This window comes from Manacus candei, unplaced genomic scaffold (genome assembly GCF_025592945.1).
Source record: "Manacus candei isolate 608988 ecotype Guabito, Panama unplaced genomic scaffold, ASM2559294v1 h1tg000057l, whole genome shotgun sequence".
Lineage (NCBI taxonomy): Eukaryota > Metazoa > Chordata > Aves > Passeriformes > Pipridae > Manacus > Manacus candei.
Window position 1 is genome coordinate 11923763 of NW_026138105.1, and position 67961 is coordinate 11991723.

Genomic DNA, 67961 nt, shown 5'->3' on the forward strand with positions numbered 1-67961 from the left:
AGAAGGAGGGGGGTCACCAGGCAACACCCAGTGTGCCAGGAGACACCCTGTTCTCTGGCACACCAAGCCAGAGCAAAAACACTTCCTCAGCTCTGTAAGAGCAGCCTGGCTCCTCCATCTCGGGAGCATGACCTGCTCCAAGCATCTCCCTGGGGTTGTGTCTCACCCACCATCAACCAAAGAGGTTTCACTGTGCCAAACTGCCCCCTTGAAAACCCCCTGGATGGGCTGATGTGGTATATGAAGGGTACAGGTGAGGGGTCAGAAGCTGAAATCCCTTTCTTTGCCTTTTGTACCCCAGAAAGTGATGGGGAAGGCTCTGCCTGTATCCCCTTGGTCCTCATCCCCACTGCCTGGTGGAGGTGAGAGCCATCAGCAGCCAGAGGAGATGGGTTGGGCTGTGTCCCTGTGCAGGCAGAAGTAGGAGCAACGGGAGCGTCCTGCCGACTCACCCATCCCATCCCATCCTATCACATCCCATCCCATTCCATGCTCAGCCACCCTGAGGACACCAGAGAGACCCATATGGCACTGTGGGGACCCCCGCCCCACATTTCCTTGGGTGAGGATGCTCCCACGGGAGCATCCACTGCCGTTAGCATCACCAGCCGTGCAGCAGGGATGTATAAGGGGCGGACAAAGCACCCTGTCTCCCATCCCAAAACCCTCACTGCTCCCACCACCCCTCTGTTGGGTGCAACACAACGCCTCCTCACCCGCCAAAGGCATTGCCTTCAAAGCACCACCTCCTCCTATACATCGCCCCCATTTCCAGCATCTCTGGGTTGAAAAATGGCCGGGGATGGTTTGGCAGAGGACCCTCGCGCAGATTATTCAACAATTGTTTCCCATTTTGCGCCCTCGCCTGCCTCATCCTCCAGTAACAATGACGAAGAGCGGCGCGGAGCCAGCGCCCGCGGCAGGGGTGTTGAGATCAGGGACAGCACAAAAATATCTCCTCTCTGGAACAAATATTTACCAACCCTTCTGCCTTTTGTTCTTGTGGTTCTCATATATTTTTTCTTTAATTTTTTTTTTTTCCAGACATTCACTGGCAAAATGTCACACTAAGCAGCAACCCAGAAACTTCGGGGTAGCTGCTTGGCTGCTCTGGGCTTTGTTTTTCTCGCGCGCTAATTGTTAATGAATTTCCAGCCATTTAAGCCAATGCAAACCTGTGAGAAAATGATCTTTTCAGCCCTGATTTTGGAGCTTCATGGTGCTTCCCAAAATCCAAGCGGTTGCCGGGGAAAACGTGCATCATTCCGCAGAAGGGGGTGGTGGCAGTGCCAGAGTCAACGTGGAGTGGGATGTGGCAGAGCCGGACTGGGAGCTGGGGTTTGTGTGAGCTGCCAGCATCACTCCTGGGTTCCAGCAGTGAAGTCCCCACTCCTGGAAGGGGATAGGTTATATGGGGTGAGTGCCATGGTACCCCCATCCCTGGCCAGCTCCTCACCAATCATCCTTCTCCCTTCTCTGCCCCATGGCAGGTTTTTCTTGTTTCCCTTCAAAATCATAATGTCCACTTTTATGGTGGCCAAACAAGAGCACGTGGCTAATTTATGGGTGTTGTCTTTAAAGAAGAGAGGAACAAAACCCTCCTCTTCTGCAACATAAACTCAGATCTTCCGTTAAAAATTAACCGTGGCCATAAAACCCCCGATGTAGGAGCAAGCAGAGCTCACCCTGTGAGCACTGCTGGGCTGCTGCCCCAAGACAGCACCCTGCCAGTCACCATCCCCTCCTGTCCACTCCAGGATGGCCATACTGCCCTTCACCCAGCCCCGTTGCCTCCTGCCCCTCTTCCTGGGGTTTTTCCAGGGCGCCCTGCTCCTCTTCTTTGCTCTCTTCGTCACCTTTGATGAGCCCTCAGCGCAGGCAGAGGATGCCAACTTGGTGGCCTACCAGATCTACAGCACCTTTCCCTTCTTCCAGGACATCCAGGTGATGCTGGTGGTGGGACTGGGGCTCCTGCTGACCTTCCTGCCCCGCTATGGGCTCAGTGCCCTCACCCACAACTTCCTCCTGCTCAACTTCTCCATGCAATGGGCGCTAGTGCTGCAGGGCTTGATCCACCACTTCCACCACGGCCAGGTCCACCTGGATCTCCACAAACTCCTCATCTCTGAGTTCGCTGCCGTGACTGTGCTCATCTCCGTGGGGGCCATCCTGGGGAGGAGCAGCCCCTGCCAGTTGCTCGCCATGGCCACCTGTGAGGTCCCCGCCTACCTCGCCAGTGAGTGGGTCATTGTCAGCTGTCTGGGCGTCCTGGATGTGGGTGGCACCATCACGATCCACGTCTTCTCCTGCTACTTCGGCCTCGGCGTGTCCAAGGCTCTGTTCTGGGCAGGGCAGAAGCCGCTGCACCCCAAGGAGACCCCAACGCCCCGCTCCGACCTCATGTCCCTGGTGGGGATGCTCATCCTCTGGGTTTTCTGGCCCAGCTTTGTGGCTGTCCTCTGCCAACCGGGCGATGCCCAGCACCGTGCCATCCTGAACACCCTCCTGGCCATGAGTGCCAGCGCCATAACCACCGTGGTGGCCTCCAGCCTGCTGGAGAGGGACGGCAAACTCAGCCCCAGCCACCTGCAGAATGGCAGCCTGGCTGGCGGGGTGGCCATCGGCGCGGTGGCCGACATGGCCATGCCACCGGTGGCTGCTCTTGCCCTGGGCAGCCTCTCGGCTGTGACGTGTGTCCTCGGCTTCAGGTTCCTCACCCCACTCCTGGGAAGGAAGCTCTTGCTCCAGGACCAGTGTGGCATCCACAACCTCCACGGTTTGCCCGGCATCCTCGGTGCTGCAGCCAGCGCCGTGGCCATCCTGGTGGCACCCAAGGACACCTCTAGGTCCTACGTCTCCCAGCTGTCCCCCTCTGGGGGCAATGCCAGTGAGATGGGGGGAGAACAGCAGGGGGACGGTGGGGTGAGCAGACAGGCCCTGTGCCAGGCAGCAGGGCTGGCAGTGGCCATTGGGGCCTCACTTGTCACTGGGCTGCTCACCGGTGCCACGCTCCGGCTGCCCTGCCTGGCCCGGCCACCCGAGCGGCTCTGCTTCGATGACTCACTGTATTTTAAGTTCCAGGATCAGGATGAGAGCCTGGGCCCAGGCAGCACGACTGAGGAAGGAGCCCTGGCTCTGAAGGAGCATGTTTAGGCACTGGTGAGTGTGCAGCTGCAGGGAGGGCCAGGGAATATCACCAGCCTAGATCAGCTGGCAGGAGATGTTGCCTGTTCTTGCTCCTGCCCTGTGCCTGGCTCCAGCCACCGAGGACTCTGGCATAGCTGGGTCAGCATCACAGCACTGGTCCCTCTTCCATCCTCCCACCCTGCAGCTGCAAACCCCCTCCTCTGCTCCAGTCACCCCCAGGACCCACCCATCCCAGGTAGCAGCCAGAGAAACAACCTGCTAAGGGTGTCTCCCCTGGGATGGCTAATAACCTACAACTAATCCAGACGGTCCTGCTGCAGGACACTGGCACCAGCTGCTTCACCCTTGGCAGGTAGCATCACCTACAGTGCCCACCCTGACCCTCAGCTCCAGCTCTCACTCTGGACTCTCCTGTCTACTGCAGGCAACACCTGGAGAGGGCTTCCAGCTCAAGCCATGGCTCCAGGCCAGGAACTCAGCATCCCATGCCTGGAGGGTGGAACCGCAGCAGTGGGATACAGGGAGATGGGATAAGCTGGCCACAAGCTAAGGATTTAAAAGGGATTTGACAACCTGCACTGGGCAATTCACTCTCCAGGAGAGTTTGCAAAGGGAGGCACCAGCTTTCTTTACCACTGCTGCTGTGACGACGACGCAGCCCAAGCATGGCGAGGAGCCTCAGAGAGAGCCAGGATGCAGGAGGCACCCGCAGCCCACAGGACCCTCATCCCGCCCCAAAGCAGGAGCTGGGAAAGCTGCGCCAGCATCCCAGGAAGAGCACTGGCCCCATCCCATCCCACCACGGGCAGTGAGCCGCTTCCACCCTGTGGAGGACAAAGCCTGCAGTCCATGGCTGGCATGAGGCGAGCTGGGAGCGCGGGGCCGCATCCTGCCTGGAGAGCAAGGGCTGTGATTCACATCCCCCCTGCCACGAATCACCGCTGCCCCTGCGCCCCCACGGACCCCGCTGCTGCTGAGACAATGCAGGCGATGCTCAGGGGCTCACAAGGGGGTCGAGGCCACCAAGGCCCCCAGCACTGTCTGCAGGAGCAGGGGAGCTGTCAGCGCGGTTGGGGGTCCCCAACCCTGAGCGGGTGGGAGAGGGGCTGGATCCCCTCCGCCTGGTGCAGCCCCAGGCAGAGCCAACACCAAGAGGGAGGGAGGCTGGGGAATTCGCCCTCCAATAATCACAAACAGGCTTGGGGGCCCGGGCGTGTTTGGTTAATTGTTAGAATAAAATATTGCCGAGCTCTGACAAAGAAATCCTGCCCCGCAGCCCGGCGCGGCCGAACAATGGGCCCCGGCGCAGGATGCTGCGGGCTGAGCAGTGGGGCCAGGGGCCATGAGGGAAGGAGGCAGCTTGGTCCCCCCAGCTCCCAGCCAAGCCCCAGCAGGCCCCCAGCTTCTTGGCAAGTCGGTATGGATGTGCCCCACGATGGTGTTGGGAGCCATCGCGCGCCCACTCGGAGCAGGGACCGGCCGGGCCCCTCGCCACTGCCCGGCTCCCGCTGTGTGTCAAGAGCCTCCAGAGCCAGAACCCGCCCGGGGAGCTGTGATACCATCGGTGCTGGATCGGTCGCATCCAGTCTCCAGGAGAGCTGGTGCTCCCGCTGAGCCCGGCATCCCAGTCCCGCTGGCTGCCCCCATGCCGAGGCCTGCTGGCTCCAATGCCAGCTCTGGCTCCAGCACGGGGAAGAGGGGGCACAGGGTCAGCAGCACCAGGGGCTGCAGCCACCCTTGTGGGAACCAGCTGTAGAGAGGGATCACATGCACCCACCCTTGCACATGCATGCACACACATGGAACTGCGTGCACCCACCCACCCACACATACACACGTGTGCAGACACCACTGCACACACATGTACATGTGCACACATAACCACATGCATGTGCCCAGACACACATGCACACACGTACATACACACACATGCACAGACATCCCAGCACTCATAAACACATGCACACGCAGCCTCAAGGCTGCAAACCTCTTGCTGTCGGAGGTAGTGGAGCAGGCAGAGCCGCTTTCCAGCATCTCCCAGCCCTTCCCAGCGAGGAAGAGGACGCAGGCTCCTGCCGAGCAGCCCGCGGCACCCAGCAGGGGAGCGGGCAATGGGGGCGCGGAGAGGGAGCACACCCGGAGCTGGGCCTGGGCGCACCCCGCCTCCCGGCTGGCATGTCCTGGCACGGGCACCCCGGCACGCCGCGGCACAATCTGGTCGGCAGATGCTTCAAAACCAGCAAGAGGCCCAAGAAATGATGGGGGGGTCAGCACTTTCCCGCGGCCCGGAGGGGCTCAGGTGCTCGGTGACCTATGGCTTGGCGTGCTGGGACCCACCTGGGTCGTGGCATGGCTCCATCAGCCCCACTCCCGGCCATCCCTGCCCCCCAGGATCCGCTGTTCCGCCTCTGGGTGTGCTGCCCGGCACTCCCTGCTCCTCCAAACCAACCGCCCTCCAAAGGATGGAGCAGTCAGATATTCCGCAGAGCCTCCAGCGTTTATCACACTGTAAATCTGGGCTTTCAGCAGCTTCACAATGCTGCAGGGAGATGGGAGAGAACAAAACGCTGCTCTGCTCTGTCAGACACAGCCTGCGTGTGCCAGTGCCCCCAGCGCTGGGGCTGCCAGGGGATGGGCCCCCAGCCCCTCTGACAGGGGGGTGAGGACTGAAGCAGGGGCTATATGTGGGCAAGGGCCCCCCGGACACCAGCCGGGGGGCTGCTGGCACCCCGAGATGGGGATAGCTTGGGTCAGCTGCACTTCGGTGGGACAGCGGTGGTGTGGGGGGCAAAATCTGCCTGTGTGGAACTTCGGCAGCCACTGTCCCTCTGCATGGTCCCCAGGCGTGGTGTCCCTGTGTGGCCCCCTGGCAGAGCTCCCCAGGCACAGTCCCTGGGCACTATACCCCCATGTGGTCCCAAACCATGGTCCCTGGGCACAGTACCCCACTATGATCCCCCAGCACTGTCCTGTAGAACAGTGCCCCAGCCCACTGGGTTCTGCTGCTGCCTCCGAGCTCAGCCCAAAGCTGGGTTGGGATGCAACCCACTGGTGCTGGCAAGAAGTATCAACCCCCATCCTTGTCCCCATCCCTGTCCCCACAGCCTCCCCCCTCCAACCCCCATCTCCCAGCGGGACCCTGCCATGATTGCAAAACAAGCAGGGAAGGGAGGGAGCCGAGATCGCGCTGCTCACACGGCGCTTGGATGCATCTGGCAAGGCAACCCGCCGGTGGCACAGGGCACGAGGAGAGGGCGTGGGCATAGCCAGCGAGCCCTCCCCGACCCTGCGCGTCCCCCTCAGCTCTAACATGCGTGTGCACCTTTTCTACATCCCTGCAGCCCCCGGGCCGGGCGGGCTCACACAAGGCACACAGGGAGCACGGGCAAGGAGGGGGCTGGCAGGGCGCCCAGCGGCTGCCAAGGGGCTGGCACAGCACAGGGGGGTGGGGGGGCCGTGGCGGCAGCTGGAGCCACATCAGAGCGGCCCCCCCGGAGCAGCCGGGAGCGTGCGGTGCTGCCCTCGAAGGAAATGCGCTCACTCCCATGTGCTGCACACTTGGGTTCGCCTCACTGCTATTTTTATTTGACTTTTCAGGGCCTGTTTCCTTTTTCCGGCTGTTTTTGCTGTGATTCCACCATTGCTTCGACCTCGCTTTTTCCCCTCCCTCCCTGTTGCTTCTTCCTTCACTCTTTCCTTCCTTTCCATGCACTCATTCCTGCTGCTGCACCGGGTTCCCGGTTCAGCAGCAGCTGCCTGGGAGGGAAGGGTAGTGAACAGAGGCAGTTACTGCTCTGGTTTATCTGGGAAGGTGCTGACAGGTCACTGGAGGGGGGACTTTGCTCCAGCCTTGATAAAGAAAAAGGCTGTGAGTCACCCTGTCCAAAGTCACCGTCCCAATCCTGTTGGTGCTTGAGCTACGTGGTCCTGGTGGGGCCCCCAGCCCCATCCACTGGATATCAAGCATCAATAGGACTATTTTGAGAGAATAAGGGGATGTGGAGGAAGGGTGGTTGGGATAACGGAGGGGGAATAAGAAAGAAATTCAGAATCTAAGCCAGTGCAAAACCTCCTGTGGAGGCAGCAAAAAGGGCAGTGCTCTCTCCCAAGGAGGAGGATGGAGCCGGGAGGAAGGAGCCCAGGCATGATGGGACCAGTCAGGGAGGAGCATGGCACTGGGAGGTCTCTGGCACTGGGATGTGCTGAACTGCAGCTCCCTGGATGGTCCCTGGTGCCAGCCTGCCCCAAGCTGGGCAGATGTCACCCCCTAGGGCCCACGTGCCCTGGAGAGACCCCATAAAGCATCAGTCAGAAGTTGCAGCCCCCTGCTCTCACCCCCAAACCAAGGTCCCTGTTCTGCCCCATCAAATCAAGGGGTCCCGCCTGTACCACACTACACCCTGGCAATTCTGGTGTGCTCAGGGTGGGGAGGGGCCCTCTCTCACCCACCCTGGCACTGTAGCCCCTCCAGCTCTTTCTAGCCCAGAGGGAGAGAAGGTGGGCAAGGACCATTGAGAATCCCCTGCCCTCCCCTCCCTAAATCCCTCTCCCCAGCCGGATGTTTGAACCTCACCCAGACTACCCCAGAGAAACGTGCGCCTCTATTCCCTCCAAGGCACATGGGTGGGTGTCCCACTCACCAGCAGCACCCCATTGCTCCCCCCCGGCCACAGCCCTGCCCAGACCGGGGATGGTGACCGAGGCTCTGGTGGGAAAAGAACGGGCAATGCTGGCGTGGCCGTGGGGACACACGGCGTGGGCAGCGCCCGGCTCCGCTCAGCACACACAGCCCACTGCTGCCATCTCGTGTCCTCCAGAGCCGGGCTGGCCCCACTCAGGGCTGGGACAGCATCCACCCGGCTGGAGAGGCACAGGGGCGCACTGTGGGCCCTCCCACCCGCTGCTCCAGAGGAGAAATGGTCTCCCAGGAAAGCAGCTCCTGTCCTCCATCGCCCACACACCAACAGAAGCCCATGGGCCAGGGATGCAGGCACAGAGGGCAGAGGCAAGATGCCACAGTGCCCACCCCTGCTGCAGGCTCCTGCCTGGGCATGCACAGCCACAGCCCCATGCCCAGACCCTGCACCCTGCCAGCTCCATCCACAGCACAAGAGCCTCTGGATCACCAGATAAAGAACCCTAAGCGCTTCTAAGGAAGGAGAGGTTTTATTTCTGGCTTTCCAGAGGCTGTTTGCCACCCAACAGGGCAGCAGGGACCACGAACAGGGTGCTGGCAGAGCATGGTGACAAGGGAGGATGGTCCTCAGCTCACCAAACCCCACATCCCACCATCACCTCCCTGCTGGGGCACCTGCAGAGCTGAGCAGCCAGGTCCCCCCACAGTGCTGCCTGTCCCAAAGGCTGAGCCTTGGCCCTGAACACCAGCACCTGCCTAGGATTTTTCTGTATATCCAAGGACACTGGCACTACCCAGGTTTCCTGAGGTGCCCAGTGATGCACCCCGGTTTCCCTGTCCACTGCAGGTGCCCAGTTGCTCTGTGTGTCCCAGCAGTACCACAGGGACACATGCCCCTCTCCACAGCCCAGCCACCCTCAGAGCCTTGTGGGTGCACTGTAGTCCCCCTTCCAGCAAAGCCCTCAGAGCCGTGTCCCCACATGTCCTCTTTCTGCCCCAAAATGCAACCATTGTCCCCAAGAGAGCAGTAGGTGCTGCAGACCCAGGAGCGTTGCAGAATCCACACCTCACCTTCTGTATTTAGTGCTTCCCCTTCTTCCCAGTGTTTCTGGTGTTCCAGGTTCCTGCCGCAGCCGTCCCACAGCAGCAAACCAACCTGCCAGCCCCAACCACGGGAGATGGAGCCGGTCCCTGGGCACCACTTGGAACAGGAGGATGAATTCAGCTCGGGCATCTGCCGGTAGCAACGCCGCTGCCCTCAGGGCTGAGTTTGTCCCAGGTTCCCAAACGAGCCACCGGCAGCCGGTGCCGGGGCAGCGCGTCCCTCCCGCGCGTGGCGAGGGTGTCCCTACGAGCGCCGGGGTGCCTGGTGGGGTGCGTGCAGGGCATAGAGCTTCTCCCAGCAGGTCGCCAGCCTGTCCGCCTTCCTCCCGATCTCCCGCAGCTGCTTCCTCCTGCGGCCGGGTCCCCCGCGCCGGGGCTGTGCCGGGGTGCTGCCCAACGGGGTCTGCGGGCGGTGTGCCGAGGGAGGGAGCAGAAATCCCCCCCACCGTCACACAGACGTTAGTCAGGGGACAAAAGTCACCACATGTGGGGTCTGCGTGGGCAGAACTGCAGGCTGAGGTGGCCACACTGCCCATGGTCATGGCAAGGACATGGTCCCAAGTCCCCAGGGGTCCCCAGGGGTGGTTGTCCCCACCTGAGCCAGCAGCGTTCACCCCATAGCACACCCACAGACACCAAGTGAGGTTTCCAGAGCAGCAACAGCTCCATCCCACAGCAGCAGACACCAGGCAGGGTTGTCCCCAGGGGATGTCCCCAGCAGTGGCAGGGAGGACAGTCCCAGCATTGTGCCAGGGCCAGGCAGAGATGGAAGGCAGGATCTAGTGCCTCATTGCCCCGGGGTTTTCCTGCTGGTTAATGAGCTGCTGGGATTGCCATAGGGATCCTCCTGGATGGGGTTTCCCCGACAGAGCCCTGGGGATGCCAGGGGAACCCAGCCCTCTGGGGATAAATCCCAGTTCCTGCCTATGTGCGCCCAGAAGCAAGAGCAGAACTGAGTGGATGCACCCACTGGGTGAGCATCCCGACAGGACAAGGTCTTGTGTTCCTCATCAGCCATGGCATGATGGCACAGGTGGAAAAACCCACTTGAGAGCTGGTGGTAAAACGCTACCAGCCCGTCCCACACCGCCACAGCTGGACTTGCCTCCCTGGCCAGTCTAAAGCTCACCAGGATGGATGTGCCATCAGCATCCCCCAGCTCCCGGGATGCTGCAGGCAGAGCCTGGAGCCTCCTCATGGGCAGCATGAGAGCACTCAGTGGGGCAGGGTCTGCCCACAGCCCTGGGGAACTGGGGGCCACTGGGGTGGCTGGGAAGGAGAGGGCTCCCACCTTGCTGATTTTCCTGCAGTTCTCCCGGAGCACGAAGTCAGTGTTCTTGGCCACCTTCCAGACTGCCAGCTCCTCATGGCTGTGCAGGGTGCCAGCCCCCACCTCCCTCAGGGACATGCTGATGTTGTAGATGGACAGCAGGATCTTCTGGTCCTGGAGAGGAGAGAGGCACATGGCCCCAGGCAGAAAGGGGGGTTCTGTGGTTCCCTGGGGGCTCAGCCCATGCCACACCCCAGACCCAGGTCCCTCAGTGCTCACCTTGTCTGAACGACAAGCCGGCCCAGCCCTCCCGCTCCTGTGCACCGACCCACTCAGGTTTTTCTGGGGAAAAAAAGCAAGAAGATCCAGCACCCCCCAGGATCGGTGCCTCCCACCTGAGGCAAGAATTACCCATTTAAACACAACACCCTCCCCAGTACTGCTGGCAAAGCAGCCAGCTCCGTATTAAGCTTCCAAGCTCATCCCTCCCCACATCCCACAGCAGGGTTGCATCCAGCTCAGCAGCATTCCCCAGAGCCAGGGCTGGGGACCCAGGCAGACACCCGCCCTTGGCTCACCAGGTTCTGGATCTCATGGAAGATGACGGCGTGGTACTGCTGGAGGATTTTGGCGATGCTGCACCTCCTGCCTCTGCTCAGCACAGCCACGAGCAGGAGCAGCAGAACAGCAGAGGAGAGAGCCCGGGGGAAAATCTGCCAGGGAAGGGCTCAGAGTCAGACAGGGATGAAGGGATGCTCCAGGCTCTGCCTTCAGCTCCTAGTCACAAGCCCCATCAGACCTGTCCCTGAAGACACAGGGTGTGCTGGAGGAGCCTCCACTGTCTCTTCCCAGACAAGCCATCTCCACTTGGAGCAAAGCCCTTGGGAAACTACTCCACCTTCAGCCCAGCCCAGCAGCACTGCCCATGGCACACACAGAGCTCTCTCTGGTGCCACCAGCTAAGTTCTTGGTACAGTACTATGCCAGGGACCTGTGTCATTCTATGGGACTCATCCCTGAGCTCTCTGTCCCAACAGGGTTCCAGTAGGTCCCCAGCTTGTGGCATTTCAAGGCCAGAACCTCAACCACCAAAACCCAAAGGGAGCAGAGAGGGATGTGTCCTGCTCCTCGGAGAGGAATGGGAGGCAGGAGCTGCCTGGGGCCCACCAGCAACATCGACACCTGTACCCAAATGGATTCAAACAACCTCGGAAGGACATTCCCACACCTCTGCTGCACGGATGGAATTATTACAACACTTCTCCATCTCCCCCACAGCTCTCACTCATCCCAGGCCCAGGTGCCCTCACCACTAGCCAGACAGAAGCAGCATAAGTGCCTGCCCTTGCCAGCACATCCTGGTTGCTGCTGAGCCAGGGGAACCCCAAGCGCTGATACCTGAGCTGGCGGAGGGGCACAGGGAGGGTGGGGATGGACCCTCTGAGAGATAAGTTCCAAGGCTTTGAAAAAAAGCCAGCACAAGCTCAAGTGACGAAGACCAGGGATATCTGAGCAGCCCCACAGCAGGGGAGAGCATGGGGAGCCCAAAATCTCTGCCAAGAAAGAAGCTCAACAACTCACCACGTCTCCACATCACTGAGCGATGGCACAGCACTGCGGCCCCGGCCTGGCATTTCTATCATTTCACATTGTCAGGAAAAGCCCCCCCCAAACACAACCCTCTCCAAACAACCCCCCCCCCCGTGGTTGTCAGGTCTGGGCAGGCAGAAGGTAGCTCAGCTCCTTCCAAATATGCAACCCCTGCACCGCAGCCAAAGTATGAGCGAGAGGAAGGGGCCGCAACTCTGCCTGCAGCCAGCACCTGCTGCCCCACGGCACAGCTCGGAGGGTCACTGCCCTCCCCCAGCCACCTCTGGCTCTCAGCTTTACCTTCTGCTCTGAGAAGCCAGAAGGAAGAATTTCCCTCACTGAATTCCAAGCCCAGGCAGCCTCCATCCATCCTGTCCTACAGTGGGAAGCTGGAGGGTTTGTAAAACCTGCATCTGCTCCGTGCTCTCCACTTGATGCCAGGCTGGACCTGGCTCCAAAAGGGTGAGAAACCTTTTTCCCACTCTCCCACAGCTCAGCAGGAGTGACTGGATCTTAACACGAGGCACAACCCAACACAGTGTAAGCCTGGGAACCCACGGGCACAGCTGTTACCTCAGAGCACAAGGGCGTGTGAGGAGATGAGCAAATCCATGTGCAACTGGTACAAATCCCACTGGGCTCTTCAGTTTCCTTAATCAGCACACACCTTCCAGCAGAGCCATGCTGGGCTCCATCCAGGGACCAGGAAGGCCAGGGAAGAGCCTCCTTGTGCTGCTGCCTTTGTTCCCTGCAAACCCACTAAGAGATCTTGCTCCAGAGGTGATTCAGCAGAGAGCCAAGGGTATAATCCCTAAGGACACCAAAGGAGAGCGCTGCTTCCATGAGGACACCCTGTCCAAAGTCTAAGGGTTGCTCTCCGGAAGCCTCCTCCACCAGGAAGACAAGGCCATGCAATTTCACCATTTAACTAGGAATGACCCCTGAAGTGGCTTATTAAGCAACTGGGACCCAATTCCAGAAGAAAGCACACCAGCACTCCCAGGCAGCCAAGCCTGGCACTGGGCTCAGACCTCAGCACGGGAGAAAGCACAGTCAGAGCAGCCCATGAAGTAGGTGGGGCAGGAGCTCAGAGGGTTCTGGAGGTGTTTCCCACGCCCCACAGAAAGCAGGGAAGCAGCAGTGACAAGTGACAAATGCAGGGAGAGACCAAGCTTACAAATCCTGCTCCTGGATTCCCACCCTTCAGGATGGAGGAGGAGAAGTTCAACAGTTGATTTAAGGTTATTCCTTCTCCCTTTGCCCCCATCCTACAGCAAGAAGTTACAGGCAGGTGGCACATCCCTTCCTGGGGGAGACTGGCAGAGAAGGAACAGCCTGGGGAAGCACGGGAGCAGGACAAGTACAGCTAATCTCTTCCTCGCTCTAATCCTCCAGCAAACATGAGGAGATAAGGGAAATCACCATTACTGATAGAGCAGCTCCTGGTGGCACTCATGCCAGTCCCAGCCAGTGGGGCAATGAGGGGCAATGCCTGCAGCCAGCTTGGGGACCCCACGGGGATCTATAGGTCCTTCCAGCCAAATGGACCCTGACCCCAACACCCTCCTAACCAAAAGAGCCACCACCCAGAGCCCCAGCACCTGCTACAGCTTGGGGCAGGGACAGACCCTCCCTGTCCCCCCTTGGGACCAGCCCCATCCAAGCCCCATCCCAGACAGGTACAAGATCCACTCCAGCCAAATTCAAGCCTCATCCCAGGCACAGCAGGCTGGTCCCAGCTGGGCGAGCCTTCCCGGCCGGATCAGAGCCCCTTCCTCACCGCCTCCCAGCTCCATCCTATCGCGACTGTCCCAGCCGGATCCAAGCCCCATCTTGACACAGGCCAGTCCCGTTCCGACTGCTCCAACCCCTTTCCCAGCTGGTCTGGTCCCATCCCGACCAGTCCGGGCCACTTCCCGGCCGGACCAGCCTCTCTCCCGCTCGGTCCAAGCCCCATCCCAGGAGAATCAGCCAACTCCCGACAGGTCCCACCCCGGCCGAGCCGACCCCATCCCGGCGGTGCGGGGGACTCCGGTCCAGCGGCAGTGTCTCGGGAAGGGTGTCCGGGAGAGGAGGAAGGTTCCGGGGAGAAGGGGGGTCCCGGCGCACTCACCATGGAGCCCCGCGGGCGCGGCCCCTGCGGCGGCCCCGGGGAGCGCGGCCCGGCCCCGCGTCCCGCTCCGCCGGGGCCCGCGGTTTGAACTTGGCTCCACGGTGGGAGGGGACGGGACACGGCACCGCCGCCGGCCCAGCCCCGGCCCCCGCGGGGGAGGCATCGCCCCGGCCCCCCCGGGCACCGGCGGAGCGCAGAGAGGAGCGGGTCGTGCCCGGGTTGCGGGGTCGGGTCCTGCTCCCGCTGGGCAGCCGCGCAGGGTGGGAGAGGGTCCCCCTGCCCCGAGGGGCCGGCAGAGCCAGCACCCCCCGCTCGCACCCACCCGGGGATCCCAACCCACGCGTGTCCCTACCCCGGGCAGGGCTGGGGCTGCATGTTTTGCCGCAAACCACCACAGTTTCGATTTCTGTTGGGGTGATCGTTTCACTCTGGAGTCACAGTCGGCAGCGGGTGAACACTCACAACCGCACCCACCTACAGCAGAAGTGACTGTCCAGAGCGATTCCCCTAAACTAACGAACAAGAACGGTGTCTCTCTGCTTCCAGCCAAAGCCCCTCTCCTCCTTCCCCTCTGTATTCACCCAGCCCAGACACAGAAAGTGCCCTGAGTCAATTTCGATTGATTTGGGGAAAAAATGATCCGACATCAACAAAGCTTCTCTGAGGTGTGGAACACGGGTGTTTGAGTAAGAGGTAGAACAAATGGTGAATAATCCAGCTCTGCTCAGCTTGCCAGGAACGTTCCTCCCTGGGAAGTGGGACCTACCACGCAGAGCAGCATTCCACCAGGACAGGACCCATATAACTTCTTTATTGAGCTCTTTATAATAGCTAAAATTCATGGGTGCCATAATCCACTCAAAAACCACCAAGACATCTACAAACATAAAAAGGTTCTAAGACTGATGATCTTGATTATGTTTATCTAAAGAACATAATCCCGAAGCTAAGGAATGTAAGCCAAGGGAAAGGGAAGCTGCAGGTAGGAGGAGCAGGTGGCCAAAGGATCCTGGTGCTGCAAGGAGGTGGCACAGGGCCCCTTGCTTGGGGCTTCCACATCTGGAGGTGTGTACACAGCACTAGGAAACCATTTCTTCTCCCACCACCCACAAGGAGCAACTCCCAAGCAAGCCACAGGATCCCAGACCAGTTTGGTCCAAAACAACCTGAAAGCTCATCTCTGCCATGGGCAGGGACATCTTCCCCTAGACAAGGTTGCTCCTTGTGCATTTTCTCCATCACAGGGCTTCTAGGTAGACTTTCCCAACAAGTCCTTACAGGATGTGGTGCAGCCACCTAAGCAAGGGGCAGGAGAAGCATGTGGATCACCTTGGTGGGCACACACAGGGTATCTGGCTCAAGGGAGATGCTCCCAACACAAGTAAGGAATCTCTCCAGCAAGAAAAGCCACATCATCGCATTTCCACTGCCCTTTCCCATCCCAACGTTGCAGCCACCAACCAACAGTAGGGCTGGGCAGAGGGAATTATGCACCACAGGCACCCAGCTTTCCCCAGCACAACACTACACCAGGAATCAAAATGCCATACTGCCTTCCCAGAGCAGCAGCCATGTGAGGAACACAAGGGGTTGAAGGACAGCACACATTGAAAACTATTCTTAAACTTGCTTTTATCCTGCAGTTTCTGCCTCAGTCTTGAATCCTTGTCCAGTCATGTTCCATTCCCATGTCTACCCTCTCCTTCTCACATAATCTCTGTTCCCCTTCCCAAACTCTCCTCCACTCTCTATGATCCCACTCACCAGAAGGATGACAGCGATGGCACAAAATCCCTGAGCAAGAGTCTCTCAACTCCCACCGCCTCTCACTCACCTTTGGAGAACTACAATTCCACAGGACATCCGTGATCTACACCCTTTCACCAGCTATTCCAAAGAAAGCACAAGAGTTTCCGTTATGGACCCAAAGAAAAACAGGCTTTTGCTTCCAGACCAACCGTTTCTGCTCCAGCGTTAAGAGATGGGCATCTCCGTTTTGGCAAAAGGCTGTAGCCCAGCCTGGTGCAGCCACCACAGGCAGGCACCTTCCCAGAGTGGTGGGAGCCTGATAAGTCCAAAGGTTTCTGCTATCAGACCCACTCTTCCCAGTCAGAGTCAAAGGGCGAGACCACGCTCAAAGAGAACAGAAGGAAACAAAAAAAACAAGCTGTATTTTATACATATTTTCCAACAATAAGGGAGTTTCTCCTCCAACTAAATACATGGGATAACACACATCCACAGACCCAGATACTGCTGCTATATCCTCACATGTAAGACAGTACAGCTTCTCATTCTATGATCACAAGAAAGTCAGGGGTTTGGGGTAGAAATAGTACAGATCACAAGTGTAGAAAATTGAAGACAGCGTATAAAGGGTCCCAAACACAAAGCTCTCCCTATAATGAGTTCACTTTTTTCCATCTGCACTTGAAGAGAGCCATCTCCCACCCCTCAACCACAGGCTGTGCAACAGCTCACAGTCTCCCAACGACTCTAAATAAAGGTTCTTCCTTCAAAGGGCTTTCAAGGATTGCTGAATTTTGCCTTGTTACTTTAAAACTGTGCTTAATGAACTCAGACACCTAAAAGAATAAGGTTTATCATTTACATTTAAAAATTGAGGAAAAGTTGTCTAAAAATATGCTTTTGAATACAACAAAATGCTCCAGCTGCTCAGTTTGAAGGAACATCTCAGAGCTGTGTGGCAGCTTGTCAGCAGAGGAGACCAAGCTAAACCAGCTAAAGAAGAGGAACCAGCCCAGACCTTTCCTGGTGCTGCTGGGCTGGTCCCCAAACTCCACTCATCTCCTTCAAGAACACTCAGTGTATTCCAACAGCAACAATCCAGATCTGCTGACAAGGAACCAGCCTCAGATGGGTCAAACACTAAAGGGGGACAGGGAACACATGCCAGGGCTGAGAGCAGAGGGACTGCCACGTACCAGAATCCATACAAGCGCTAATTAAAGCTTGTGTTTGCAGGGGGGAAATCAGGAATCAACATGGAATTGCCAACAGAGGCTCACAAGACTGCTTGTGTCTCCTACATGACACTAGCAACAATGCTCTGATGTGCTGCAGAAGCTGATGGTCATGCTGAGGAAAGAAGGAAGGAGCTGTTCCTTCTGGGAGAAAGCTCCTTCGTATCGCCACACATCTCCTGTTCTCCAAAATCTGTGCTCCTGTGAGGACCAACGCACCACAAGCAGGGAAGTCCTACAGAGTCCACTGAGGCAGCTGGGGCCAGCACACTCTAGAAGGTATTTTTAAGCTTGGCTGCCACAAGCACGAGAATCTCTCCGATCTTTTTCTGCCAATTCTCTATGTCCTTGGAGACATCACACCAGAGCTCCCCGTGGCGAGGTTCAGCGTTCTCACAGCGCTTCCTCACCTCTTCTTGTTGTTCCTACAGGGAAGAGAAACGATGGTTTGTCTTCGTTTGTTCTAGCATGGAACCAAAAATTTAACAGCCCTCCCTGATTCAAATACTCTTCCAAAGCTTATGGTGAGGTTTGGGGTCTGTTATTTTCAAAGGCAATATGGAAGCCCCAGTCAAAATTCAGAAGCAGCAACTCTCCTGCCTGGCTGAACAAACTGGCCAAGTTACAGCCGAGCAAGTTTTGGCTACAGCAGAGAAACTGCAGCAGAAACTTCCTGTGCGTTACCGCCTGCAGGAGCTCTGTCAAGTGAGAGGTCTCTCTGAAGTCAGAAGATAAACACCCCCATCATTTCAGGAATATCAGGCAGTAAAAACTGCCGTAAGAGATCAGAACAGGCTGTTCCTCTGGCTGTGCTCACATGCAACCTGCACTTGACACTTGGGAGAAACAGCACCACTTACACAAACCCGGCATCACAATTCCAGCACAATCTCCTCCGAGCAAGGCTGTGTTTTACAGGAAGAAGATTGATTTCAGAGATTTTTGCACGAGCCAGCACGACTGTGGAGAGCAAAGCAGTCTGAAAGACAGCTCAGCTACTGACAGCACCTTTTAAAAGCCACCACACAGGCCTGTTCATGCTCATTCATGACCAGGCGTGACAGCCAGCCTCACCTGTGACCACGCAAGCAGCAGCAGCATGCTCAGCCCAGCACCACAGCAATACCAGGGCTGGGCAACCCACATCAGCCAGGGATTGCTGCTGCCTTGCCTGTTCCCAGGCACACACTCACCTCTGTGCCGTGCTGGAGCTCAAATTTGTAAAAGAATGCCCAGGCATCCCCCAGGTCCGAGTCGATCTTCACTGTCCGGTGGAACCACTCTCTGGCCTTGGTTATTTTACGCTCACTCCAGAAAAGCCTGTTGGGAAAAGCAAAAGGGAGTTGACAAATAGCCTCACTTTAGAGGAAGATGCCAACCCACAAGCACTCCAACCTAAAGGCTCTACGAGTATTCCAATTTTTTGCTCTCTCCATAAGGAAACAGCAGATTTTTAGGCATCTGCAGGCCATCCTGCCACTGAGAAGCGATGAGAGGACTGAAAAGAACAACCAGCACTTCCTCTTCACTGCCCAGCAGTGAGGCAGAATAACTCAGAGGATTACTTAGCCCCGGGCAGAGACAGACTCTCCTGAGAGGGGAAGCATTACTGAGCTCAACCTTTCCTAACTCAATGGCTTTAATTCTGCTGTTCCAGATTTCGTGTGGAAAAAGACAGGATCGCATGCCTACATCTATTCCCACTCCTCCAATTTCTTAGCATTTCAAGTCAGTTTTAGCATCTAACAATTAAATAACTTCTGAAAGCTGGTAATTGCCTGCTGTGTGGTCACACGCTCACACCCACACAGCCTGCTCCAGTGGAGCAGACCTGCCTTGCCAGCCCCACTTTCCAAGGAAAGACGAGCACGGAGCTTCTGCACTCAAACCCCAGCCTGGTACCTGCCCCACTGCTGCCATTTCATCCAGGCACTGGGTGAACACTGAAATTTCTCCCCAGTGTTGGAACCAGCTGAGTCTCTTGGTTTCACTCCTTTGCATTAAAGAGTTCATTTGAGCTATAAGGTCTTTATCAAATCAGCCAGCCCTCATAAAGAGCTTAGCCAGTCATAAAATTATACAGCTTATGTGATTGTTTTTAAGCCCTATAATACTCTTGATTGTTCCGTGTTAAATAAACTGTCATTTAAAAGAGCACGAACAATGATAGCAGAGGCTTAACACCTGCAAGTAGTGGCCATTTTCAGCAATATATTTACCAAAAGTTTTTCACAGATGTGTGACACTCTGTACCTACAGGCAAGTCGTGATGGGAGGTGGAAGCTGTTTATGTTGGGATTAGCTGTTAAACTGCCTGAGGTTGCACCAGAAGGGGCCTGGGAGCAGTTTCCATAAAGCAAAAGTTAACATTTTTCTCACTTGCTGCTAAAGCTGAACAAGTCAGCTGTCAGGATCTGGCAGAACCCAGTGTTGCAGTCACTGGAGTGTATCCTACAGTTTTCTTTGGCTTATAAAATAGAGTTGTGAAAGAATTGGGCAACTTTGAGCAAAATGCCTCCTGCTTTAACCTCTTCCGCTTTTCACAAAGAGAGAAAAGTTAAGTTTGTTCCCATCACAGCTGCTGTAGAGCTGTTCACACATCAGAGCAGGAAGGATATGGCAAGAGTCAATTCTGATAGTGGGTTTTCATCACTGGAAGCCTCACAACTCAATCTAGACAAGAAGAGAAATCCTAGTAGATCATTTTCCCATTTCAGAGAAGCAAACTACAGTATGGCTGGTGGTTTGAATTCTGGGAAGGGCCACAACTGAAGAACACTGGCATGGCAGAAATTCAGGAGCAGCACAGAATCTAGCTCAGAATTAAAAAAAAAAAAACACCTGACAGAATCGAGGATAGAGAGAAAGGATGAAAAATATACAGTCAGTCACATAAAACTTGAAAAATAACCAGTAAAAAAAATGTCCTTATTTTCATAAATACTTCAGTCACATCCTAAACCACTTAATTAAGCCTAGTTCACCTGACAGCACAATGAAATCCCTTTCAAGGGACAGAAAGAAAGCAGTCTGCAGGGTGCCAATACCCTGCACTGGCAAAGGGCTCTGTGTGAGTGTATTATTGTCTGTGCCAGTCCCAGACCCACCAGAAGAGCCCGAGGGCAGGGCTGACATCCCCCGCTTGGAATCAAGGGAGAGATTTGCACAGTTACTAGGAGACAGCTCGAGAGCTGCTCCTTGCTTTGGGACTTATTAGAGCTGCTGCAGCCAGGATCACATGGCTGTGCTGGAGTGCAGTGATTCATCCTGGATGCAGGCACACACAGACATGGATATTTTTACTGCATCAAGCAGAGGAACTCACTTGGCCACAGCCAACAGGACATGTGGGTCATGTTCACACTTCTTGAGAGCATCCACACTCTTGGTCTTTCGTTGCGGTCGCGCTTCAAGGAAAATTGCCTCTGACCACAGGATTCCTTAATCAAGTCAAGTAGGAAGATTGTTTAGTGTTAGAGATTAACCCTCCCCACTCTGCCATCAGTGCTCTCTAACACAAGCAGCACTATGGCCCCCATCCCGGTGGTTATCCACCCCCAACCTCATCCCAGATCCCTCTTTCCACGAAGACCCTTCACTCAGTACTCTGAATTTTTAGCTCCTGCGTGCACAATGCTGGACCTTCAGCTCTGAAGGCCTCAGTGCCATAATTCCTGCAGCTCCAGCACTGCCTAACCCAGAGCTCAGGCTTTTCACTGAGTGAAAAGTGTGAGACGCTACAAACTCTGGAACAGGAAGGGCAAACCTGTGTTTCCAAAGGGAAAGGTATCCACCTGTCTGAACAGGAAACTGAAGTGGCAGAAGTCCCAAAAGGTGCAAAGTACAGTTTGGGAGCAGTTTCAAGGATGCTGGACAGCACCACAGTCTTATTGATGCTGGCTCTGCACACTCTGATGAAGGACAGAGTATGTCCAGGAAAGGTGGGTTTAATCCCTAGCTCCTGTCACTCCCAAAAGCAAGGAAGGAAATATGCTCAGGGGAGCATGAAATCTGCAGTTTCTCATGTCAGCCAGCCACACCTGATCACTTCAAAGCAAAGCCTGAGAGCTGGTGTCTGCCAGGACTCTTTCAAAGTGCTCTCGCTTCCCATAAACGGCACCACGGGAACACACGTGAGCTTTGATGACGGCAGTGACAGACTGGAGGGGAACTCTCCTCTTCTTGCTCTTTATATATAGGATCACAAACACCACTACATTTCAATTTTACTCTTTGTACAGCCTGTCCACATCAGCCATAAGCCATGAGGAATCAATTCAGCAATCAGTGGACACAAACCTCTGGTTTACATGTCTGCAGGTGGCCAACGAGCCAACTCCTGCAGGCTTCAATTCTCTTGTTGAGGTTTAAGATAAAGTTGGAAGCAATTTTTTTAAACAAAAACTGAGATCCTGCTGCCCATTTCCATAGCAACAGGCAAGATCTGTAAAAGAGCCTGCGGTGGCAAACACTCATTAAGCATTAGGTCATTCACAAAACAAAGCAGGGTTTGGGTGGTGCTTTGGTGACCCACTCGCATGGAGAGCAGCTTGCAGTGAGTTTATCATGTCATAAAAGTCACTTAATTCCCTATTATTTCACTGGGATTAGGCAGCCATCAATTAAACACCTTTCAAAACCTAGCCTGAAGGCAAGCTAAGCCGGCTTGCCCTGCAGTAAGTTACTACAATTTGTAGTTATGTGACATCTCCCCAAAGGTGTCAACATGTTTAAATAATTAAGTCCTCCTGCAATTCTCCCCCAAAACAGGGAAACATTCGGCACTTTCTCCTCCCATCCCAAAAGGCAAATGTTTCCACTGCTGGTTAGAACCAACTGACTTACATTATATGACCTATTAGCCTTTTCTTACATGAGCTAAAATAATCAAAACCCAGGACTGAACGTTTATGGTACATGATCCCCTAATTATGACTACAACTGAAATTTGCTGCCACCACAAGTTATTAAACTCACAGTGGTGCAACCAGCATGGGCAAACTGGCAACTGGGAATCTCCTAAGGCCAGATGTACTCCCAGGAGACAGGGAAAACACCATTCCTTTACCACTGAACTTCCTAACTACAAACACTCAAGTGTCTTTCTTTAATTTTAAACCTTGGCAGACTTCTACCAGCTTCAGAGAAAAACTAGCCCCTATCCAAAGATGCTTTCACAGGAGACCTGGGGACAAACTGTGGACCACAGATGTAATAATACACTGGATACTGCAGAAAAAAATGGAACAACACAACCTGTGACCCCTCTGGTGTGAGACAGCACAAAGCAAGTGTGATTATTCACAAAACCCCTCAACATTTTCTTTGCAGAAGGGTGGCTGACACCTCTCTGAAACACTATATTTTGAGACCTGGCCAGAAAGGACATCTCAGGAAAAGATGTGTCTCTGTCAACTGGGCAAAACAACCATGTTTAAGGTAGAAATGAGATCCAGCTCACCCGAATTGGGGCACTCTTGCAATGCCTTGGCCATCAGAGTGTTTGCAATGTTCTTCAACCCAGCTCGGTACTCCAATCGCACAGACTCCAACCTGGGAGGGAAGAGACTCTGATGATATTTATGACAACATATTCACTAGGGAGAAACAAACTGTGAGTCACTGGAAACTGCAAACATCTGCCCATATTCCGAATAAGTGTAGGTGACTGACATCTTCCCATTCCTCTCCCATCTAAAAATAAGCGTGACTTTTATTCCATAATGGCTCAGATCAAAAACAATCTGAAAAGGGGACTGCAACAGAAAAGAAACAGCCCTGGGTTTGCAAGCTTTGTGCACTACAACTATCAGTAAAGAAAAAAACTTCCAGGCTCAAATGGCTGAGCAGATGTGAAATAGCTGGCCTGGAGACTGCATTAAATTTTTAGCCCAAATTCAGTTAATCTCCACACAACTCACCAGAGATCTGGATTTTTTGGATTCTTCAGGCGAGACTTTTCCAGGATGGCTCTTGCTCTAGTCAACTGCCCAACTTTCTCCTCCAGCCTGGACAGGAGAAGCCACAGGGGTATGGAATGGGGGCATTTCTTCAGCTGTTTAAAAAAAAAAGTACGGTAATAGGTAGATTTGAAAAGAATATTATCACCCTTATAGCAAAGAAATTCCCTATCTACATCCTCCTGGAGAGTTTAGAAGAAGAGAGACAAAGTTGTCACTCAAATTTCTCCAATTATTTTTACAGCACAGAAGTCAAGTTTATCCTGTATCCAAAACAATTGGGTCAACATTAAGCCTGACTGAGCTATCCCAGCAGCAGGAGAAAGAACACACCTCCCTTAAATCTGTGCTTCTGGAGAGAGAGGGCTCTCATACATCCCCAAACCACAGCAGAGTGTGCAGGAAGTAATTAAAATACCGACTCTGGCAGAAACCTGTGTCCAAATTACTTTGATGGTTGTCTGACTTTGAGCATTCATATCCAAGGACACCAATTACCATTTAAAAGAGACAGGAGTGCTCTGTAGGTCACCTCCTTTCACTGTGTGTATCTAAGAGCAGGTGAGGAGGATTTTCTTTTAAGACTTCTGCTTTTAGTCTTTACAGGTCTTAGAGAATTACTGTGCAATGCCTTTTTTTCCTTTTTTCCTACCTGAGAGGACTCAGACATACAGCAAACTCAAGCAAGAAAGTGAATTTTGCACATGGATAATGGATAAGAGAAATTCTTGCTGCTTATTTCAAGGTCCTAATTTTTATGGTTTTTTTACTGTTTTAACCAATGACAGAATGAACAGAAATCATCTCTTTGGCTCCCCATTTGGATTCAAAGACAGACATGTCTCCACACCAGAAGCATAAAGCAAACCTGCATATCCATCTTACCCCTTGATTATAAGCCTCCCGTGCTTTCTCTACCAGCTCTTTTTGTTCCTCAATTTGTCCTTTCATCATCCACAGTTTGGGGAAGTCCTCATAGTGCTTCAGGGCTTCCTCACACAGCTCCTGGGCTGCAGCAATGTTCCCAAGCACCCATTCCAACTTCACAGACTTCATGAAGACCTGGGAGCAAACCAGAGCTGTTTACCACCAGCAGCCACTGAAAAACCATTAGTCTGTCAAAGCAGTGGGTTCCCACTTTCATACATTCATTAGAATGTTATTGATTAGCTACAGTGTGAAGTAAAATAAAAATAAAAATATCAGGGTTAAATAATAGTGGGAACAGATAAGAAAGAGAAAGGTAAATGCAAAGATTAAAGGAGTTGGAACAGTATGATCAACATTTGCATAGAGCTGGCATTTGCAACATCACAGAATCATCACAGAATCATAGAATGGTTTGGGTTGAAAGAATATTTGTACAAAGAGCACAACCAATTAACAAATTTGAGCCTGATTTATCAGTACAGTCTGATCTCAGATCCAAGCTACCAAAACCACGTATTCCTACTTATGGTTTCAGGCTGTAACTGTTGTCCTGCTCATTACAAACTGGTACATCTATTTTTCTGGCCCCCAAAGCCTTCCTTTTGGCTGTGCAGGGAAGTCACAGCTGTGAGAAATGCATTATAGACTCAAGGCTCTCTCACTACTCTTTGATCCCTGTCCTTCCCATTCACAAACTGCCCCCAGCATGACCTTGCAAGAGAGGCATGAAGTCTGAGATCAGAGCTTCTACCCCAGCTGCAGAAGCTCCCTGGCTGACAAGAGCAAAAGAGGACAGTTTAAAAGATCTAGGATGAAGCACCAACTGAGGGAGAGGAAGAGAGGACAAAGATCAAACTAATTTTTCTTTTACTTGGACAAGTTAAAATGCTTTCGTAGGAAGAGCTGAAAATTGACAAAGTTTATCATACCAGAGGTAACTGGAGATAAACACAAGAGTGTAGGTTTAAACACCAAACCACCCCAGAGCTGACTTTAGTACAAGCATAAGTGAGTCTTCTGTGAAAGTATTTTCTCTCTCTTTTTCCCAAGAGTGCTTTTATGCAACACAATCATTATACAAACAGCTGTAAACTGGGAATTTCCTGACTTTTGCCATTTGTGTAAAAAACAAATTGAAACCCTTCACTTTATCCTAGCCTTTTTTTCCCATCATGCCACGACAGTGTGTTGCAATCCGCCGGAGAAGCGCTCAGCGAAGCGGCCGCACGGCCCAAAAGGCAATGGCAGGGAGCCACATGGTCAATCCCTAAGGCCACAGAACTGAAGGAACTCCTCCTTCCGTCCCAAATCCCCCGTGGCCAAGTGGTCTGAGCTTCTCCACCCTCCCCATGTCCTTACCCTTGCTGTGGGGGCACTGCTGCGAGCTTTTGCCAGCAGCCTCCTCGCTCTTTCATACTCATTGTTCTCCGACTCGAGCTTCACGGCAGCGAGCCAGATCTCCTCGCTGTTGGGGTTGGCCTGCAAGAACACAAAATGACAGACAAATGCACACAGTGAATCAACAGCAGATTTAATCCTTCGTTTGATCCAGATTAAAATTGAAATCAGAGCTTTGTCAATCCACAGTAGGATTTTTTAATTATTTTTTTTTTTCAGTTCAAGCTCCTCCCAGTCTTCTTTGACCTTTGAAGTTTATAGAAATTCTCCAAAACAGATGGGCAACACAAAGATGTATGCCAGTTTGGAAGCTGGATGCTTCTCAGTTGTTGAAAAGAATTAATGCTTGATCTTCTGAACTTCCAGTTTAAACACTGAAAACATCACAGGGTCTGCCACAATGAGACCCTCATTTTATTACCCCAAGCAAAAAAAAATGCAGCTTGAATTCCCCACTGAGGTCTGTGAAAGCTCCTCCAATAAAAGTCATCCATGTCAAGAACTTTTCAGGATGGTAACAAAGAGCACCAAGACCAAATTCAGGAACTAAATATCTTTTACCTTCCATCTCAAGACCTGTCATTTTTTTTTTTGCTATCTCTTAGATTCTAAGCCTAACTCTCAGTATTAGAACTACTCTGCCTATCTTTCTTACAGCACTGAGCAGACAATTCCCTTCATTTTGCATTGGATTAGTGGGTTTGGTCTAAACCAAAAGTAATACAGTGACCTCATTAATTAGGGCAGACCCAAACCCTTTCCCTGAGGTGACCCAAGAGAAGGGGATTCTGATCCATGAGTGGGGTTGGTGGGAGCCATGGTAGTAAAACTGATGGTTTGCAAACTCATATAATCATAAAATGGTGTGAGTTGAAAGAGACCTTGAAGATCATCTCATGCCAACCCCTCTGCCATGGGCAGGGATGCCACTCGCTAGGTCAGGTTGCTCAGAGCTCCCATCCAACCTGGCCTTGAACACCTCCAGGAATGGGGCAGCCACAGCTTCTCTGGGTAACCTGTTCCAACTCAGAACCTGGTGTGGTACTACTGAAAGAGTAAGAACACAGTCTTCCAGCTTGCTGCTATTTTACAGGAGAACATTTTGTCACACAAACAAAGAACAGCGGAAGTCTCCACCATTTTGAAAGGCAGCAGGAATCAGGTGTTGACAGAAAAAGCCTCCTCTGTATTCTTTACCTGTCACACTTAACACTATCTGACACATCTAACAGACCCACCTGGAAAGCCAGGGCCAAAATGCTTCTGGCTGCTGGCACATCTCCCGCCAGCCACTTGGATTTGGCTCCCATGAGCCACAGCACTTCTGCTTTGGGACAGTGGGCAACAGCTCTCTGCAAAAGAGCCTCCAAGGATTCCCTGAGACAAGAAAGAGCAAGTTACAATCCCTCCAGGTACTGCCAAAGGCGAGATCTTGCACACCAATTTCACTATCACTCAATGTTATAAATATTGTTGCAAAGTCCAAAGCTGTAAACCTTGATAAGTTGTTTCATAACAAGGAAAAGGGTGGGGTCTTTTTTCACAAGGGTTCTGAAATCAGCACTCCACAAACGGCTCATTGTTCAGACACCTTTGCCTGACAGAGTCTGTGGAAAGAGCCCTCACAGAAACTGCTCCTTTCTCTTGGAAAGAGCCATTCTCTTTAACAAACCTTAGTAGAAACTGAGATAGGAAGTTTTTCAGAGTTATTAGATGAAGCTGGCTTGATCTTACTGAATTTATTTTTTTCTCCTCTGGAAAATATACTTTACAGGTAGAACATGGGGCTTAAAAGCCAGCCACCACTGGGAAACATGGAAGAACAACATCAAAAGCAAAGGTGTGTTTGTTCCCAACTAAAAAAAGGCTTGAATGAGGCAGAATTCAGCATCTGCAGTCACTTCCACACTACAGCCTTGTTGGCTTTAATAAGGATGATTCCACATGTATAAGTGGCCTACTGCAGAGATTGTTTGCTTTCTTCTAAACTTTGGGCAGAAAGCTCCTGACATGTAAAGCTTTATGAATAAACTTTGAAAAGAGCCTGAGCTGTGACAGTGTAACATCAATCTTAATTCAGGATGTGATACACATTCACAGTATGTTTAATCAGAAAATGCCAGAGATGCTTGGACAACTTCAGCAATGAAGCAGTTTATCTATGAAAATTAAATAAAACACATTTTAGGTGATTTGTATCCCCATACTTTTCCAGAAAAGCCTTCTCAAAGATGACTGTTCCTACCTTGCCTATTCAGAGCTATTTTTACCAAGTAATCCCTATTGCCAAAAACCATTTTATGACTTCATAAAACCTAATGATGTTCTGAGCACAACAATAACAAAGAAGGTCGGACCTGCAAACAACATCAGCAAGTTTCCACCAGCTGCACTAATTCGTGCAAGACAGCACTTCAGGGATCATCTTGTCGCCTCCCTTCCTCCCCAGCCTCTCACCCTGTCACAGGGATGAACCCCTCCATGCAGGGATTATGCAGCACACATACCTGGTTCCATGGTTCTTCTCAAAGTAAGCTGCTCGCAGCCACACACTCTTCTTGCTGGGGAAAACTTGCAAGGCATAAGCATAAATTGCTCGGGCACACTCCAGGGCATTATGAGCAACACACTAAAGGAAAACAGATCAGAACTAAGTCAGCTTAGGGGTGCAGTGGAATCGAGAGCAAGAAGGAATTACACATGCATAATTCAACACAGAACTCACTAACTCGGTGTAATCCATGAATTGGGGCATTATAGAGAACAGAACACCTACTATCAGCTTTTTAAAAGGAAGCAGGGAAGGAATTTCCGAGCATCCCTCTACAGAGCACAAGTATCCCTGGCCTTTCAGTGGGACTGACACACACAGGCCAGCTTGAAACATTAGTAAGGCACTGGAAAGGCTCTCATGTTTGCACTTCATTTTGTTATTTCACAGGCAAAACCCTAAGCACCACAGAATGTGCCCCCCACTGCTCAGAGCCCAGTTCAAGGCCAGTGAAGTTGGACATTTCTCATGCTGAAACATGATTTAGTTTTTAGCACATGTTCAAACTATTCCCCTAAAGCAAAGAAAGCCTGGTAAAAGTTTTACCCAGTCTTACATTAACTCTTGAGCTACAATGTTTAGGCCTCAATCTCAGCTCCCAGCTCCTTTACTCAGACCTCAATCTCTGTTGATGTCAGACACCCATAAAAGAAATCCACACCAAAACCAGTAAACAATCTATCTGAATGTCAACTTTTTGGTTAGTAAAAATTCAAATCTGAATAAAGCTCTATAATCCAATAATTTCCTGAGGCACAAAGTGGTCAAAGGCAGGCAGGTGGTGTGGGAATCACATCCACTTTCACTGGAAAAGCCATTTCCCAGGGTCCAGTTCAATTTCCTCTAATTAAAAAACACAAAACCCACAACAAAACAGACAAGAGCAACAAAAACCAGCAGCACAGCTGGACATACACTGTCTGCATCTTCCATCCAGGTATGTTTCCGATCTTCTTCCTCAATCCCGATCCCGATCACAGCTCGCATGATCGCCTGGCACGTGGCCACACTCCCAGCTTTATCACATTCCTCAGCATCCTAGAAACAAGAGTAAAACCCTGCTCAGCATAAGAAGTTAAATTCTGCAGTGGCAACTCCTCAGTTGCAAACACAAAGACATTGTGGGTCGGGGCCACAGCACAAATATCTTATTACTCAAACACATCTGGACACTAACTAGGAGCCTGCACCCACAAGGAAGGTGCTGGAGTTGCACACAGAGTCATTCAGAAGTTGGTTAAGAAACAGAACACACCAACTGCATCCACTGAAAAGGAATAAGTGTGACAATGTGTGACCTTTCCAGCCCCAAAAGTCTCTTCTTACAGCTCCACGACCCTGCGCTGAGCCAAGCAGGGACCTGGCCAATAAAAGAGTGTAAAAATTTCACAAGGAAGTATTTTAACATCAAAACTACTGACCTTCTTGCAGCTTTGAGATAACTGTTAAGCTTCAATATGGGCTAAGCAGTAAGTGAATTTAAATGAATACCCCCTCAACCAGTGTTAAATCAAAGGTGCAAAGGCTCTCTCAACACAGTATGTACAAGAAAGTGGAGTTTCCTGACACACAAAGCTTTCAGAAAGCCAAGCATGTCTTGCTTAAACTTGTTGGAAAGACCTCTGATCAGATAACAGAAATGGAACAGTTCTACTACTGAGAAGGAACTCGAGAAGACAACGATGTGCTGGTGGTTTTTTTTAGAGAGAAGTTGAAATTAACCTTTATTTTACTGTTGTAAAGAAAGTTAGAATTCTCCTAATAATATTATTATCAATGCTCTTAAGCAGTGTGCCAAGATTTTGCTGCCTTGACCCACTGTAAGTGATCTTAGTAGGAAACTTCTTTAAAGACTTAAGCTCAAGGACATAGGAGAAAAGAGGTTCAGTACAGGACTAAGAGAGTATTTCCTACATGCTGCAAATGCAGCATTTGTATTGATTTCTCACAACACTATCTGACAAAGATTTCTGGGGCAAACAAATACCTTTTAAGCCAAAAGAGACATATGCAAAAGATACCTAAATCCTTTACTGGAGGCTTTAAGCCTCTGTTCTACTTAAGGCAGCAGCTGCTTCAACTTGAAGCTGCTTATCTTCCAAGACAGAAGTAAACCAGACATTTTTCAACAAAACACATATGGTGTTACTCCAGGGTATCACTTATGGCCTTGACCCTACACAGTTTCCTAGTCTCATCTCTTGTATCTTCACAGGGAACTCCACTGATAAGCCAGGTGCAAAACTACTCTGCCCCACAACACCCACCATCAGCAGCCTTCAAAACAGAACCTGAAGGGCTCCCATGGGCCTTCAAGACCAAGCACATACCTGTATCCACTGCTCTCTGTTGATTTCCACACCATTAGCCCTAAGAGATGTGATGGCTCTGTCAATGATTTTCTCCACCATCTGGGTGTTTCCATTGGCTTCCTCCAGTTTGGCAGCAGTAATCCAGATGTGACGATCCGTCGGAATATTCTCCCGGGCTTTGTTAAGGACTTTACGAGCGTTCTCATATGTCTCCAGTCTTGCCAGCGCGAGCCACAGCTGCAGAGCAACAAAAGATGTACTTGAGATGAGAACAAGGAGATGACAAGGCTGCCGTATGGCAGTGTCAGCCCACAGAGATAAGCAGCTTCACGCTGTTTGCTACTGGTTGGCAACAATCCTCAAGTCCTACAAGCAGGCTGCGGAATACCAATGGAGGACAGTAGAAACAGGCTACTGCTGCTCTTAAAGCTCAGTCCTGATCACCTCTAGATGTCATCTCCAACTGCTGGGCTGCTGTGCTCCTATATTCTGTTCACATCACCTCTCAAACAGCTGAATTTAACACCCTGGTTCAGCATTTCAGAAACGAGTAACTTTTAGATTCCCCAGGCTACGTGTTCGCGTGTTTTCGCAACTGTCGAGGCACCACACACGAATGTGAACATGGCTCAGTGCCTACAGCAGGCACAGCTGTGCACTGCCTTGACTAACCTAACAATTACACAGGAAAATGAGCCATGTAATGACCACCAGACAATTAACTCTGGAGACAAAAAAGCACAGTCCACTACTCATCACATCCTTCCCGCTGCGGCATGAAGCGTGTGGTAGAAAACCTTGTGTGGAGAAACACTGCACCTCATCCCGCCTTTTGTTTGCAAAGCTCTACTGCCAGCCCCAAGGGGTGTGTAGGGGGTTCTTCATTTCACTTTTTTTAAACTCACTTCAACACTGGTTGGACAGCACTCCACAGCCCGGCTCAGCATGATCCTGGCATCCTCAGGCTCCTCCAGCTCCACGGCTGCTTTCCACAAACGCACCGAATTTGGAACATGCTCAAGGGCTAGAGAGGCAAAACAATTATGTCAGTCACGATAAAGTAGTTTATCAAAGAGAGCTGTATTTTTTAAAGATGATATACTAAAGGATTTGTCCTATTGCAGATGAAATTTCCTGAAAGAGAGAAGGGAAGGAACTTTGCTTATATTGGCTCTTGCTTCCACAATGAGAATTTAAAAAACAGAAAATAAAACACTTAATCATTTTAATTGGAAACAGGTTTTGGAAAGCCAAGGGCTTTTTCGCTGCATAAGCTGTAATTGCATCCTCCTCAGTAAAACACCTGGCTGAACAAAGCCTCCAGCTCCAGCAAATGAGCATATGAGGATCTTCAAAATCAGGCAGCTTAACATGCTGGCTTCTGCCTCTATAAAAAAGGAGCACCTTCCACACTAAGTAACATCACAACCTCATTTCTTAGATGTTGAAATTGTCCCCTCACAATTTAGTTTTTCTGTAGGCATCTCCTGGCAGCTTAATGGACCCCAGCTCAGGTTCCTGCTGCAAAAATAAAACAGGGATGCATAAAAACTAAGAGGTATTGCTGACACTAACACCCTAAGCCATGAGTACAAAGTGTGCTTCCAGTAATCCAATATGGACTTCATCTAATTAGGATTCTTTGAGGCTTCCTTAATCTTGTCCAAGAGTTAGCTACTGCTGGTATAACTGCATTCTCTGCAGCCTGTCCTGCATGTGCTGTCTGAGACATTAAACAACAACTTCACTCAGCCCATCCCTTTCCACCCTCATATCCTAAAGAGAGATTGAGAAACCAAATGGTTTTTTAGCCTTTTGTCACTACAGTTTGCACCCCAGACCACTGGTATCAGCTGCATTGCAGCATTAGTTTCCCTGCTTCCATGGTGACTGTACACAAGCGTGCCATAGCAACAGAGGGCTGAGCACATCCTCCTTCAATAAAGCACAATCACAGGGACACAAAAACGGGTGGGAAAAGGCATCTAAATCTACTTTGAAACTAGCTGGGCTCCTAGGCAAGGCTGTTCCTTGAAGCATTGCTGCAAAGGCAGAGGCACACTGCTGAGCCTCAGCTCAGAGCAGATCCCAGCTCTACACAAACAGATTTACAAGCAGTGTGCACCGAGGATTCGGGCATTAACCATTTGTCTCAGAGTCTGCAGCAGTGGGAGATTTTCCCGAAGAAGTTAAGTGAATAATGTCAGCTTCCAAGAGCTGAAAGCATCACTCTGCAGGACAGAACATGTTTTCATAAATAGAGCATTCGATTTTTAGACCTCAAGATGCATTTGAACCACTCAGCTTGCAGGCTCCCCAGTCAGACTGAGGCTTTAAAAACTCCAGAGGTTCTGCTGGATGGCAGGAATGCACAGAGCCAGTAGAAAGGAGAAACGTGTTATGAAAGGTCACACTTCAGTGACATTATCTGGCAGTCAGGCCTTTTTATTTTAGAAGAAATAACGGGCTATACTGCCACTTATTTAAGGCTGAATATACAAACAGCTCCAAGCACCATATTGCTGATGTTCCCTAGGCAGCAGAAGAGCACTGTGAAGCTGTTAACAAGCAGAAACTGGGAAGAGAATGATAAATCCTGTTCCATTCCACTAACAGCTTTTAGCAGAGATTAAGTAGGTGGCTCCAAAAACTGAAGCAAGATGTTTTTCTCCTTGCAAATACCATGTCTGAAGCAAAGCTCGGTACTTAGTGGGCAAGTCACTGCTCTCACACAAGATTCTCCCATACCTCAGCTGGACTCACAGGTCTATTTCTGCTCCCGTAAAAGTGTTTTTCTGTCAGGACCTATGATTGTTCCTGAGAAGGACACACAGTATCAGAGGAGTGGCACTTCACAGTACATTGCACTGCTGAGCCAATGGAAATTCAAGAAGATATTGAACAGTCAATATCTGAACTCTTGCAACTTCAAACCCAGGAACCTTGAAGTACCTATAGTCCACATGTAGTAAGATGTCATTTCACCAGAGGTGTCCAGTTGATTCCTTTGAAACCAAGCCATTCAACACTGACTGCTTCACAATGATTTAGTGAATGCATTAAATCCAGACCCTTTTCCCTGTCTAGATTAAAGTCAGGAGACACAATTGATACAATTCAATAGTCAAGAAAGATCTAATCCCTATTGATACGAGCTACTTCAAGTAACCATAGAACTCATACTATAAACCCGTGAGGAAGATATGGGTTCAGGACAAAAGAATTAAAAGAATTCTATGAAAGAAGAAAACCTCCAAGTGCAATGCAAGAGAAGATGTAAGATTTCAGGTAAGCACCACAGAGAAAGGCTATTACTCAGGAACACAGAACAAAGCCCCCAGACCACCAGGCTCAGCAATACAAGAACCCCAAGGCCTCTAAAGCTCGTCCAGCAGGAACCACTGTGGTCTCTAACAGGTTACAAGCAAGTTGGAACTCATAGTCCATATCTTTTCCAAAAGATATCACAAGGTGACAGCTAAAATACCCTTTTTTCCCCTAGAGCATCGTTTTTTAATTGCTTTCATCTACTTCTCTAAGTTTGATCAAGCTGGAATTGGTTTTGGTGTGTGAAATGTCATTTTGGAACTGTTCAGTAACAACAGCTTTTTGCTGAAGGATGTTTTACAACCCTCTGCTCTAACTCAATAGCAGGAAGTTCCACCATTAAGGCACACATTAGCAACTGTATTTCCCCCAAGGAAGCAAGAAAAGCACTTAAACTTATGGACACATCTTGAACAACTTACAGTGCAATACAAACAGTGCAGTGCTCAGGCTTCATTCCCTGACCCCACAGGAGCTCTCACCTTTCCTAAGGACACGTTTCTTGGCACGGATATCTGTCTCCAGCTCTGCTGCTCTGATATAGATCCGGACAGACTGTGGAAGGTGGCGGACAGCCTGGGCCACAACAGCCTTGGCTGTATCCCCAGGCTGAAGCCGAGCAGCTTCTAACCAAACATCTTCACTCTGTCAGGAAAAACCACCAATCTTCCTTTATATCAGAACAAGAATATAAAATCAGAGTTTCTGGCTAAATAGGTGTTTTGTAACACTTCAGACAGCGAAGCTGTGTCAGACACAGCCTGAATCAAGCTTAACAGAGGTTCTGCTGCTCATTAACCACAACCTTTTCCTACTATCCTGCCAGGAACAGCAGGGAAGCAAAGCGATTCTGACCTTGGGGCACATCTCTGTTCCTTTCATGATGAGGTTTCGAGCCACCTGGAGTTTGCCAGTGACCTCCTCCAGCCGGGCCGATGCTATCCAGGCTGGTGGGTGATGAGGATTGGTCTCTCGGACAGATTTCAGGAGCAAACGGGCTTTCTTGATATCACTAAAGGAGGAGGAAAGACAGGCAGGAAAATCTTCAGCACACCATCAAACAATTCTCCTGTACCAGCAAGTGTTTTCCAGACAGTTCTTCACAGCCACGCTCATACGCGCAGTAACTGGGACCTCAAATGTTTCCACACTGGTGACACAAACTACATTCTACCAAAACAAGCTTACAGACACACATTAACACAGAGAGATCAGTGACAACCAGTTAAGTACTTAAACAAGATTTTTGGGAATTACAGCTGGGCACTTGCAGTCAGAAGCTGATGAGCCCAAGTGTTGATGTAAGTCAAGAATTAGGATCAGCGTTTGCACATATCGCTTTGACTTAAATGGCAATTCTTTATGAAACACGTGTCAAACTTCAGGTTAAAGAGGTTTCCAGAGGTTGTCAATCAAGCCTAAATTAGGCAGCACACAGGTACAATTAACCAGGTAATTTCCTGGCTGGCAGGCAGCCACACACTGCCATTATTCTGGCATGGAAACAGGGATAGAATGGAAACAATCCCCACAATTGATGCATCCAGGTCAGATGCTAAACACCTCAGCTTAAAGACTACACCAGATCTCATGTTAAAAGAATTCATCCTCAAAAACTCACCTGGTATCTCTTACAAATTAAATGCCAGCTGAAAGCACCCGCTCAGATAGATTCCCATTTATATGCAGGATCACTGCCACTACTAAGAGGATAAATCTGTTAATCCTTCTTAAACTTACTTGATATCTCCTCCGTGCGTGGGAATCATCGAATTCAAGTCTGTCAAATATCCTTTTGGATCCACTACAGTCTGGCCACTCACAGAGTCCGACACCTGGCAAAGTCAAGTGAGAGCTACTGAAATGGCCACTCACAGCCCCACACACTAAACACTGGAAAGCCCTTCTTTTTAGTATAAACCACATTTAGATGGGAAATGAAAAAAACAGAATTCAGTAATTTAAGAGTAATATTTTTCAGCAGCTTGTCCTGCATCCCTATACAGGATAGAGGAGATGCTTCCTTGGTAACACCACCTGTGCTGTTTGCTTTAAGTCCACCTCTGGTATAACCAGGCAGTCTGTTCTCCCATAATGACCAAGAATTCCAGGGACAAACTGTTATTTCTAAGGAAATTCTATTTGTGTTGAAGGTATGAGATTTGGGGAGAAGACATACAAAATTATTTCACAGGTCAGCTGTTCTTGGGTCTTCTAAAACAAGGGCTTAAATAGCAGCACAACATCAATCCCAGCTACACCAGATCCTACCTTCCCACATCCTTACCTGGCTTAGCCTCATATCCATCAAGGTGTTTCTGGCTTGGCCAATCTTTCTCATATCCAGTTCACCTGTCCCAGGTGTCATTAAGCCTGGTGTCATTCCTCCTGGGTATGGAGTATTCAGACCCCCTGGATATGGAGTATTCAATCCTCCAAATTGCTAAAAACAAGAGTGAGAAATTCATTCCTAAAACATCTTTGAGATTTCAAAAATAATTCAGGCTATTGACTGATCTGCTCTTCCCCAACAGCTGCAGGACAGAGATGCCAAACCCACACAAGTAGTTCTGAAATCGCTTCCCTGGATCACAAAACACTTCTCATATAGGATTTGCATATCTGTAGGTAATTACTCAAGTTTAGTCAAGTCAGTGAAATAAGCAACAAGAAATTGAAAAATTCAAGCACGGGCATCTAAACCTGGCACATTTAAACAAGAATATCCCACGGACACCAGGGAACCAGTCCAGGGCCAGTCAGCTGCTCCTGTAACTCTATGACCACAGGAGCAACGTGCTAAATTACTTAATTTTCAAGTAATTCAATTATTTTACACAGCAAATAATTTTTGACACAACTGCTCCAGGGGTGAGCAAACCATTAGGTGAAATCAAGCTTTATTTTCTGTTCCATTTTTGCAAGATGTTGATGTAACAGAAACAGATGCTGGTTATGCTCACCAAAACTCCCTATCACCATTTTACAGCCAGAGGAAAAGAAAATGAACACTTTCTTTTAAACATTTCATTTTTAGCCCAAAAATTAGGCTCTCCCTGCTTATCCTCACATTTTCTCTGGCAATGAGTGTGCACTGAAAGGCTCCAGCAAGCACAGGAGTTTAACATCCAGAATTCTTTTGACAGACTCACAAACCGCAACAAGTTTTTTGGTCAAGTAGCTTTTTTTTCCAACTCCCAGTTCAACCCTCATCTCTAACTTAAAGTTTGACCATGGCTGCCTCAGGTTTGCTGTGTACTCACTGTCTGACGTGGGTCCACAGTAGTGTGATTCTCCCCTGACTGTAAATGCTTTGCAAAGAAGCTGTCAGGGACAGGAGTCAGCTTCTCATAACGGGGATTCCTCTGACGCTTGTTCCTGGCGTCTCCAACCTCTGGAATACTCAGCCACTCCTCTTCTGTAACCTCTGCTAATTTCCGCTGTTCAAACAGGAGTTGTCGTCAGTATTTGCTGTAGAAATTTCTTTTTAACTGCTCTAACTCCTTAATAGATTTATATTCTTGAAATAACTCAAGATCAATTAAAGACTTAAAGGTCAGATTTTTTTCTAATCCAATGTACAAAGGAATTAGATGCCTTTAATTAGAATTTGGTTTTAGTCCAGACTGAGATTCCAAATCAATTTTGTTATTAAATTCAGTTCTACAAGCATTCAGATTAATCCTAATGCCTGCAGCATTGAATGGTTTATTACTAATCATCAGACAGCAGCTTAAACAATACATTTTATTTAAAAGCAGATTTAGAGGCAGGAGATCCTGCTCAGTGACTCCTCCAATGCCAAGAAGTTACTAGTCCCCCAAAAACAGAAGTGTAACATCTTCAATAAAGCACAAAACAAAAGCCTAGTATCAAAATTTGTAGGAATTTCACTACCTTGTGTATCCACAAGAACAGGATGAATTCCAATACAAATTAATTCTAGTCTGGAGAATAACTTGTTTGCCAACACACAAGATCTGAGCAAAGAAACACACATACACACAAAGGAACATAGAGCCACCTCTCATATCTCATAAAAAGTCCCATTTCAGACATTTCTTGTCCTTACTTTCAAGTCTGAGAACTGCTGCTGAATTTTGGGTCGTTCCATACGGTATTTCTCTATTTCCTCTTTTTCTCGTTGTTCCCTTAGGAAAAGGAGAACTGAGGTTATGCTCAAAGTAACACCTGGCAAGTCTTTAATCAAAGTGCTGCTAATACAGAAAAATGTGTTTGATCAGAGTTAAGGTATAAAAAGGGCATTTTTTTCAAGCTGTGATTATCAACATTATGACAGATGCCTTATCAAATCAGACAATCTTAAAGTGTAAAAACAAACATCTCCAACCAAGGGAACTTCAGTCTTCAATCTCCTCTTACCTGTAGACCAGGTAGTGAGTTTTACAAGTAACACCCACTGTTTACAAGGCATTACAGGACTCTTTTAACAATGTCCAGTGCACTGTGCAGCTCCTGACGTGTCAAAACCAGTCAGTCAGCATCTCCCCACACCATCTTAATGAACTACAGAGACTTAATTAACTACAGTGAAGTAACTCAACCACATCCATTCTCAAAGCAGCTGGTGCAAAATAGCCTTAATTAACCAGAAAACACCTCATCCCAGTGCTGTAGCTTATCCTACCTTCTCTCTTTCCTGCGTTCATCCATCCTCTTGTCCAAAGCTGCATAAATAGCATCTGCTTCCTCATCATCTTTTTCATAGGGACCACTTGAGAACAGGCTCCCAGCATAGCCATTGAACTGTGAATTTGGAGAGAAAGAGAGAGAAACCAGGAAAAAAAGGCATTTTAAAGCTCCTGTTATGTTCCTGCTACTGCCCACCAGTCGCCCAGAGCACCAGAACTGCACAAGCAGGCTATTTCTGACAACATTGCATCAGACTAACACAGCCCCAAATAAAAGCAGCTTTCTTCTACCACCCCAAGTGTTTATTCTCCCACACCATTTGAAGCAAAACTGCTTCAAAATTGCTTCTCTTTCAAAATTGCTACTCTTTCAAAACAGCTTCTCCTTCAAAATTGCTTCTATTAAGCAATAAATGAGATCCCAGGATAGAAAAGCCATTTTCTTCCATTAACCACTTTTTCTTTCTAAACCAGCGAAAGCAAACAGAAAGAATATCACAACATTCAAATAAGCAAAGAGGGATCTAAACACAGGAAGACTACACAGGCCACATAAGGACAAATGCACGTCACAGAACCCTTTAGGTTGAAAAGGACCCCCAAAATCATCAAAGTCCAACCTTGTCAAGGCACAAAAGCTTAGATTTCAAAAAATACATCACCTAAAATACTTAAACTAATTTTTATTTATGGGCCTTTTCCCAAGATTCTCAGGGCTCTGTATAGATAATTAAAATCTGTAAAGATAATCAGATTAATAAAATAAATGTAAATAATACAGAAAATTAATATAATATTTAATATATAAATGACATATATATTTTATATATAAAATAAATAATTGTATAAATTATACAGAAAATTTTTATCTGTATAGATAATTAGATTAATAAAATGTAAATTAGACAGAAAATTAATATATTATATATATAAAATATATAAAATATATAATTCTATAAATTATATAGAAAAATTTTATCTGTATAGATAATTAAAAATCTGTATGGGTTAGATTAATAAGATAAATATAAAATATATATAAAATATAATATACATTATATATTATTATGTTATATATTATACAGTATATATTTATATGTAAGTTATATATTTTATATATATTATGCATGTTTACTTATATGTAAGTTATATATTTTATATATATTATGTATGTTTATTTATATATAATATATGTATTATATATTTTATATATATATCATACATAATATATATAATTCTATAAACTATATAGAAAATTATCTATCTGTATAGATAATTAGACCCCAATACATGGAGCAAGGCCACAACAAAACCCTGTAAGCACCACAACACTGTGTGCACTGTTAGGTCTCAATAAATCCATACGAAAAAAAGGAAACGCTGGCTGCAAACTACAGGAAATTCTGGCCTTGGAGGCTCAGCCAAGGGCAGAGAGCTCAGGGGACTCCTCTTGCACTTGGGGAAAAACACGTGCAGGCTGATGCAGAGCTCGTCACCTCGTCGTAGTTGGTGTCGTTCAGGTCCTCATCGTCGTCGTCAGCAGTCTGGTTCTTCTTCATCTGGTCCCCCACCGTCCTCTTCCCGGGCGGCGCGTGCCGGTCGTCCACGGGGTCGTTGGCATCGCGGGCAGGGCCAATGTCGGAGCGGGTGGTGAAACCCGTGGCTCTGGGGGGACAAACCAGCGGCTGCTCAGCTCATTGCAACCCCAGCCTGTCCCAGCCACCCCCTGGAACGGGCAAGGGAGAACATCGCTCCTTCGTGAGAACGGCGTCGGCCACTCGCCGTGCCCACAAAGTCTGGGGGGAAAAATGTCCTTAGGATCATGGAGCGGTTCGGATTGGAAAGGACCTCAAAGCTCACCCCCTGCCATGGGCAGGGACACCTTCCACTAGACCAGGTTGCTCCAAGCCCAGTTCAACCCAGCCTTGGACACTTCCAGGGATGGGGCAGCCACAGCTCCTCTTGGCAACCTTTTACAGGGAGAACTTCATCCACAAGGACTCTGCAACCACCTGGCTCACTGCTCTGCCATCCTGCACCCAGACGAGGCTTCCCTCCTAAGCAGTGTTAAACACAGTGAGCAGCTGGCCCTGCAGGCTGCCAGTCACTACAGGAGGGTCTGGGTGCAGGGATGGGGCCACTGGGGCTCCTCTGAAACCCCACACTCGCCTGGCAGCAGCTCCCGGGCACAGCCGGCAGGACCTCCCCAGGCGAGGGCACAAACAAATCGGGGGACACAAACACAACTCACTCCCACCAAAGGACACCCCAGCCCCACCAAAGGCGGCCCCAGCCCCCATCAAACCCTCCTCAATGCTCCCTGCACAGACACCCCCCGTTTGATAGTGTTTCAGAGGGCCCCACGGGCACAGAATAGGGAGGGACACAAACCCTTCCCAGCAGCGGCGTTTGGAGCACCCGGGGCCTCATCCCCGGGGCCGGGCTCGCTTTTAAACACAAGCCCGCCCAGCTAAAGAGGGGACGGGGACGGGCGGGGAAGGGACGAGGACACCCAGACAGGCGTCGGGGGACCGGGTCGGGGAAGGCCCAGGCCGGGCCCGGGCGGCGTCTCACCCGCGGCCCAGCCCCGGCACGTAGCCCAGGGGCGCGGGCATGCCCAGGAACGGCTTCTTCTTCTTGTTCATGGTGCCGGTGGCGACGAGCCGGGAGCGGAACGGGGCCGACGGAGGCGACCGAGAGGCGACGGCGGTGGCGGCGGAAGCAGAAGCGACGGCAGGAGCAGTCGGGGCCGCCCGCGAGGGCAGAGCGGCACTTCCGCTCCCGCCGAGGAGCAGCTCGCCCCCTGGCGCCCCGGCGGTCCCGAGCCTTGGTGAGGATGGTGGCAATGATGGGAATGTTGCGGGATGGGAATGATGGGGATGGTGAAGATGGAGATGATAAGGATGGGGATATAGGGAATTATGGGAATGATGGGGGTAGGGATGATAAGGATGGGGATGTGAATGATAGGGATGGTGGAGACGGGGATTATAAGGATGGGGATATTGGGAAAGGTGGACATTAGGATGGTGTGGATGGAAATGGTGTGCATGAAGGTGATGAAGGTGATTGGAATGATGGGGCTGAGGGTGGGGATGCTGAAGCTGTGCTATCGTGGAACTTGTGAGCTTCGCTTCCCCCCTCCCTCTGCTTCCCTTCCTCCCAAGAAAAATTATCTCTGGGAGCAGGAGCAGGTTTTCTGCTCATTCCTTCACCAGCCTGGAGTCTCTCACCTCCGTCTTTGCTGTGTGGTGACAGCAGGGATGGCAGTGCCAAGGGAACTAGGTGTCCCAAGGGGGCAGGGAGCATGGGTCCAGCCCCTTGGGGTGCATGGATTGACCACCTCTGCTCATCCATCTTTCCAAGGGACCTGAGCCTGTCCCAGGAGCTCCTGCCTTGGTTTCCCCAGATAGAGCACTGGGCAGGTTTCTCCTGCCCACCCACAGCTGGTGCCAGGATTAATTATCTGCCACCTGAAAAGTCTCCAGGTGACCCTGAAACCATGCCCATGACAGAGAGGCAGAAGCTCCTTGTCCCTCGGGAGAGGCTCAGGGTCACAGACCACAGGGGCAAGGGCAGCAAGAGGGGTGCGAACGGGCTGTTTTGGGAACTGTCCCACAGCCCCCTCCCAGCACAGCCCTGCCTCCCACTGCCAGTCCCTGCCAGGTCTTGGAGCAGAAACCAGCTGCGGGGAAGATAAATAGCCCCATTTTGCATGCTAATGGCATCCCAGCCCCCAGCCGCTTCCCATCAATCTATTTTTGGGTTTTGCTGGAGAGAAAAAAAAAATAAAATCCCTTTTGCCAAATTGTTGGAGTGGCAGAGGGAAAGGGAGGCTGCAGCATCCCAGCTCTCCTGGCTGGGCACCCTGGAGTGAGGGCAGAGCCCACGGGAACATCCTCAGCACCAGGGAGGGGTGTGGGGCCCCCAGACCCCACAGCCTGTCCCAGCAAGCCCATCCTCCTCTCGACACCCAGAGCTGCATCCCTGCTCCAGCACATCCTGTGCCATGAGGGTCTTCCCTGTGGGCTGGATGGGGGAAATTTAGGGGGGTTTCAGGGCAAATTGTTCCCCCCCCCATCCTTCCAGAGGATGGAGGACAAACAGAAGCCCATCAGGGACCTCCTTGACCGACAGAAGTATGGGGAGAGCAGGGAAGTGCCCAATTCCCTGGAAGCAGGAATTTCATTTTTGGGACAGTCCACTGCAAGACAGAGCTGAGGTGAGGGTTTGGCAGCAGTGTGACCCCAGCATGGTGCTGGTGTTAGGGCTGTAAATCTTCTCTTTACACAACAACATTCAGCCTTCCCAGATGCAGGAAGGTTTCCTCTCTCCCACAGGTGACCAGAATTCGCAGTGCACGCACACTCCAACCAAGGAGAAAATTCAGAATAACTTATAGGTTGAGGAAAATCAACCATAAATGAGTTTTAATCATCTCTGGGCATGGACCCGGTGTTTGGTATGGTGAGTGCAGGGGAGAGCACTGGCTGCACATCCCACTGACCCTCTGCACTGGAGGCACTGGGAGCTCTGGGTTGACCTTCCCACTATGTTGGAGCGTGGCAGGGATGAGTGGTTCAGGATCTGGCCCTTGAGCATCCTCACCAGCCCAGCTCTGCTCTTCAGGCACCCCATGGGTTTCTCCTTGGATTTCCCTTTGCTACCCAAGCCCTGACACGGGTTTGCTGCAGGAACATGGGCAAAAGCATGGCGAGGTTCTTAATCAGCAATTATTCTGATTAATGCTACTGTGGGGTGGTGGGGAGGGAAGTGAGGTTGGGAGAATGCCCTGAGCTCCTCCTGGGATCATCGGGACCAGGAGGTGGCCATTCCCTGTGGCCTCTGGTGGGAAGGAGTGGGGTGTTCCATGTGTGTCTGCTGCTAACGTTGGCATTGCTCTGAACTCCCCAAACACCTTAAAATGGCATGGGAAGCAGGGAGGAGACACTTTCTCCCCTCTGCAACAAAATCAGAGGGGGTAAAAGGGTAACAGCACCTGTTAACAATGCAAATATGCTGCACCAACTTCAGGGAGCTGCTGCCTGGTCTGCATGTCAGTACAGCACTTCTTAGCACCCTCCACAGCATTTTTGGGATGAGGAATAAAACTCCAGAGGGATGGGACTACTGACAGCAGGTCGATCCCGTCTCCTGGATGCAGAGTCATCCCGCTTCTGGCTTGGGACTTTCCAAGCCCGATTTCTGTCTGACTCTCTAAGAACAGCGAGGTGGGAGGGGATGCTGGGCACGTCGGCACGGCCACGGGGGTAATCGCTCACAAAGGCTTGAAAGTGAAAAATAATCACTTGGATGGAGCGCAAGGACGAGCTCACCGAGGCGGATCCTGCCGGGGACTGGCAGCTCAGGATCCAGCCCGAAGCCCAGCCAGGAGCTGCCCAGCCCGTGGCTGTGGAAGGGTCACCGCGGCCCCGCGCTCGCACAAAGCCCCCTCTGTGTCCCGGGGGAAAGTGGAGGCGGCAGCGGCTTCTCCCGGGACGACGAGAAAACAAACCCCAGGGCTCTCCCGAGGCTGGGAATTCGTGCTTTTAAATATCACATGGCGCAGCAAGAATGCACCCGCAGGGCAGGATCAGCAGCAGGGCTCATCCCATGCACTGTTTCCCAGTGCCTGCCTGTTGGGATAGAAGGGAAAATGGCTTTAAGCTGAAAGAGGGGAGATTTAGATCAAATATAAGGAAGAGTTTTTTACTGTGAGGGTGGTAAAACAGCAGCACAGGTTACCCAGGGAGATGGGGGCTGCTCCATCCTTGTAAGTGTTCAGGGTCAGGCTAGATGGGGCTTTGAGCAACCTGATCTAGTGGAAGATGTCTCTGCTCATAACAGGGGGGTTGGAATGAGATGGAATAGACTTTAAAAGTCCCTTCTAGCCCAATCTATGCCATGATTCTGTGAATATTCCTGTTGCAAAACTCCTGCCTGCAAGCTCTGAGCAGAAACCCAGCCCCTACCTGTGTGTCAGTGCCATGCACAGGAGCAGGACATCCCAGAGGTACCAGGAGTACCTGGAGCAGTGTGAGCTCCTCCACTGAGCCCTGGGAGGTTAAAGAGCCCAAATTCAGCCACCACAGCCCCAGTCACACTTGCACCCCCAGCCAGCATGGTGCTTGATGGGGGGTGCTGCTGCTGCTTTGCACTCCCAAATGGGATGATTACTTGGGTTTCAGACATCGAAGTGTGAGAGAAGACTAAAACAGCGGCTCGTTTTCAATCCCTACCGTCTCGGCTCCTAAATTAACGCTTTTGGAGTCTGTTCTCACTTGATTATCACCCGATGCCGTGAAATCCTCTGAAGACAGGATGTCCTACTTAACAAATCAACTCCGTATTAGGTAAATATATATCCTGAAATTTTAATTAGTCCCTTGCTACGATAGAGAGGCACCCCGAGGATGCATCTGTGGCGTCTGCTCCCCTTCACACCCCAAGACGAGCTCCAGTGCGAGACAGAAGCTGCACCAGAGCCGGAGGCAGCAGGTGCTGAGCTCCCACAGCAGCTGGGAGGGAGCGAGGTGCCTCTGAGCGTCTCCCCCCAAAGCCATCTGAAGTCTCAGAGACAATTAGCAGAGGCTTCTAAAGGGCTTCATCACTGAGCTCACACCCTTGGCAATTGAGAGAGCAGAGCTGACACCAGCCAGAGGTTTGCCGGGAAGAATGTGGAAGAGAGCTCAGAGGCACTGGTGTCTTGCCAGTGGCATGCTAATGATGCTGCCCAAAAGGATTCCTTAAAATTGTCTTTTCCTCCAGGAATGTCCAAAGTCTAGAGCTCTGGGAGAAGGACAACGTTTCCCAGAGTAGCCAGTGATTTGGACAGATGGATGAGGCAGGTGTGGAGCTTCCCCATGCCCAGGGCAGCATGTCCATGGTCCTGTCCTCCAACCTGCTGGTCTGGGTCCATCTCCAATGACAAATTGTTGGCAGAGCTGCCTAAACCCCTGCTGCCTCTGGTCTCCATGGCTCTGGAGCAAAGGGCTCAGGTTTGGGGGGTTTTCAATCATTTCTGCCATCCAAGGCATTGCAAGCTCCAAACATGGGCAGGATGAGAGCGAAAGTGAGGGTAAAGGCAAAGGTGAAGATAAAGTTGAAGGTGAAAGTGAAGCTGATAATGAAGGTGAAGGTGATGGCCTGCTAAACATCCCTCAAAACACCAGGGCTTCCAATTGTTTCCCAATTCTGTTACTTCCCATCTCTGCTCTCACTGTTTGCTCTGTGCTCCCTGTGTCACTTTGGCCCCTCTCTTTCCCTAGACCCAACTTCTTATGAGAGGTGAGATATTGCAACCACCTGATCTTCACAGCACCAGGGTGACAACTCTTGGGGAGACACAAGCTAACCCAGGACCAGCATTCCCTGCATCCTGAGAGATGCAACCAAAGGCAGGAGCAGAACACAGACCACTGGGATGCCCGGGCAGTTTGAACCCTGGCACTCCCAAACTTCTGAATCCCTGATTTTGCATCCTGCCTGAATGAGCAACCAGCTCCCAGATCCCAGAGCAGCGTGCAGTGGCAATCAGAGCACAGCAAATCAATTCATGCCAGGCTGTACCTTGCAATGTAAATAATAAATCGGATTCGGTAGCAATTGAATGCAGCCCCGAGCCCTGAAATCGGGCTTGGGGAAAATAAGAACTTGAGGCTGCTGAGATGCAGCAGGGCGGTGCTATGGTCATTAGCTGTGAAATGCTGGAAAACTCTGCTCGGATAATGGTTTTCATTTGTGCCCGTTCTGGGCAGGGAATAACAACCACAGCGCTGGGGCGGTGGCGATGCCCGGCCTGGGGGGAACCCTGGTGAGGACAGCAGGATCCAACCTGCTTGAGCTTCAGTTCCCTAATGGAGAGCAGATGGAGCTGGATGAAATTATTTTGGCCCCCCAAAAAATTGCAACACATGCAAAAATAAAACCCTCAAATTAATGGGAATTTCATCAGGTTTCGGTTGGGAGAGAAAATACCAGAGAACAGCATTCCACTGCCCCGAGCCCTGCGGAGATGCAGCTGGACACGGGGCAGCATCATCTCAGCATCCCTGCACGGGGTGCAGAGCTACAGCAGGACCAGCAAAACCTCCCCACCTCATCAAACGCCCACGAACACCTGCTTAAAATACATATGTTTATTTTTTCCTTGCCAAAAAAGAATTAAAACACTGTTTTTATATCTTCTACCCTTGCTGGTAATTGATTAGAAACCTGGGAGAGGTGGATCCGGGCGTCCCGCTTGTCCTTGAGGACGGTGCCATTGCGTGTGTGTCATCTCATTGGATTAAGCTGCAAATTCACAATTTCATTTTGGGAAACAATATTAAAGAGAAAAAACAACCCTCTGTGCCGAGAGAAAGGAGGTGATCAGGCTACGCTCTCAAATAATTACAGGCTGCCTTGAAAATAACCGTGACGTGCCAAAATCCAATTAGAAATATATCTATATAAACCTCCAAATGGATGAGCTTCCGTCGTTTCAACCCCTCCTCTGTGTCCCAGGGAGCATCAAACAGGGAGCAATACTTTGGATGTTCTCTGCCAGTAAATCATCATCCTTGGGAAGGTGCAGATGAGTGGCAGGAGGGTCACCTGCCCGGCCAGGGACCAGCAAAGAGCACAGAGACCCCCTGGGCTCTATAAACCAGAGCTCTGATGTGACCTGCAGCACCCCCTACCCTGCAGCACTGAGGTCTGGTGCTTTATTATCAACAAGAAAATAAATTCCTTTCAGGGAGAGATTTTCAGAACACTAAATATTTCCATGCCTGGTTAAGTGCCATCCATCACCCCATACCAGGCAGGAGGCTTCAGCACGAAGCTGTTTTTGATTCTGTCACCCTGCAAGTGCCTTAACAAGCTCATTTTAACCTCTTTGCCCAAAAAATTTGGGGGTAGGGGGCATTTGGGAAAACCCCTCTGTGGTGTTTGGCTTGGGATTGTCAGTTCCCAACCCACGGGGCTGCAAGGAGGGGGGCAGTCCCCAACACCCACCTGCATTCACAGCCCTCAGGCCCGTGGGTGGGTGCTGTGGGGGGCTCTGTGGAGGTGACATCCCGACAAGGCAGGATGTCCCGAGGCCACCGAGGCCACCTGCCTGGCCACCGATGGATGCGAGATTCCGGTTCCTCCCCTTTGCTGGGTGCTCCCTTTTCCTGCTGACGAGCGGTTTTCATCAGTGAGCAGACAAGCAAAGCACCAGAGAAATTAGCCACTTTTCTCCTTGGACAAATAACTTCCGTCTGAAGGCTTTTCATCTCCTCCCTCTCATCCTCGCGGGGCGCGGCGGGAGGAAAGCTGATGTTTAATTACTTCCTTTATTCTCTGAAAAACGAACGTGCTGAATCATCCCAGCCTCGCACCCTCTCCGGAGGCTGGCGGTGGGGAGGGACGGTACCCACAGGGACACTGGTGCTCTCCCAAATTCATACACATTTAGAGGGGCAGCCTGTTGGTCCAGGGCTCACTGGTGCTGCTGTCCCCACCTTGTCTCCTTTGAACCCACCAATGCGTTGAGAAAACGAACCCCTGTCCCGTGCTTTCAACTTCCCAAGCTATGGTCTGGGTTTAGGGCTTTGCCTCCCTGCTAACTAACTCCTGTTTAACTGTGGAAACTCCTCAATCAGATTTTAAAAGAACCAAAGTCAGACCAAATCCCAAGACAGAGTTGCTGGGGCTGGTTAAGAGATGTTCCACCATGGGAGAGGTTGAGTGATAACCCAGGAGTGATGCTGGAAGCTGTAAAGCTGAGGATATCTGGAGCATGGAGCAGGCATGGGGATGTGTGGGACCACACCATCTCCCCAACCCTCCTCATGCATCTCGAGGCTCAAGGTTTTTCTCAAAATCCTTTGGAATTTCAGAGGGATGAGCAGCCTGAGCTTCCCCAGGCACTTTTGGGATGCTGGGCTGGCACTGGACCCATTTGCAGATGAAGTGGAAGTAAATTCTTTCCCCTGTATACATGAAACCTTTCCTGGAGAAGTGCAATTACTACTAGAAAAATCAGTGAAAGCAAAGGCTGGGAACAGCACAGCACTTATTTTTAATAACAGCTTGGTGTAATCTGCACACATTTTTCAAGTGACACCAGCCTTTTCCTGCCAAGGTCCCTCTTTAACCATATTTCTCTTGGAAAATTTCTGCCATGGCTCAAAAGCTCCATGTGTAGACAGAGACTGAGGGAGAAATGGGAATTTCAGAGGGATTGAGAATACATTCTTTCCTTATCTGCCTGCAACAAGCAGTACTGCCCTGCCTGCTCTCTTGCAGCAGGAGGAGGATGAATGCCAATTCCCCCCAGGGATTCTTGAGGGGGTATTTTAGTAGTAGACTCTTTGCAGGCTACACAGAGGGTTTGTGGCCTGGTGTCCCCACTACACAAATGGTTTGTGACTCGATGTCCCCGCTCCGTGAGTGGCAGCACAGTTGGCTCGCTGAACATGGCAGCCCTGGCTGGCTCCCGGTGTGGAGCTGAGCCAGCATCAAGCCTGGTCCAGAGCAGCTCCTGATTGAGCATCCAAAATTTTGGAAAGCTCCTATTGATTCAGGGAGCTGAATTTAATTCTGGCAAGTGCTTCACACACACACACAGCTGCACAGCCCAGATCCAAGAAGGGCGATGAACAGCCACGCAAGGCTAAGAGCAAGGTCACTGCCACCCCCTGCACCCTCACAGCCCCGGCCCACGGCAGCTCATCAGCACACAACGTGCTTAACCCTCATCTTAAAACAAGGGTGAGGCTGCTGCCCTATGCTGCAATGGGTCTGTGACAGGGAACCCCTTGCAAAGGTGGAGTATCACAGCACAGGCATCTTCTTGTCCTTGTCCTGGGCACCCAGCAGTGTCTGTGTCCCACCCAGCACAGGATAACCGCAGGGTGCACAGCCAGACCCCGGCCCCTTGGTGGCTGCGAGTGTTGGCAGTGATGGTCCCTGGCTGGGAGTCGTGTGTGACAGCTAAAGGCAGGCGCCTCCAAAAATACCTGGGGGGTTGTCACCCTGGGGGACTGACGGGTTCTGGCAATGCTGTTCTGCTCCTTGCTGGAATACCGAGCACCAGGGAGGCTCGGTGGGTGCCCACTCATGCTGAGGCCACCCACCAGAGCCCACGCCGTGTACATGGGGATGAGCACCCTCCCCTACCTGCCCCCTGGCACCATCCGGGGAGCCGAGGGTGGGGGGGAGAAGAGAAATTCGGGAGATAGCGAACAACCAGGTGTTTTCCGCTCTGTGCCCACCGCTAACGTGACCAAAAACCTGTGCGTGGTGCCCGCTGCACCCTGGTGTTCCCAAGGACCTGTTCCTCAGCTGGAGAGAGGGAGGCGGGGGATGATGCGCGCAGCCCCGGGCAGGGGTCGGGGGATGCTCGGGGATGCTCGGGGGTGCTCGGGGAGGGCGGCAGCGCGGGGCCGGCGGCGGGCGGAGCCCCCGGGGGTGGCGGATCGCGGCACCGCCCCCGGCGCGGACACCGGGGCGGGGCGGGCGGGAGCGCCCGGTGCCGGCGGCGGCGCGGGGGGCGTGGGGCTCCGTCCCCGCCCGAGCGCGGCCCCGCTGCCGGAGGATGAGCTGCGGCCGGCCCAAGGACATGGAAGGTACCGGGCGCGGGAAGGTGGGGGTGGGCTCAGGTGCGCGGCGGGACGAGCTTCCCCCAGCCCCGAACGCGGCGGGCACGGAGCTGGAGGGCTGCCCGCTCCATCCGGGGGGCTGCCCGCCCTCCATCCCCTGATGCTGCCCTCTCCATCCCGGGGGGTCTGCTCTTCATCCCTGCCCCGGCGCTGCCCCCTCCATGCCGCGGGTCTGCCCACTCTCAACCCCCCCAGTGCTGCCCTCTCCATCCCGGGGCTCAGTCAGTGCCTCCACATCCCCATTTGCTGCCCTCAACATTCCGGGGAGGGTCTGGACCAATGCCCTACCCCCCGTATTGTGGGGTAACAGCAAAATGGGCTGGGAAATCTGGCTAGAGAGAAGGGATGCAGGTGTGAGGGCAGGGCAGGTGGGCCCGGGGTAGTTGGAGCTGGATAGAACCCCTGGGAAGAATGTGTCATGGTGGAAGGGAGCTCACTGCAGGCAGGGGTGTCCATGCCTGTGGGCTCCCACACCTGCCTCCTGCCAGGAGAACCTGCCCAGAGCCGACCCGAGGTCCTGCCTACTGCCCACACTCTCCTGGGTGCCCGACCCTACAGAGATCCACTGTCCTGGGGTGCTCAGGGACCTCCTGGCAGTACCCATTCAGGGCTCAGGAGCACAGACACCCCCAAAGACATGCACAGTCACCCCAGAAACCTTGCCCACTCCCCAATTTTGTCTGCCCAGGGCACCCATCGTGCTGCACTGGGAGGACGGAAAGGACATCTGCCTTTTGTTCCCTTCCTCCTCCATCCTCAGGAGGCTCCAGCATTGAGCAGCCACCAGCTTGAGCTCTGTTCCCGCACCAGTCTCCCATCTCACCACCTCTCACCTTCAGAGGGAAGCACTGGGTTGATGCTCTTCACAGCCAGGGCCTGAGCCGAATACACCTCAGGGGAACCTGAGGCAGGAGGGAGTCTGAGTCCTCTCTGAATCTAGTTTCGTAGTCTTTGAGGTCAGCAGGTCTTAGGGAATGGCTCAGGGCAGGGTCTGGTCCATAAGGACATCCTGTAGGCACAGCTTCAAAGATGGGATACGTTTGGGGGTTCCAGACAGTGTCACTGGGATGATCATCCCTAGGGACTCTGCCAGTGCAAGCAGCACCTCTGCCCTGCACCAGGGTGAAGCCACATGGAAAGGATGGAGAGGACCAGGGCAATGGCAATGCCAGCCGGGCTCATGGCTCAGGCAGATGCCTCTAAAAGCGAGATGAGTCCTCCACAAAGCTGCCCCAGGAGCAGAGTGGATTCCCCTTCCTAGGAGTTTTCAGGGATTTCTGGTCCCATTCACCCCTCACCTGCCTGGAGGAACACAAGAGTGAATGACCAGCTCTCTGAATCCTCCTCCTGGCAAACATGGTGTGATGACCCGCCCTTAAGGTTCGACACACACAGGGAACTAGGAAAACCAACGAAGGGATTTCATTCCTTATGAAGCTTGTTTCAAGCTTCTCCCATTTAATCCCGGGAAGCCTGTCTGACCCCAGGAAGCCCGGCTGCCCCCGCCACAGCTGCCTGCATACATGTCCCCAGCTGGAGGGCAGGTCTCTGGGACACCCACGCGTGTGATGGTATCAAAGACGCTGGGAGCAGGCTTCAGGCAGTCTTTGCCTGTCCAGGCACTGAACTCCCCTCGCTGTGCCCCTGCCTGCTCCTCCTGCAGCCTGGCTGCCTGCTGCCGTGTCCCCCGGGCAGGTCCTGGTCACCTGCGAGCAGGAAGCATCCGTGAAAGTCACCAGGAGATGCTTTTGTCGGTGCATGCTGCCACATCCCGCCCCGAGGTGTCTCCATCCCCAGGAGGTTTCCCTTCCCTCTCCCCAGCAGCGGCTGCTGCTGCTCTGAGCCTCTCCAGCGCTCACGTTTCACTAGCCATAAAAGTGTCTGGAGAGGGAGCGGGAGCGGGAGCAGCCTGGCGAGGGGAGGGAGCGGCGTCTGTCCCTGCCACTGCTGCTGACCCTGTCCCACCGCTGCTGGTCCCCTTGTGGTGATCCGGACCTGGCCTCCCCCCATCCTGCCCTGAGAGGCTGGAGACATGCCCGAAATGGATCAAAGAGCCATGGAAACGAGCCAGCAGTGATTCCCTGGCGGCAAACAGGCAGTGGGGTGTCCATCGCAGGGGGCTGGCAAACGTGGTGCAGGGACCATGGACCAGCTCGTGGGGACTTGGAACAGTGGGGTCACAGTGGCTGTTTGGGAACCAGAGCTGAGCACTCCCTTCCCCACTCTGGCTCGTACCCATCCAGCCTGGAGACTCCTGCAGCTCCATTTCAGAGTTCAGCACAGCCTTTGCTCTCTGACCCACACTGCCTCTGCAGGCACCTCCCTTCTACCCAGACCCCAACATGGCCATAACCACGATGGCTTTGGCTGGGAGCAGGTGCAGCCCACACTGAGCCCTGTAGCCCCTTCCCGGGAAGGCTGCTTTTCATCTTAGTGCCTCTTTTCTTTTCCTCCTGCATCCCAAATGCCTCAAGCCACCGGTGACCCCAGTGCTGCCATACTCATGCCACGGCTCCACTCAGCCCCAGGGCACTTTGATGCCCGGTGGGTCAAGTGTTTCTTGCAGCAGCCCCTCAGGCTTCCCGTCCATCCCAGTGCCAGCTGGCCCTGCCGCGGGATTAGGCGGGAGCATGCGAGGAAAGCACCGAACATCTCTCCGGATCAAACGCCCACGGGGCAGTGGGGAGGGGGAATAATTCACCCCCCCCCTCCATTCAAAACCAGCTCGGGGCTGCCCGGAGCTGGGATGAGCCTGCAGCCAGCGCTCAGTGGCAGTGGGAGGGAGGCGATCGGGGAAGTCAGTCAGGTGTGGACGAGGTATGAGGGGAGGCAGGGATGGAGCCGCACTCGTGACAGCGGTGCCGAGCGCTCACGCGCATCCCTCCTCCCGCCGAGATGCAGCAGGGCCGGCCATCCCTCTGCTGCGTCTCCACCATCCGCAGCTCGCAGGGACCACCCGAGCCAGGTGAGGGGTCTCCAGGGAGCGGCTGGGGGGTGCAGGGCATGGCTGGGGAGCGGCAGGGTCAGCGAGTCTGGTGGGAGATGCTGCATGTACATCCCTGGCCGGCGGGCACAGCCTCCGGCTTGGCAGAGGAGCAGAGGGGATGGCGGGTGGCTGAGTGCTCTTGGGAATGCTGTGGTTACTCCCTGTGCAGGGCATGGGAGTAACCTGTGTTGGATGTCACCCCGCATGTCCCCAGCCCAGGGCTGCCCTGCCATGGGGCTCCTCTGTCCCCATCCTTCCCTTGCTCCAAAACATTCCTTGCTCAGCACCACCTTACCCTCACCCATGTCAAATGCTGCCAGGTGATGGGAAAGTTGGGACCCGAGGGCTGGACTGGGGGAGACAAAGCTGTGGAGGAGCTGCCAGAGGAGCTGCCAGAGCCTCTGGCTCCAGGGCAGTCACTGCCCGCCCCAATGGGGAGCTCTGCCGACGATGCTCCCTGCCCTGCCTTTCTTCTTGGCTTGTTGTTCCCTTTGTCTTTCACCCCTCTTTCTCATCTGCTCCCTCATCTCCTCACTCCTCATCTCTCACCTCTAGCTGTGTTTGCTGGAGGAGCGGAGATGCCCATGTCCTGCTGCTAGAGGCAGATGCTCCACAGATCCCTATGGATATGGGTCCTGCTGATGGCCAGAGCCCCCTTTCCTCTGCTCCCTACAGCGAGTCCTGGGGAAGCTCTGGCACAGCCAAAAGAAGCTCTGGCACCAGCCCCTCCAGACCGGCTGTGTCCATATCTGCCGCAACAGCCGGTGGGATGGACAGTTTCCAGCTTGGGGGTATCCCAGAGTGGCTGTGTCAGGTCTGGGTGCTCGGGATGCTGGGGACAGGACAGCCAGTGGCATGGAGAGAGCATCGGGCACCCTTGGCTGGAGGGAGCACAGCCTGGTGTAGACTTTGCCCACCAGGTTCAGGGTGTCTGGGGCTTTCGGAAGCCATCAGAGACATCCCCATGCTTTGAGACAGACACAGAGACCACCCCTGCCAGTCCTGCCTCTGCTCCCCACCGAGCCTCTCTGTGGATCTTGCTTCCACATGGTTTCCATGCAATTGTTTCCCCAGCCATCGGACAGGTTCCCTGCCTCAGTTTCCCCATGGCAATGCTTGTCACTCGGTGTGTTTGAGAAGCAACATTGTGTGATATGATCTGGGTATCCTGGGACACATGGGCAACTCTTTTTTTTTTATTTTGACTTTTTTTTGCCAGCTCTTCTCTTACATGAAGGTGTGCTCGAGCTGTCCTTTTGAAACCTCTTAAAACCCACTAATTAGGAAAATGAACTGCATCAGCGTTTCTCCAGCATTTTTACTCTCTCAGGGTGGGTTATCCCAAAGGTGGATCTCCTTCAGATGCTGCTCTGCTCTTGGAGGTGGTTTGTGACTTGCCCAGCTCCCCGTGGTGGGAGCAGGTGAGCTGGGGGATGCTCTGGTCTTTGCTTCTGCGGATCAGAGCTGCTTATGTCAAGCCGTCTGGCTTTTATCTGGAGCAGACAGAGCATGAGCCCCTAATACCCACTTACCCCTCCTCCCACAGCAGCCAGATCCCTTCACCCCCCTCCAAAGGAAAGGTTTGCATCCTCATTGTAACCCCAATACCTCCAGCTTGTTATAACAGAAGGAATTGGACTTCGAGGATCCTTGTGGGTCCCTTCCAAATCAGGATATTTTGTGAATAAGGGACAAAAAGTACTTGTGTGTAAATGGCTCTTTGTGGTCATCACTGATGTGCTGGCACATTTGACCATCCCTGGAGTGCCCAGTAGCCATCCCCTTTCCCATCGTGCTGCCCAGGGTGGGTTTCACTGCTCCCCTTCCCTCAGTGGTGGCAGTTTGCTCTCAGCCTGGTCCATGGAAAGTGGCCCCCTCCCAGTTCCTGTCCCAGCAGCATGGCAGTGACGAGCAGGAGGTTCTAACCACGTGTTGGGATCAGCTGCAGGCCCCACATCTGCTCGGCTGGTGGGTGTCAAAACAAGTGTCACTTGTGAGGGGTTTGTGTGGGCAAACATCTTGTCGGGTGCCTGCTGGATCCTGGTGCCAGCTGGCGGGTTCCTAGGCTGGTGGTTTTTCTCCCTGGCAATGGGAAAGGAAGGCAGGAATGGGGGGAATTTGAAGAAGGAGGCCACAGCCTGAGTTTAGCAGGTCCTGTGGGGCAGAAGAGGCATTTTTGGGTGCCCAAGCGCGGGGTGGACGGTCACCGTGGCCATCTCTCATCCCCCTTCCCTCCGCAGCCGCTGCCGCCGCCACCGCCCACTTCAGCTTCTGCCGCAGCCTCCTGGAGCACACGGTGTCGGCCGAAAACCTCAGCTACCGCCTGCAGCGGAACCCGGGCAGCAGCCTCACCTGGCACGACGGCCGGAGCCAGCGCCCCGACGGCGGCCGCACCGTCAAACTCCTGCGCCAGCCGGGCACCGAGGGCTCGCAGGTACCGCCGGGATCCCACCCCGGGCGTGCCAAGGGGAACTCAGCTCCTCACGTCCACCGGCCCAGCGACTGCCCGCGGGAGCATCTCCTCTTTCCCTGCGGGATCAGGCCTTCAGATCCCACTTTGCTGAAAGCCCTTGTGATTATCGGGCATTTGATTATAGTAATATACATAAATATAATAATTTAAGTATGGTCATCAGGCTGAGGGCTGTGCTGGGGTGAGCTCTGTGTGTCACCTCCCCTCTGTGCATCACCTCCCCCCCACAGCTGTAGCTGGGACTTAATTTTGCAGTAAATGTGCCAGAACCAAATTCTTTATAATGCCTTAAAATGCCTGAGCGTTTGTGTATGTCTCCTAGCCATGTTTGGGCCATTGTCCTCCTAAACTTTGGAACTTCATTGTATTAAGGAGGCTGTGAGCCAAAGGCTTCCATCCATTCAGTGCTGTACAGCCACAGGAAGGAGCATCTTCCCTGCATGTGGCTCCTGGTGCTTTCCAGCACTCCCATAACACCCTGGAGTGGTGTTCAGAGGCAGCACATCCAGCCAGTGACTGCTAAAAAGAAAATGGGGAAAATCCAACTGCCAGGCTTCCAGCCCCCAACATGGAAATGCTTTTTCATTGCATGGGCCCAGCTGGTTTGGCATCAGAGGGGAGCATGGACCCTGCAATGGATACAATGTCCCACGTGCTGGTGGCACTGTCCCCATCACCTCCAGATGCCCAGGTGGCTCCTGCAGGGGGACACTCCAGCTGTTCTCCAGCTGCCCTCCAGCTGCCAGCTGTGCTCATCATGGCTCTCCCTCCTCCACTTCTGTGTGCCGACCAGATGGATTTAGGGAGAGAAAGGTTTTTAATTTGCTGTAAGGAAGGAAACATTCCCGAGCAAAAGGAGGTGATGCAAATTGTTCCTTGCAGATCCCAGGAATGGCTTCCAACCCCCCTCCGGCTTCCTCAGCCACCTCCTGCCTCCCCGCCAGAGCAGCCTCCCAGCCCTCCTGGCTGCTCTCCTCCACACCGGTGCTCGATATTCATGGCTGAGAGTTTATCAGAGAGACAGCGCAGCTCAGCCGGCTGGAAAACGAACCCACGATCCTTTACACCTTCCCTGCCTCTCTGGGGAGTGCAGGACTCCCTTGGGGACCCTCCATGGGGAGGGGAGGATGAGCCCCAAGCAGGCAGCGCAGGATTTAGGAATGCCGGGATGGTCCCCGGCGCAGGGCTGTGTCTGATGAGCGAAGCGCGTGCGGCCGTGTGCGTGCCCAGGGAAATTGCCAGTTGTTTGTCACCTCTTCCCCCATGCCTCAGAGGGTTAGTTGGATAATGGCTGTGGGAAGCTCGCAGTAAGCTCCCGGGAAGCTTGTTGTTATTCCCCCCAGCCCCTCCGCTTCTCATCATTACTCGTTAGTGAATCCAGAGCGAATCGCCGCCTCCTCCTCCTCCCCACGGCACGCTCTCCGGTGCGCTCAGCCGAGTGTGAAGGAGCCGCGCAGCCGGCGCGGGCTGGGGCTGCTCCCGCAGGCAGGTGACTCCCGGGATGCGTCTGGGAGAGCCGGGCAGCTGCCGGGGTCTCCCTCAAAGGTGAGGGTTTGGTTAGGAAACCGAATTGTGTGCACTGTCTATCGCATTTTTCCATCTGCTTTGGAGATGGACTCCTTGGTTATTAATGTACAGCCTCCGAACTTTGCCTTCTTCCCTCTTGCTTGAATGTTCCCAGCGAGCTCTGCTTGAGGAAAAGCGCCTTTCCAAGCCCAAACGCATCCCTGGGCACAAGCAGCAGCTCGACCAGGCTGGCCGGGCTCCTCAGTGGGAGCAATGCCTGGCAGGGGGCAGGGAACACATCCCAGCCCCTCCACTGCCCTCCACCGCCTCCTCTCCGGTATCTCTCAGGCACGTGTCATTAGTTTCAGTAACCGCGGGATGTCTGGAGTCCCTGTTGCACTAATTATCCCTGCTCCTCTATTAGACATGCTTAATTAGCCAGTGTTCTCACACAGAGGTCGATGTTGGCATACGCACTGACAACCTTTCCCGTGCCGGTGTGTCCCTGCATCAACTGCTGCTCCCGCCCTGCCCCTGCCGTGTCCTGGGCATGAGTGAGCCCTCCTAATCCAGTCCCTTTGTGATGTGGGCAGCAGGGACCCCTTTTCTACACTCACTTGCCCATGATCCAGCCCAGGACAGTCCCTGCAGTTGGGCACAAGGAGATGCTTTGGAGCAGCGATGTTTGCTGGTGCTGCTCCAGGATGAAGTCTCAGCATCACCAGCAGCAGAGAGCTCACCAATCTTTCCTGGGTGCTAAAACCAGGGAAGAGGAGATTCCTGCATCCTCCAGACCCATTTTCCAAACAACCTTGAGGATTCCCTGGGAGAAGCAGGCTTGTTTCCCTGTGCAGTTACAGCTCAAGACAATTGGATTGCTTTGTACAAGACAAATCACGAGGCCAGAGTAGCTGTGATGTGGGAGAGGAAACAGAGCTACTTTGTGGCTCAGGGTGAGACTGAGTGGCTCACAATGAGAGTGGCCACTGCAGCAGGCAGCTGGAGGAAGGCAGGGAAGGTGGGATTTAGGGATGCTGTCAGACAAGCCTTGTCTCCCTGTGGGTATCACTCATTACTGTGCGTGGCAGAGCTCTGCAGGAGGGGGAGAGTGGCCATGATGGTGTGCTGAGGACTGTGACCCTGCTTTATCCCGGGTGTCTCCGGGCAGGGCGGCACCTCAAGAATGGGCTGTGGGGTTCAGAAGCAGCTTTAGACACCTGAGAGGCTGCAGGACCTCATTGTGGCTGATCAGTTCAGGACTGGAGGGGGTTGAGATGGAAAGAAAGGGAGAGTCCCTCCTGTTCCAGGGTACCAGCTGGCTGCTGGCTGCTTTCCCGGGGATTTCTGGTGGGCATGAATTTGCACCAGTACCAACATCTGCTGGGGATGGCTTTGCACCAGTTCCTGCTGTCCCCCAGAACCTCACTGGCTCCATCCCCACTGAGAGCTGCCAGCAAGTGCCTTTCTCTACCTGGTGAGGAGGGGACCCTGGGGGCCCCCCAGGACATCTCCTGACCCTGTACAATGATCTCTTGGGCTGGGAGATGTGTAGGGGAGCTGGACTGAGTCTCTTGTCTGCAGCAGGAGGGATGGGGAATTTCAGATGTGGGGTCTATATAGGGTAGGACCCCAACTCAACCTCCCATCCTCCCTCCCATCACCTCCCTCACTGGTTCCTCCAACACTGCAATGTCAGGGTGATCCCAGAGACTCCAGAGGGTGCAGAACTGAAGTCTGCCAGCATCACCACAATCCTGCACAGCCAACCAGCCTCTCCCCCATCCCCATGGACTGACAGCCATTTTCCTCCTCGCAGTGTTGAATCCCACTAACCCCCTTCCCTCACACTCCCCTCAGGGCCGTGGCTGTGACCACTATGGCATCTACCACACCAGCCCCACGCTGGGCAGCCTGGTCAAGCCGGTGGTGCTCTGGACCCAGCAGGATGTGTGCAAATGGCTGAAGAAACACTGCCCACACAACTATCTCATCTACGTCGAGGCTTTCTCCCACCACGCCATCACAGGTACGGTGTGTCCTTCATTTCTCAGCTGGACTAATTTCCATTAGAACATGCTCCTGGGAAATGGCTGTTTGGAGGTTCATGGTTCAGAAAATGGATATTCTGCCCATTTCTCCCCACGAGATGCAGCCAGCGTGAGAGCAGGAGATACAGGGACACTGATCCTGGCTGGGCAGGAGGCATCTGCCCCTGGCGTGAGCTCCAGGATGGGCTGGAAGTTGTTTAAAAGGAGGATAAATTGGTTTATAAGACGGAGAAGTCTCTTCTCCTCACCTACATTAATATAATAATATTTTTATAGTTTTTTAAATACTGAAAATTTCTACAGAAGAGGAAAAGCTCTGCCTAGTAAGAGTACAAGTTGCAGATGACTTTGTCCAGGTCTGAATCTAACTCCCAATCAAGTCCTTGGAGATGACCCACTTCTCAGACCTGCTCCCTCCTCTTTGCTCCCTGAGGACAGTGGCTTTGACCTCTGTGTTAGAGGGCAGAGCTCTGCCAGGTCCAGGGGACAGCGGCAGGGAGAGGAGCACCGGAGCTGCCCGGGAGGGATGCACAGCCCTAATGCAAGAGCTCAGCCAGCCCTTGCCTGGGTAACAAAGGCAGCATTAGTGAGTGTACGCCGGGAAGCAAGGACAAAAGCTGGTTTTAAATTCCTTGTCTAATAGCCCCCAGACTGGAGGAGAGTGGCTCGGCGGGGACTGGAGTGCTAATGCGTTGTGATGGGCACCCCCATTCCCCCGGGATGGCCAGCCCTTGTGGGGACCCTGCGCTCGAAAAACATCTCCTCATGTGGGAGGTGGAGCGGAGAAATGGAAAGCTGCTGCCTGCAGGGGTGGGTTACACGATTGTGGTGGCAGTACCTGTCGGAGACTGGGGCATGGAGCTGTCCCCTGGCACTCTCTGAAAGTGAGGCCACGAATCACAGCCCCACAGAATGGTTTGAGTTGAAAGGGACCTTAAAACTCATTTTGTTCCAACTCCCTGCCATAGACAGGGACACCTCCTGCTAGACCAGGTTGCTCCAAGCCCTGTCCAACCCGGCCTTGAACACTTCCAGGAGTGGGGCAGCCACAGCTTCTCTGGGCAACCTGTGTCAGTGCCTCACCACACTCACAGTAAAGAATTTCTTACCAATATCCCATCTAACCCTGCCCTCTGTCAGCGCAAAGCCATTCTCCCTTGTCCTGTCTCTCCATGCCCTTCCCCATCCCTGTGAGCAGTGAAAGAGCACTTGAGGATTTCTTTCATCCCTGCCTGCTGATGGGCTCCCCTTTCCTGGGGTCCCCCACAGAGCCCTGGCGGGCACCAAGCTGTTCCGTGTTTGCAGGCCGGGCGCTGCTGCGGCTGAACGGGGAGAAGCTGCAGCGCATGGGGATCGCGCTGGAGGCGCAGCGGCAGGAGGTCCTGCAGCAGGTCCTGCAGCTCCAGGTGCGCGAGGAGGTCCGGAACCTGCAGCTGCTCAGCCAAGGTAGGGCGGGCGGGGGGCCAGGCAGGGGGAGGCTCCAGGGCTGGACTGTGGTGAGAAGGGATTAGTCGTGGTGCGCAGGGCCAGGCTGCCACACACAGCCCAAAATCCGTCGGTGCCGTTTTGCGTGGAAGGGACGAGGTTCTCCGGGGCTGGCAGTGGGTGAGCTGGGATGTGCCACCCTGCAGGCTGTTTATTCCTTCCTCTCCCACCTTGTTCCAGCTTCTTTTGGAAATGTCTCCTAGCTGATCCGTCTGTTTGGCAGATTGCACCAACACTGTGAACCGAGCTCCGCTGGGATGGGCTGTGCACCGCCGAAATGAGACCTGAGCCACACGCTTGGAATACGAAGAGACAGCTTCCCAGACACTCTGGGGCTCCTCTCCTGCTTCTTCCTTCTTTTTCTTTTAAAGGAATACATTCTTGTGCAGGGATGGAATGTTTCTTCCAGCAGACATGGCTCTTGGCTGGAGGAAAATTAGCCAAGCGGCTGCTGGGACAGATGATGAACTTTCACCCACCTGAGCCTGATGGTTCACAGGGAAAGAGATGGAAAAAAGGAGATGGCAACAGGCATGGCTCAGTGCTGTGGGGAAAGGGAACATGGTGATGATTCCTGGGACAGCTCAGAGCCATGTGCAGGACACTGAAGCATTGTGCACGTGGGCAATATCCCAGCACTCGGCAACTTGTATCTGTGCCTCGGAGCTTATTTAGAGAGTTTTAGTGTTCTCATCAGACTGGGCTGTCTTCCAGCGTCCGAGGAGGTGACGTTATCAGCAGCAAATAAGATGATCCAACCAGCCAAAAAAATTCAAAGCAGGGCCAAGACCCCAGCACCCAGCTCCACTTGGTGAGTTAAAAATGGAGCTGAGTCATCAGAGCTGGAAAATCTGGAAATAAAGGCAGGATGGATGCGCTGGGAGGGTGCTGTGGCCTGGAGGGAGCTGCGCCAGGAGATCGTCCTTCATCAGTGGGCAGAGGGGGGAGCCCATGCAGGGGCCAGTGGGAGCAGACGTGGATGCTGCCGGGTTGTGTGGATGCTGCCGGGTTGTGTGGGTGCTGCCTCGGGTGAGGATGGGGGATTACTGGGTGCCAGGTACCCCCAACACCGATGCCCAGCCCTGCTCCTCTCCATGCTCCCACCAGCTCTGAAGAGCTCTGCTCCACCAGGCATTGGCAGGTGCTCATCCTGACCTCCTGCCCAGGGGCTGGCGATGGTGCCACCAAACCCAGGCGCCTTCCTGATGACCTTCACCATCAAGAAGGTGAAGGTGTTTGCTGTTATACCCCTCCACCCACTAAACCGCCCTGTCCAGAGCCACAGGCTGCTCATGTGGGCAGGTAAGGAACACCCATGTGTAAAATAGGATCTGGGGGTGGGGTGGATGCTGTCACCTCCCCACGGTCCTCCTCCAGTGATGAGGGCAGGGCTGTGGATCATGGGGGTCCAAAAAGAGCAGCACCCCAGAGTCCCTGGGGCACTGGGATGTGGAGGCAGGTCACAGTGCCCCCCAGCCAGGCACCTACGCACCTGCTCCTCTGCTGGTAATAAATTAGAGACTGTTATTTTAACTCACTGCTTTTCCAACTCTTCCCACGTCTGAACTTGCGCCGTGAGTTTGGTCCCTTCAGCCCTTCCTGGGTATGCTCAGGAAATGTCTACAGCCCTAAATCCCCTGGGACAAGCACCTCCATGTGGGACAGGGGTCCTGATGACAGTCCTGTGGGAAAGAGCCTCAGCCTGGGGGTTTGCCAGCATTTATTTCCTCCGCAGCTCCAGAACCATTGAGAAGTAAGAAGCTTCTCATCTTTGCTGGCATGTGGCTAAATGGGGACAGTGGGGGAATTTGGGATCATAGGTTCTGCTGTGAGGGAGGGATATGGTGGGGCAGTGCAGGATGCAGGATGCATGGAGCATCTCTGGGCTCTGGCTGCGGTGACTGCACTGAAACCCCAGAGGAATTGTACAAGGTTCAGGTGATGGAAATATCTCAGAAAAAAAATCTGGTTCTCAAACCATTTTGCTTTGGATAACAGATTCACCAAATGGTACTTAGATCCAAGCATGGGGGTTCTCTCTCCTGCAGCTGAGTGATCCCAACAGCACCAGCACTGCTGGTGAAATTTTCCACACACATCTGTCACCCTCAGAGCAGAGGTTTGGTGCTGGTCTGAAGGCAAAGCCTGCAGATATCCAAAATCCGAATTTTCTCCTGGAAGGCATAATCTGGTTGGTGCTCACAGCACAGTAACCCAGACCACATGACTGATATGTCTCTTCTCTGGGGGTTGGGGGTCTGTGACCCCCTGGCTCCATCTGCAGGGAACCAGCTCCAGGGCTTTCCTGTGTGCAGCCCCCAGCACCCCAGGACACGGAAATTGGAATTTTTTACTCTGCCCGTACTGACCTTTTCAAATATGCAGCAAAATTGGCTCTTCTCACCTCACTAGAGACTCATGATCAACAGAGCTGGGAGAATTTATTGAATTTTACGAATAGGAAAGAAAAGACAGGAAAAAGCCTATCTCCCCCCTGTAGGGTTTGTTTTTGCCCTGGCGGTGAGTCCTGGGGGGGCAGTGGGAGTGGTGGGGGGGCACAGGGGACTGCGGTGTGGCTGGAATGTCGAGCACCCCAGAGAGCAAAGGACGGCTGCCGGGTGTCTGCGCATCGTTAGAGGGAGATACTGAGCTTCTCTCCAGAGCTTCGGAGCTGCACAGGGAGAAATGGCTTCTCCAGGCTCCAGCTGGGCTCATGCGGTAAGCTGGTGCAGATTTGGCTCTTAATGCAGCTGTGACACACAGAGCAGTGCTGGGGCTGCCCCGGACCCTCTGGGAAAGGCAGAGTCCCTGTCCAGGTCCTGCCCCAAAGCCCAGCTGCCCTTTGCTGTGGTGCCCCCATGTGTCATGTTCACCTCTGCCGGGCTGTGCTCTGGCTCCCTCCAGCTCCTTCTCCACATGGAAGAAAGGAGACACAGAAGAAAGCAGAAACACCACCGGTGCACTTGGATGGAACTCCAAGTACAGCCCTGCTGGGGTGTCCCTCTGAGACCCACCAGGGAAGGAAGGGGCTGGAGGAGCCAGGTGAAACAATACTCACAAGACAGGCAGAGGATGCTGTCCTGCCCCCAGTCCCCTGCTCTGCGAGGATGGCGGTGGTGAGAGTAGAACATCCTTCCAGGCTGGCTCTGGAGCACTGCTCTCATTCTGGGCCAGTGTCTGGTGCCATCTAATCCCCTTGGCTTGCCCGAGGGGCACCCAGGACTCTGCCCAGGGAAGTAGGATTCATGTGGAGCAGCCCTGACACAGCTTTGCCTTTGGTAGCTCTGGGCGCACAGCACAAATCCATCTGCGTGGTGGATCCAAGGCAGCACAGTCCTCCCCATGGGCAAGAACCTGGGGGGTGCTGCACCAGAACCCTGGAAACTGGAGGGAGATGGATGCTCAGGTTCTCAGACCGAGGCACAGCTCGGTCACTTCTCAGCTTCTGCTGAGCAAGAAAAATACCTTCTACTTGTCCAGCTCTTATCTGCCAGTGGTATTCCAGGTACTGCCCCAAAACAAACACCACCAGACAATGAAACACAGATGAATTGGGCGTGGATTCATGCAATATTAAAACCAGACAACAATTAAAGCAAACAGAAAACACTAGCAAGTATCAGTCAGCCCCCTGCAGCAGACAGGAGGATACAGGCAGCAGCACTGGGGCATAGGGTCAGGCAATAGCCACTCACAGAGCATGTGACTCCTGTCTCTGATAAACTTTTTTACCACTTTTTTTTGGTGGACATTTTTTGCAATAATCAGGACAATGCATTGCTGGCATCAAGGATAATGTTCAGCATCTTCCTGTCTTACAAAAGAACAATCCAGCAATCCATTCCCAGTGGTAGAGGCGGTTCACAGATTCCAGCAAGGTTTTCAAGCAGAAAATAAAAAAGCCAGCAGAGATGCCCATAGAAAATGTATGCAAATTTGTCTGAGTAATTACTGAGCCCGGCTTGATGATGCAGACACCTCCAGCTCTGAAACGCTGCTGATTGCAGCTCTGATGCAGGAAACGATCCCCATTCCTCTGACACTGAAATTCACGCCCGGTGCTGAAGGAGCCTGCGCTGTCCCTGGCTGCACGGGGTGAGAGGACACAGTGTGCTGAGCAGGGAGGTGTCAGCTCCTGCCACCGGCTCTGCTGAGCTGGAGCCAGTTTAAATCAGAATCCTATCCCCAGTGGATTGCTTGTTCAATCTAATTAGGACCCTGTCATCCCATCAGGTGCCCAGGGAGGATTACAAACCACCCCAAATCGTTGGATGGGAAGCTTGATGTGGCAGCCCAGAAAGCCAACTCTGGGGTGCATCTCCAGCAGTGTGGGCAGCAGGGTGAGAGAGGTTTCTCCTCCTCTGCTCTGCTCTGGGGGGGCCCCACATGCAGTGCTGCCTGCAGCTCTGGGGCCCTCAAAGGTTCTCAAGGGCTGGAGCACCTTTGCTATGGATGCAGGCTGAGAGAGAGAGGGTTGTTCAGCCTGGAGAAGAAAAGGCTCCGGTGTGACCTATGAGCACCTTCCAGTGCCTAAAGAGGCTCCAAGAGAGCTGGAGAGGGACTTTGGACAGGAGCATGGAGTGACAGGACAAGGGGGAATGGCTTCAGACTGGCAGAGGGCACAGTTAGATTGGATATTAGAAAGAAATTCTTGCCTGTGAGACTGGTGAGGCCCTGGCACAGATTGCCCAGAGAATCTGTGGATGCCCCATCCCTGGAAGTGAGCAGCAGCCTGGCAGGGCTGCCTGAGTGCTGGTCTAAATCAGAGTAACCCTGGGAGGTGTGAGATGCCAGCTCCTGCAAGGGGGACAGTGAAACAGCTGCTCCTGGGCTGCTCCAGCAGCCTCATCCCAGTACTGGCAAACCTCTGTCTGCCTCATCCCATAGCCCTGATCCCCATCCCTCTGCCTGGTGCTGGAGGACAAGACAGGGCTTGTGGGCGTGCAGGGTCTCACAGCGACAGCAGCAGAAGTCTTCTGCCCCAGCATGTCCTTACTGCACATCCAGGACTAATCAATCTTGATTCATTGCTAATGAACTTGAGAACAGTGTTGGGATGGATCAGGTGCCACTCAGGGTGAGATGGATAATATAATTAAGATTTCCTCAACGGTCCCGTTTTTCTTACCTTGTTAATTAAGCTGACGTGGGGCCCTCCATGCAGAATACGTAATGAGAGGCTGCCAAGACAGAGCTGGCTGTTAGCAGGAGGTGGTGCTGGGGAAAACATCGGCCTTGACCACATGGTTGGGGATAGTTTAGGAATTCTTTGGGAGTTTGGTCTTCCCAGAGTGGCCAAGAGCTGATCTCTACTGAGAAGTCACTACATCCTTTAGACAAATGCACTTGAACTGCACAGGGCGGATCGTGCAGTCACAGGGATGCAGGTGGAGATGGATGGGCTCATCCACACCCAGGACAGGCTGAGCACCACAGGGCAAATTACAACTTCCCAAAGCACAGCCCAGGGTGTGGGCACAGCCACTGCCTGCAGAAAGCCACGAGCAGCCCCATGGCCTCAAGGAGCGTCTCTCACTGCTGCTGGAGCCAAGGAGGGAATGCTGCTCCACTCCCCACGGCCCAGGCATGTTTTTGGTACTTGCACTCTGGTGGTGACTTATGACAATGAATTAATGGCCTCTTAATAAGGGTGACAGTTCCCTTAATTAGAAAGTATCAGAGCAGGGATAATTGCTTTATTTCATTTAGTTCCCCTATATTACTTCCTTCATTTTTGGTCCTCATTCTCAGCTGCTGGCTGCCCTCTGGGAGCTCTTCCTTCCCAGAGCCAGAAACACTCCCAGGGTCAATGGACATGACATGGAGAAGGGAAGGATGGAGAGAGGTGGGTGTGGGTATGGCTGTGGTGCTGTGGCTTCACTGGGACAAAGATGGAGGGGGCAGGTGCAGATCCAGATGTGGTGCTGCCACTTTCACAGGGACAGAGCCAGGTTTGTGGCAGCGCCAGGTGCTGGCAGCACCTGGGCAGGGTCAGAACAGGTCCTTGGCAGTTCACACTGGGGTCGGTGGCACATGGGACAGCCCAGCACAGGACATGGGGCTGGAAAGGCTGGAGTAAACAGGAGAGAGCTTCTGGAGGAGTTCCCAAGGATGACCCACCAGAGAGCAGGCAGCAAGCAGCAAGTAACAGCTCTGAGATAAATTATTAATTCCAAAATTAGTATCATTTGGGTCGACTAGAGCTGTGCCCCAGCCCGGATGCACCAGTAGCTTTGCTGCAAAACAAAGTTGAACACTCACAGTGTTTCACTTGTGTCTTTTTTGGAAGGCCAGATTTGGGGTTTGGTTTTGATAAAACATTCCCAGGCAACGTGTTTGCCCAGGCTGTTAGTGGGGGGCTCCAGGAAAAACCTTCACACCCCTCACCCAAACTGAGCCACTTCGCTTCCCATCAGAGGGTGCATTTTCTAAAACTAGGGAGGATTTGGTGAAGCCACAGAGCTTCATCACCAGTCCTGTCCCTCATCCCTGCATTCCCTCCTGCCCTCCATGGTGCTGTGGCTGCCCCAGAGACCTGCCCTCCTGGATTGGGAGGGGTCCCAGTGGGACCCTGTGGGTCAATATGACCAGTTACCCCCCATGTCAATACAACCTTGTAAATCATAAACTGCAGCCTCAGGACCCCTGGGAGCTTCATTCCTCCTTGAGACAGGAACGTTTCCCCCCTGAACCTTCCCTCTTCGCACTGCAACAATTTCCTTTCTCACCGTGTCCAAAATTAAATCTGTTTGGGTTTTTTCTCGCCTTTTTTTTCTCCTCTTTCGCTTGTATTTGCTGAGTGCATTCAAGCACAGGGAGGGGTGGAAAAAAAATAATAAAAAAAGCCATCAGCATAATTCCCGGCTGTCGGAGTGATGGCGGGCTCCGGTTTCCAATCAGCGGCCCAGGCTGCGGAGCAGCGTGCAGGAGGAGGCTGGGGCTGGCCCGGATGCTGCCGCACAAACCAGCTGTGATTCCCTCTTTGTTCAGGAATAGCTCTGCTTCAGCCGGACCAGCCCCTGCACAGCCCATCCTGAGGATGTGTGAGCATGTGGCTGCTCCAAGGGGCTTTGTCCCCCCCCCGCCACTCCAAGGATAAAGGGGGATGGAGCAGATGGCTGCGATCCTTTATCCCAGGATAAAGCCCTGGGAGACAGGGAATGCTGGAGGGGAGGCTGGACGAGTCTTCCATCCAGATCTGGGCATTGTGGTTGTTCCCTTTCCCTCACCTGTCTCTGTGTCTGGTGCACGAGGCTCAGCAGACATGGGCTGAAGTCTGGGCTCCCAGTGCTCCCAGTGCCATGCACTGAGCATCCCACCACCCGGACAGCGGAGATGCTGCTGCTGGCTCTGCACAGTCCCACGTGCACAGCAGCTAGTGGGAGTTTTTGGGAGGTCTCCAAAGCAGGGAAATGTGGAAGAGGCTCTGCAGACCCAGCATCTGTATTATTGTAACAATGTTAAGGGTCTGAAAGGTGCTGCTGCAGCCTGTGGGTCACACACTGGCACAGGTTGCCCAGAGAAGCTGTGGTTGCACCATCCCTGAAAGTGTTCAAGGCCGGGTTGGAGGGAACTTGGAGCAACCTGGGATAGAGGAGGGTGTCCCTGCCAAAGGTAGGGGGAGTGGAACTAGATGGTCTTTAAGGTCCCTTCCAACCTTAACCATTTCATGATTCTATGATTCTAATATGTGCTTTAAAGTTACTTTTTGAAGTGTAAATGCCCCATCAGCCTGTCCCACTCTGGGCAAGGGGCACATTCCTGCCTCCAGGTCCCAACATCCTGTGAGGATCTGCATCCAGAAAATCAGATTTTTTTCCTGCCTTTCCTGTAAGAGGGTGTTTTTTTCTCATTTTTGG

The 67961-nt window shown here is 52.5% G+C and overlaps 4 protein-coding genes across 5 annotated transcripts; 2 read left to right on the forward strand and 2 right to left on the reverse strand.

Annotated features, from left to right (window-relative positions):
• Window positions 1-1707: 1707 nt before the first annotated feature.
• On the forward strand, window positions 1708-4127 carry LOC127478141 (ammonium transporter Rh type A-like). Its single transcript, XM_051803402.1, has one exon. It carries the CDS (start codon window positions 1759-1761, stop codon window positions 3151-3153), a length of 1395 nt encoding a protein of 464 aa, XP_051659362.1. The 5' UTR covers window positions 1708-1758; the 3' UTR covers window positions 3154-4127.
• A 4253-nt stretch (window positions 4128-8380) lies between these two features.
• CUNH20orf204 (chromosome unknown C20orf204 homolog) lies at window positions 8381-16304 on the reverse strand. Its single transcript, XM_051803422.1, has 6 exons — window positions 16275-16304; window positions 15819-15944; window positions 10736-10870; window positions 10437-10499; window positions 10179-10331; window positions 8381-9290 (listed from the first exon to the last, which is right to left on the reverse strand). The coding sequence occupies exons 1-6, from the start codon at window positions 16302-16304 to the stop codon at window positions 9132-9134; spliced, it is 666 nt and encodes a 221-aa protein (XP_051659382.1). The 3' UTR covers window positions 8381-9131.
• On the reverse strand, window positions 16011-40721 carry PRPF6 (pre-mRNA processing factor 6). Its single transcript, XM_051803389.1, has 21 exons — window positions 40549-40721; window positions 39471-39639; window positions 37971-38089; window positions 37395-37473; window positions 36586-36762; window positions 35610-35765; window positions 35063-35157; window positions 34178-34334; window positions 33805-33967; window positions 30901-31019; window positions 30014-30232; window positions 28599-28721; window positions 27640-27761; window positions 26371-26509; window positions 25094-25213; window positions 23690-23866; window positions 22766-22899; window positions 22306-22397; window positions 20170-20284; window positions 18038-18164; window positions 16011-17269 (listed from the first exon to the last, which is right to left on the reverse strand). The coding sequence occupies exons 1-21, from the start codon at window positions 40617-40619 to the stop codon at window positions 17117-17119; spliced, it is 2826 nt and encodes a 941-aa protein (XP_051659349.1). The 5' UTR covers window positions 40620-40721; the 3' UTR covers window positions 16011-17116.
• An 8815-nt stretch (window positions 40722-49536) lies between these two features.
• On the forward strand, window positions 49537-61102 carry SAMD10 (sterile alpha motif domain containing 10). 2 transcript variants are annotated; one of them, XM_051803414.1, is made up of 5 exons: window positions 49537-49571; window positions 54831-55024; window positions 58427-58595; window positions 59923-60063; window positions 60283-61102. In XM_051803414.1, the coding sequence occupies exons 1-5, from the start codon at window positions 49541-49543 to the stop codon at window positions 60303-60305; spliced, it is 558 nt and encodes a 185-aa protein (XP_051659374.1). In that variant the 5' UTR covers window positions 49537-49540; the 3' UTR covers window positions 60306-61102. The 2 variants fall into 2 exon arrangements, with proteins under 2 accessions (XP_051659374.1, XP_051659373.1); XM_051803413.1 differs by having other exon boundaries at window positions 60326-61102.
• Window positions 61103-67961: the final 6859 nt, after the last annotated feature.

Bases quoted from the DNA above. Each gene is read 5' to 3' on its own strand.
- PRPF6 (XM_051803389.1), bottom strand. From the start codon at position 40,619: ATGAACAAGAAGAAGAAGCCGTTCCTGGGCATGCCCGCGCCCCTGGGC. The intron at 35,158-35,609 runs GTAAGGATGTGG...TGACTTTGCCAG, and splicing joins TGGATATGAGGCTAAGCCAG to GTGTCGGACTCTGTGAGTGG. The intron at 31,020-33,804 runs GTGAGAGCTCCT...TTGCCTCTCTAG, and splicing joins GAAACGTGTCCTTAGGAAAG to CCCTTGAGCATGTTCCAAAT.
- LOC127478141 (XM_051803402.1), top strand. From the start codon at position 1,759: ATGGCCATACTGCCCTTCACCCAGCCCCGTTGCCTCCTGCCCCTCTTC.
- CUNH20orf204 (XM_051803422.1), bottom strand. From the start codon at position 16,304: ATGGCTCTCTTCAAGTGCAGATGGAAAAAA. The intron at 10,871-15,818 runs GTTGGTCTGGAA...CTTCCCTGGCAG, and splicing joins TTAACGCTGGAGCAGAAACG to ATTTTCCCCCGGGCTCTCTC. The intron at 10,332-10,436 runs GTGAGCACTGAG...TCTCCTCTCCAG, and splicing joins CGGCTTGTCGTTCAGACAAG to GACCAGAAGATCCTGCTGTC.
- SAMD10 (XM_051803413.1), top strand. From the start codon at position 49,541: ATGAGCTGCGGCCGGCCCAAGGACATGGAAG. The intron at 55,025-58,426 runs GTACCGCCGGGA...CACTCCCCTCAG, and splicing joins CGGGCACCGAGGGCTCGCAG to GGCCGTGGCTGTGACCACTA. The intron at 58,596-59,922 runs GTACGGTGTGTC...CCGTGTTTGCAG, and splicing joins CTCCCACCACGCCATCACAG to GCCGGGCGCTGCTGCGGCTG.